The sequence below is a fragment of the Ambystoma mexicanum genome, chromosome 14, assembly GCF_040938575.1.
Source record: "Ambystoma mexicanum isolate Mex_15411 chromosome 14, UKY_AmexF1_1, whole genome shotgun sequence".
In the NCBI taxonomy this organism is placed as follows: domain Eukaryota; kingdom Metazoa; phylum Chordata; class Amphibia; order Caudata; family Ambystomatidae; genus Ambystoma; species Ambystoma mexicanum.
Genome location: NC_090940.1, coordinates 238,929,174 through 239,001,262, shown reverse-complemented (window position 1 = coordinate 239,001,262; position 72,089 = coordinate 238,929,174).

Here is a 72,089-nt window from a genome sequence, read left to right as displayed (position 1 = left end):
TGGATCCTAACAAAGTGTCTTCCATCATTGAATGGCCTTCACCCACCTCAGTCAAAGAGATACAGAAATTCCTGGGGTTAGCAAACTTCTACCAGAGATTTATCCCTAATTTCTCTCAAAAGATACTACCCATCACCTCACTTTTAAAGAAGTCTGCAACTCCATTCAAATGGTCAGCGGAGGCGGAAGACAGTTTTGTGAATCTTAAGGAAGCCTTCTGTTTGGCACCCATTTTACAACAACCAAACCAACATCTACCCTTCATTCTAGAGACGGAAGTTTCATCAGCCGCAATAGGGGCTGTGCTTCTTCAAGAAATCCAGGGTACAGAACATCCGGTGGCTTATTTCTCGAAGACCCTAAACACCAGTCAAAGGAACTACTCGGTCATAGAGCGAGGGCTTCTAGCCATGAAGGCGGCCTGTGTAGAATGGCGCCATCTGCTTCAAGGAGGAAGGTTCTCGTTCACCATACGGACCGATCATAAGAACTTGCAGGTTCTCAAACAGTTCGAGTGCTACAACACTCGACAGGCCCGATGGGCTCACTTCTTCGCCCAATTCGAATTCCACATAACCTACATCCCTGGCAAAATGAATGTTGTAGCCGACTCTCTTTCCCGCCGGTGTGATTACCTGCCAGAGACAGATACACCTCTTGAACGGACGTTTCCCCAGTTCAGGACTATTGGAATTATTTCTAAATTCCTTCAGCAGGTACAGGAGGATTCTGGAGGTCGTTTTGAAGTGGAAAGACATTCTAAGGATCTGGCCTATGAAATCAGGAACGGCCTTTACCTTGTTGGAGGAAAACTCTATCTACCCACACCGGCTTTCCGCAAGACAGCACTTGGCTGGTGTCATGATTCTAAACTAGCAGGACACAGGGGAGTGGCTGGCACTCTCGACTACCTTCAAAGACATTTCTACTGGCCTACGATGAGAAAGGATGTAGATCGGTACGTTCAGTCATGTATCGTCTGTCTGCGGAGTAAGTCATCCCGTAAACGACCAATTGGTCTACTGGAACCAAGTGCTGTACCCAAGGGTCCTTGGAGCACGATCTCTATGGATTTCATAGTGGATTTGCCCCCGTCTCAAGGATGCACCTATGTCATGGTAGTAGTGGATTCATTTACAAAATTGGCCGACTTCTCCCCATTGCCTGGTGTTCCTACTGCAGCCAAGATGGCGGAAGTGTTTCTCCAAGACATATTCCGGTTACACAGTCTACCTAACAAGATTATTTCAGACCGGGGTAGTCAGTACACCTCCCGGTTCTGGAAGGCCCTGTGTGTCAGACTAGGTATCGAAAGAGCTCTCACCTCTGGATTCCATCCGCAATCCAAGGGGCAAACTGAACGCCTGAACGGAACCCTGGAACAGTACTTAAGGTGCTTTATCAACTCCCAACAAGACAACTCGTGCACGCTACTCCCTCTAGCTGAATTCTCTTACAATAACTCCACACATGCCGCTCTGGGGTTCAGTCCTTTTTTTGGTACTTATGGTTTTCACCCTCGCTCCATTCTTCCTGTCTCTGGCCTCTCTAGTAGCGTACCATCGGTAGATTCTTCCCTCTCCCTCCTTATGGAGACACACAAGAAGGTAGAGGAAGGCCTTAAGTCAGCCCAAGCCCAATATTGCATTCAAGCCAACAAACACCGTAGACCTGTACCAGGATGGGATGTGGGTACCAGAGTCATGCTCTCCACTAGATATTTACCTCGTTGGGTATATCCCTCCAAGTTATCTCCCAAGTATCTAGGGCCATACGAGATCATACAGAAGATCAACCCTGTGGCTTTTCGCTTAAAATTACCCAACAACCTCAAAAGGGTCCACCCTGTTTTCCATGCCTCTCAACTCAAGTCATTTCATGCTGACACATGGGCACGACAGGTTAGACAGGCCCCGATTCCTCAGGGTTCCACTCGGGCGGAATATGAGGTCGCCCAACTCTGTGACTCCAGGTATCATAAGGGCAGGCTGGAATATTTGGTTAAATGGAAGGGCTACCCTTCATCGGAAAACTCTTGGGAACCCATCACACACATTAATGCTCCTGTCTTACTTCGCAAGTACCACTTCTTTCATCCAGGGAAACCAGGAGGAGGAGTTTATAGGAGGGGGCATACTGTCATGCCGCCGAGTTCCTGGCGTCTATGGAGCCGCTGGCGACGCGGAACTTAGTCCCGTTCGCCGGTAGCTTTCGGCCACGCCCCCTGTTTCCTCGTTTTACTTTCCTCCTGTTCCTATTGGTTGGGCGCTCCGCGGCCCGATGTTTTAACCGGCCACTTCCGGGTCACGGATGCGTCGCAGCGCTTCCGGTTTCATCCGTTAGCCCTGAGTTGCTTGCTACCTGTTGCTATCTTCCTGAGTTACTCGCTTTTCTGCCGGTCGGGTCCTCGAGCCCAGTCCGGCCCCGTCTGTTCTTCCTTCGTCCTTCCGCTGGTTCTATCTGCCTTTCTCTCGCTCCCTTGGCTTTGTTTTCACTCGCCCGCCTCCCCTGCCCTCCTTCCAACTTGCTTATCCTCCCTCCTTCCCATCTTCACTTACCGCTTTTCCTCCTCTTGTCTGTTCCGCTTACTGCGCTCTTCTGTTTCCTACTTCCTCTCGCTCTGCTCCGTACCTTCCGTGTGTCAGTTCCCTGCTTTGTCCATTTGGACTTGCTCTCGCCTACCTTCAGGATTGTTTGCTGTGACCTTCCGTGTACCAGACTCCGGCCTGTTCTCCTGGACTGCCTTTGCTTGCCGTTTTGTTACTTCCACTTCTAGCCTCGTGTACCAGATCCTCGGACTGCTTACTGGACTGCCTGTGTTCTGGGGGAATTCACTCCACGTGTTGCCTCCAGACACTTTCCACCAGCTCTCACCCTTCAAGGATTCCTGGTTCCACACCTCCAAGGCACTCAACGATAACACAGGGTTTTTTGTGCCTAAGGGCTTTTTCCCCTCTTGGTCGATCCCGGGGGAGGGGCCCCCTGGTCTCCCCTCTTGGGGGGCACGGTGGCTTCCTCCCGGGGTCGTCCCTATCTACATTAAAAAAAGGTGCAATCTCGAAGAAAGGAAAAGAAGGGTTCTTGGAAGGAAGAAGAAGGTGAGGAGGCGGGGGAGGGGGAGATCTCAGAATCTACACTGTCGGACAAAGATATCACCGACCCCGGTGACAACTACTGGCTGCGGTGGCATTGCTACCCGGGTCCCAGGTTTAAGTAGAGACATGTGGAACACAGGATACATTTTCATGTTTGACGGCAAAGCTAGTCTGACCGCCACAGGATTTATTACGGAGATGACGGTGAATGGACCCAGGTATTCTGGACTGAAAGTTTGGTCTCCTTTAATGGACACGTGTTTAGACGCCAGACAGACTTTGTCTCCCACTTGGTAGTTGGGGGCCTTTGCTCGGTGTTGATCAGCAAACTTCTTTTGCCGATTCTTAGCTTGAAGTAGGTGTTCAGCTGCCCTTTTAAAGGTTTGAGAAATGGCCGTGCGCAAGGTTTTGACTGCCGGCATTTCCAGGGTTGTAGGAACATCCAACTCAGAAGTTAGTGGGTGCCTGCCATACATGGTATAAAAGGGTGTCTGGCCAGTGCTGATGTGTAGGGAATTATTCTAAGCATATTCAGCTATCTATAATAAGTCGAACCAGCTTCCTTCAGCTTGGTGTAACATGCAACGCAGATGCTGCTCGAGCGTCTGATTTGTCCTCTCAGTTTGACCATTGTTTGGGGATGGTGACTGGTGGATAGCCGGATGTCGATCTGGGCAATATAGCAGCATTTTCTCCAGAAGTAAGACACGAATTGAGTACCTCAGTCTGAGACCAAAACTGAAGCTAACCCATGGAGCTGTACGATGCCTTCAAGAAATACCTTTGCCATAGTGGAAGCATTTGGGAGCCCCTTAAGAGGAATGAAATGTGCCATTTTTGAAAATAGGTCCACGACCACAAGAATAGTGTTAAACCCGTGACTGGGTGGTAGTTCAGTACTAAAATCGAGGGACAACGTGTGCCAGGGTGCTGGTGGGATTTCCAATGGTTATAATAGCCCAGGCGGTTTCTGCTTGGACGACTTGTTTTGAGCACACACTCCACAAGATAGGATGAATTGGATAATGTCTTTATGCCACGTGGGCCACCAATAATTTCGTTTTACCTTGGCTATGGTTTTAGCAATTCTGGGGTGGCCCTCGATCAAGGAATTATGATAACCGGACATGACTTGTTCTCGTAGTTCTTGGTTTGGTAAGAATAAACGATTCCTGAAGTAGGGCAACTGATCTTTTATCATGTAATGTTCACATTGTGCACTCCATGCATGTAATTGCTCCGGACTCATCAGGTTTTGGATTTCTTCATGTAATTCTTTCTGAGTTATGGTTGCTGTGATTCCCAGGAGCTTGTCACTCTGGATGATTGCTATTGGGTCAGGGGTCTGATACCCTTGCTCTTCCTCCCCCATACTGGAAAGGGCACCCGCCTTCCCGGTTTTCACCCCCAGTCAAAATGTAATCACGTAGTCATATTCAGCAAAAAAAAGAGCCCAACGTAGTTGTCGTGAGGATTGGGCCTTTGCTGTTTTTAGGTACTGGAGGTTCCGCTGGTCAGTTATTACGTTGATTGTGTGTCTGGCGCCCAAGAGGTAGTGCTGCCATGCCTTAAAGGCTGACTTAATGGCCAGGAGTTCTTTGTCTGTGATAGCGTAAGTGAGTTCAGGGGGTGTGAATTTAAGTGACCAGAAGGCAACAGGGTGTAACTGGCCCGTTTCGGGGTCCTTTTGTGAGAGGACGGCTCCCACAGCCATGCTTGAGGCATCCGTTTCCACCAGGTATGGGAGATCAGGGCGAGGGTGGCGTAAAATTGGGACAGATGTGAATCTTGCTTTGAGTTCCTGGAAAGCCTCCTCGGCTTCTGTTGTCCACTGGAACTTTTTGTTGCTTTTCCTTAGTAATGATGTGATGGGATGCATGCTGCAAAGGCCAAAGGGCATTACTTGATATTCGTAGAAGCCGTATTTGGTGCAAAAGCGGTTTTCCATTCGTCCCCCTGTTTTACGTGAACAAGGTGATATGCCCCCCTCAGGTCTAGTTTTGTGTAGATTTGGGCATCTTTGACTTGATCAAGCAATTCAGTGATCAGTGGCAGGGGGTAGCAATTTTTTACGGTAATCTGGTTCAGTGCGCGATAGTCGATGCGCGTTCTCAAGTCCCCCTCCTTTTTCGGTACAAAGAATAGAGGACTGGCTGCTGGAGACTTCGAGGGACGGATGAACCCGTTGGCCAGGTATTGGTCAAGATAGGCCTCCAGGTGCTGGTTTTCTGGTTCCATGAGTGCGTAAATTCACCCACAAGGGATTTGTGCGCCGGGTAGCAGGTCGATTTGGCAATCGTATGGTCTATGCGGTGGCAGGGTGTTAGCCTGTTCTTTCTGAAAGACATCTTGAAAGTCCTGGTATTCACTTGACAGGGTGCCGATTGCCAGAGTCGCAAGTGTGGAGGTTCTGGTGTCTATTGGTTGTTTCTCTTGGTGATAACATGTGTGGGCGCAAGTCTTGGGAAAGGCCAATTCCTTTGCTCGTCAATGGATTCGGGGATTGTGAGCTACCAACCATGGCATTCCCAAAATCAACCGGAACTGTGGTGCCTTAATGAGGTTGAACACGATAGATTCTTGGTGTCCATCCTGGCAAAGAAGGGTTAAAGCTGCAGTGCATTGGGATACTGGACCAGATGCTGTTTCTGTGCCGTCGACTGTGGTAACAGTGTCGGTAGTTGATTTAGGGCGTAACGGAAGCCCCATCTTTGCCGCAAGACCCTGGTCAATGTAATTCCCAATGGCTCCACTGTCTATGCATGCTCTTACTGCGTGCATCCGAGATGGTTGTTGGTGATTGATCAAGACCACAGATAGTGCAAAATGGGAGGTCTGTAGTTCACTTTCTTCGCTCGACAAATGGACCCCTAAACTTGCCGGGCTTGGGAGTTTTTTCCGATTCCTTGATGGTATCTTCCTTGTCTGTGGCTCCTACCGGCCTCCTCGGTGGCTTCACAGGGCACTCTTTAAGGAAATTACCTGACCTTCCAAAGTACAGACATACCTGCTGCTGTCTCCTTTTATCCCTTTCCGCTTTAGTCAAGGGGGATCTGATTCCCCCACATTTGGATTGGTTCTCCTGGACCTTCCGTTGTTCGGGCAGTATTGTCCTTTGAACGCACATACATAGAGCAAGGGTCCGGTCTGGTTCGATCTGCTCTTCGTTCCTGCAACCTATGATCCAGTTGAACTACAAGGTCAATGAATTCTGAGCAGTCTTTCGGGGTTCACTACTTGTGCGAGAACATCCTTGAGCTCCCCCCGCAAACCCCGATGAAATAACGTGGTTCTCTCCTTAGGGTGTTGGTCTCCTGCCTGGCTGCATGTACTTCGGAACGTAGCTGCCCCAATACGTGGCCTAACTGGTCGGTTTCTGACGTTTCCATGACGCCCAGGTGGATTTTGATGTGAGGCTTTGCGTTCTGTGACGCTCACCTGGTATCCACGGGGACGTCAATCAGCCTGTTCTGACCTCCTACGACCTCAAACCCTTCCCTGGAGGCTATTAGACTGGAGACTGGGTCTGAAACACAGGATTGGTAGAGTTTAACTCCCTATTGTCTCTGTGTGCTTGAACCCCCTTCTTCCCAGGGTCCAACCCTTCCCTTTGATCCACAGCTCACCTTGTTTTCTTGGATAGTGTGCTCTCCATCCTGCCTTCAGCGCAGGGGCGCATTGATTGACGCGGGCTTGTTGCTGCCTAGTTACTTCACTGGCAAGAGTCCGACAGGTAAGTATAATGAGTCTTTTGAACAGTTCTCTAACTTCGTTCCTTTCCTTCCTTAGATGATGGCCGGTGCCCGGGGATGGCGGCGTGCTGCTGAGATGAGTCGCGCTGAAGGTGAGTGAGAGCACGATGCGCGATGCACCCCTTTGGTATTTGCATTGAAGTGAGTTATTTTTCTGTGTCTTTTAGGTGCCGCAACGTTTTCAGCGTGGATGCTGGTTATGAAGAACAAATGCGATGGGTAAGCGCGGTATGCAGCGCCGCTAGATGTTTCCACGCTAACCTGGAGTGTCTTTTCCCTCTTGCAGATGGATGTAAAGTTCCGGAGGCAGAGTTCCCCCAGAGTGGCTGGGATTCAGGTAAGCGTTTGAAGCTCGTACAGTATTTAAAAATAAGCGAAGATTTGCAGAATGCTTACTAATGCCTTTTTTCTGTTCTTTTCCCTTTTCCTTAGGAAGCAGCGTGCCGGGATGGGAATGACACCGCCGAAGATGCCCGCAGAAGTGAAGGAGCAATGACTGATGGGCAGAAGCGCCACAAGGTAAGGCTGTTCCTAACGCTGTTCTTGTTCTTGCAGGAGCTGAGCGCAGAAGAAAGATGCAGGCCTACTGGAGACCGATCCGAACAAGGTTAGTGTCACGGTGCAGGTGCAGAAAACGCAAAGCATGTTTCTCAGCCTGGGTGTGGCTTAAATAGTCTCTGGGTATCCCAGGTGCCTCTGGGCTGAACCACACTAGACCGCACATGCAGTTCTGGGAACCGAAATATGTGGGGGCATCCATCTTGTCCCCATCAATGCACTACAAGTCCAATCCCCAATGTTATCCTATGGGAGTGAGTGAGTCAGGTGCCACAAGCGCCAAGTCCGACTCCAAGTGGGTCTTTGGAGTGATGGAGAGGCCCTTGAGGGCCATGTAGGTGATCGTGGCCTGGTTCCAGCCTGACATCTTGGAGGGCTGGGGACATGAGGGGCAGGAATCATGACAACACTCCCCCCCCCAAGTCCCCTCTCCAGTGGCTCTTCTGTCTGTTCCTGGTTTGGTTGGATGTTTTTGATGAAATCGTCTAAGCAAGCGAGGTGCATGGATGTACTCACAAGGCTCCCATGTCCTGTCTTGTGGACCATACCCCTTCCAGTCTACTAAGTAGTATAATTTGGATCTGACGTACTTTGAATCTAGGATGTCCTTGACTTCGAATTCTGGCTCCCCGGCGACTACTACTGGCTGCGGTGGTGTTGCTACCCGGGTCCCAGGTTGAACAGGTTTAAGTAGAGACACGTGGAACACAGGATGAATTTTCATGTTTGACGGCAAAGCTAGTCTGACCGCCACAGGATTTATCACGGAGATGACAGTGAATGGACCCAGGTATCCTGGACTGAAAGTTCGGTCTCCTTTAATGGACACGTGTTTAGACGCCAGCCAGACTTTGTCTCCCACTTGGTAGTTGGGGGCCTTTGCTCGGTGTTGATCAGCAAACTTCTTTTGCCGATTCTTAGCTTGAAGTAGGTGTTCAGTTGCCCTTTTAAAGGTTTGAGAAATGGCCGTGTGCAAGATTTTGACTGCCGGCATTTCCAGGGTTGTAGGAACATCCAACTCAGAAGTTAGTGGGTGCCTGCCATACATGGTATAAAAGGGTGTCTGGCAGCTGCTGGTGTGTAGGGAATTATTATAAGCATATTTAGCTATCCATAATAAGTCGAACCAGCTTCCTTCAGCTTGGTGTAACATGCAACGCAGATGCTGCTCGAGCGTCTGATTCGTCCTCTCAGTTTGACCATCGTTTGGGGATGGTGACTGGTGGATAGCCGGATGTCGATCTGGGCAATATAGCAGCATTTTCTCCAGAAGTTAGATACGAATTGAGTACCTCGGTCTGAGACCAAAACTGAAGGAAACCCATGGAGCTGTACGATGCCTTCAAGAAATACCTTTGCCATAGTGGAAGCATTTGGGAGCCCCTTAAGAGGAATGAAATGTGCCATTTTTGAAAATAGGTCCACGACCACAAGAGTAGTGTTAAACCCTTGACTGAGTGGTAATTCAGTAATAAAATCGAGGGACAACGTGTGCCAGGGTGCTGGTGGGATTTCCAATGGTTATACTAGGCCAGGCGGTTTCTGCTTGGACGACTTGTTTTGAGCACACACTCCACAAGATAGGATGAATTGGATAATGTCTTTATGCCACATGGGCCACCAATAATTTCGTTTTACCTTGGCTATGGTTTTAGCGATTCCGGGGTGGCTCTCGATCAAGGAATCATGATAACCCGACATGACTTGTTCTCGTAGTTCTTGGTTTGGTAAGAATAAACGATTCCTGAAGTAGGGCAACTGATCTTTTAACATGTAATGTTCACCTTGTGCACTCCACGCATGTAATTGCTCCAGACTCATCAGGTTTTGGATTTCTTCATGTAATTCTTTCTGAGTTATGGTTGCTGTGATTCCCAGGAGCTTGTCACTCTGGATGATTGCTATTGGGTCAGGGGTCTGATACCCTTGCTCTTCCTCCCCCATACTGGAAAGGGCATCGGCCTTCCCGGTTTTCACCCCCAGTCAAAATGTAATCACATAGTCATATTCAGCAAAAAAAAGAGCCCAACGTAGTTGTCGTGAGGATTGGGCCTTTGCCGTTTTTAGGTACTGGAGGTTCCGCTGGTCAGTTATTACGGTGATTGTGTGTCTGGCGCCCAAGAGGTAGTGCTGCCATGCCTTAAAGGCTGACTTAATGGCCAGGAGTTCTTTGTCTGTGATAGCGTAATTAAGTTCAGGGGGTGTGAATTTACGTGACCACAAGGCAACAGGGTGAAACTGGCCTGTTTCGGGGTCCTTTGTGAGGGGACGGCTCCCACAGCCATGCTTGAGGCATCCGTTTCCACCAGTTATGGGAGATCAGGGCGAGGGTGGCGTAAAATTGGGACAGATGTGAATCTTGCTTTGAGTTCCTGGAAAGCCTCCTCGGCTTCTGTTGTCCACTGGAACTTTTTGTTGCTTTTCCTTAGTAATGACGTGATGGATGCACGATTTGCAAACATCCTGGGATGAACCAGTGGTACAAGTTTGCAAAACCCAGCATACTTTGAACCCCCTTGAATGAATTTGGGGATGGCCAGTTCAGGATAGCATCTACCTTGTGTACATCCTTTCGGATTCCATTCGGGCTGAGAATAAAGCCCAGGATTCCACCTCGGAGACGTGGAATGAGCACTTTTCGAGCTTGGCGTAGAGCTGGTGTTGACGGAGTTTCTCCAATACGGATCGGACGTGTTTAACGTGGTCCTGCTTTGATGCAGAATATACTAGGATATCGCCGATGTACACTAGAGCACAGACATCAATCAATTCCCGTAGGACATCGTTCATGAAGTATTGAAATGCAGCAGGCGCGTTGCAAAGGCCAAAGGGCATTACTTGATATTCGTACAAGCCGTATTTGGTGCAAAAGCGGTTTTCCATTTGTCCCCCTGTTTTACGCGAACAAGGTGATATGCCCCCCTCAGGTCTAGTTTTGTGTAGATTTGAGCATCTTTGACTTGATCAAGCAATTCAGGGATCAGTGGCAGGGGGTAGCGATTTTTTTATGGTAATCTGGTTCAGTGCGCGATAGTCGATGCGCGTTCTCAAGTCCCCCTCCTTTTTCGGTACGAAGAATAGAGGACTGGCTGCTGGAGACTTCGAGGGACGGATGAACCCGTTGGCCAGGTATTGGTCAAGATAGGCCTCTAGGTGCTGGTTTTCTGGTTCTGTGAGTGCGTAAATTCGCCCACAAGGGATTTGTGCGCCGGGTAGCAGGTCAATTTGTCAATCGTATGGTCTATGCGGTGGCAGGGTGTTTGCCTGTTCTTTCTGAAAGACATCTTGAAAGTCATGGTATTCACTTGATAGGGTGCCGATTGCCAGAGTCGCAAGTGTGGAGGTTCTGGTGTCTATTGGTTGTTTCACTTGGTGATAACATGTGTGGGTGCAAGTCTCGGGAAAGGACAATTCTTTTGCTCGTCAATGGATTCGAGGATTGTGAGCTACCAACCATGGCATTCCCAAAATCAACCAGAACTGTGGTGCCTTAATGAGGTTGAACACGATAGATTCTTGGTGTCCATCCTGGCAAAGAAGGGTTAAAGCTGCAGTGCATTGGGATACTGGACCAGAAGCTATTTCTGTGCCGTCGACTGTGGTAACAGTGTCGGTGGTTGATTTAGGGCGTAACGGAAGCCCCATATTTGCCGCAAGATCCTGGTCGATGTAATTCCCAATGGCTCCACTGTCTATGTACGCTCTTACTGCGTGCATCCGAGATGGTTGTTGGTGATTGATCAAGACCACAGATAGTGCAAAATGGGAGGTCTGTAGTTCACTTTCTTTGCTCGACAAGTGGACCCCTGCACTTGCCGGGCTTGGGAGTTTTCCGATTCCTTGATGGTATCTTCCTTGTCTGTGGCCCCTACCATCCTCCTCGGTGGCTTCACAGGGCACTCTTTAAGGAAATGACCTGATCTTCCACAGTACAGACATACCTGCTGCTGTCTCCTTTTATCCCTTTCCGCTTTAGTCAAGGGGGATCTGATCCCCCCCGATTTGCATTGGTTCTCCTGGACCTTCCGTTGTTCGGGCAGTATTGTCCTTTGAACGCACATACATAGAGCAAGGGTCAGGTCTGGTTCGATCTGCTCTTCGGTCCTGCAACCTATGATCCAGTTGAACTACAAGGTCAATGAATTCTGAGCAGTCTTTTGGGGGGTTCACTACTTGTGCGAGAACATCCTTGAGCTCCCCCCGCAAACCCTGATGAAATAACCTGGTTCTCTCCTTAGGGTGTTGGTCTCCTGCCTGGCTGCATGTACTTCGGAACGTAGCTGCCCCAACATGTGGCCTAACAGGTCGGTTTCTGACGTTTCCATGACGCCCAGGTGGATTTTGATGTGAGGCTTTGCATTCTGTAACTCTCACCTGGTATCCACGGGGACATCATCCAGCCTATTCTGACCTCTTACGACCTCAAACCCTTCCCTGGAGGCTATTAGACTGGAGACTGGATCTGAAACACAGGATTGGTAGAGTTTAACTCCCTATTGTCTCTGTGTGCTTGAACCCCCTTCTTCCCCGGGTCCAACCCTTCCCTTTGATCCACAGCTCACATTGTTTTCTTGGATAGTGTGCTCTCCATTCTGACTTCAGCGCAGGGGCGTGTTGATTGATGCGGGCTCGTTGCTGCCTAGTTACTTCACTGGCAAGAGTCCGACAGGTAAGTATAATGAGTCTTTTGAACAGTTCTCTAACTTCGTTCCTTTCCTTCCTTAGATGATGGCTGGTGTCCAGGGATGGCGGCGTGCTGCTGAGATGTGTCGCGCTGAAGGTGAGTGAGAGCGCGATGCACCCCTTTCGTATTTGCATTGAACTGAGTTATTTTTCTGTGTCTTTTAGGTGCCGCGACGTTTTCAGCATGGATGCTGGTTATGAAGAACAAATGCGATGGGTAAGCGCGGTAAACAGTGCCTCTAGATGTTTCCACGCTAACCTGGAGTGTCTTTTCCCTCTTGCAGATGGATGAGAAGTTCCGGAGGCAGAGTTCCCCCAGAGTGGCTGGGATTCAGGTAAACGTTTGAAGCTCGTGCAGTATTTAAAAATAAGCGAAGATTTGCAGAATGCTTACTAATCCCTTTTTTCTGTTCTTTTCCCTTTTCCTTAGGAAGCAGCGTGCCGGGATGGAAATGACACCGCCGAAGATGCCCGCAGAAGAGAAGGAGCGATGACTGATGGGCAGAAGTGCTGCAGGGTAAGGCTGTTCCTAACAGTGTTCTTGTTCTTGGAGGAGCTGAGCGCAGAAGAAAGATGCAGGCCTACTGGAGACCGATCCGAACACGGTGAGTGTCACGCTGTAGGTGCAGAAAACGCAAAGCATGTTTCTCAGCTTGGGTGTGGCTTAAATAGTCTCTGAGTATCCCAGGTGCCTCTGGGCTGAACCACACCCAAAAGACTAGAACGCACATGCAGTTCTGGGAACCGAAATATGTGGGGGCATCCATCTTGTCTCCATCAATGCACTACAAGTCCAATCCCTAATGTTATCCTACGGGAGTGAGTGAGTCTGGTGCCACAAGCGCCAAGTCTGACTCCAAGTGGGTCTTTGGAGGGATGGAGAAGCCCTTGAGGGCCATGTAGGTGATCGTGGCCTGGCTCCAGCCTCACATCTTGGAGGGCTGGGGACATGAGGGGCAGGAATCATGACATCCAGTGCTGTGCAGGTACGTGCACTGATTAGGGAGGGAGAGACAGAGAGGAGGCGATGTCTTTTTGCAGATGTAGTTTGTGCGGGAAAGTGAGGTGCACAGTACACAGTTACCTGTTATCATGACCACTCTTGGCTGGAATCTCTCCTTCGAATTTAGAACCTGGAAGATGGAGAGTTCAAGGACAGGCATTTGGTGGTGGAGGGCTAGGAGGAATCATGCAAGCAGGGTTCTTCACATTGAGGTAATACAACTACTCCCGTAGGAATTTCTTGAACTCATATACTTCAAGTGACAATGAGGGGGCTCACACACCACCCCGCCATCCACCTGTTTTCAGTGGGGACCTGCTGGGTATTGACCCACAAACCAGATGCAGTGTGGAGAGCCCTGCAGTTTTAGCACCAATTAGGTGGAACCTGTGCAGGCCCTGCAAGTCTGCTAAGAGATGAGGCATAAGAGGCACAGGGTGAGAACCCTCCACAGGCCCTGGTCATAGTGAGACGTATTGCACTTTCACACAGGTCATCAACCGCATATATGGTGTGGCGAAGATGTCACAATGTGTGCCACCTACCTAGAGCGCACAGATGCGCCTATGTGTGTGGAAAGGTGAGATGACACCATGCAGTAGTTGATGGTGCATTGTACAGCCCCAACCGAGTAAAGGACCGTCAAATGGCAGAGAGCATCGTACAAAAGTGACACAATCTATGGTACACAATGCAGCACCTATTAAGTAAAGGACCTTCAAATGGCGCAGAGTGTGGAACAAAAATAAAAGAGGGAAAAGGGACTTTTGAGCATCGTTGTGTGCAGCCGAAGCAGAACCCTTGGAACACACTAATTCTGGATTACCTGCAACACGTTTTCATGGACCACAAATACACTGAACCGCACACACGATGCACCAGGTGGTTTCTGCTGCTCTTTTCTTGGTTCGCAGGGCTATGAGTTCTGGAGTGAACCAGGGGTTGAGGGGTAGGTTGTTCTTTAGTTTCTTGGTTTTAAGGGGGGGCTAAGGGGTCCAGCATGTTGGTGAACAGCTCGTTGTAGTGCTGCACCAAGGTGGAGGTATCATTGGAAGTTGGCAGGAACTGCTTGAGAAGTGGGATGATGTGATTGCTAGTGATGTTGTGGGTACTGCGTGCAAGGATGGTGGCAGATTTGAAGATGGTCCGGAGGGTAGGGTGGCAAGTGGGGGTGGGGATGATGACTGAGAAGAATAAGGTGTTTTGGTCGGAACAGGGGCAACGGAGGTTGCAAGGATGGTGGCGTTGCTGTTGTGGTGTAGGATCCAGTCCAGCATGCAACCCTAAGCGTGGGTGGGTCCAGAGATGAGTTGGGTGTAGTTTAGGGCTGTCACAGAATGGGTCAGTATTGTGGCATCCAAGTCTAGTGCGTCATTATACCCCAGGTTGAGGTCACAGAGGATAAGGAGCTGGGTGGCGGGTTTCAGGTTGCCGTGGGCATGTTGTGAGAGGTCTGATTCGAAGCTGGCTAGTGGGACAGGGGGCTGGTAAATGAGGTGGAGCGTGATGGAGGAGTTGGCAGAACATTTGATTTTGGCTTAGGAGATTTCACAGATGAGAGGGGGGTGGTTTTCATGGTGTGCAGGGCAATGGTGCCTTTATAGATAATGGCAACAGCGCCCCCTTTAGTCTGGGTGCTGTGACAATGCAGTATGGTGTAGCCATGGGGGATGGCCATAGAGAGTTCTGGTCCTGAGGATGGTGTGAGCCATGTTCCGGTGAGGACGAGGATGTCAAGATTGTTGTTGGTGATAAGGTCTTGGACGCCGTGACCCTGTGCTACCAGGGATCTTGTGTTGAGGAGTGTGCAGTGTAGGGGGGCTGCAGTGGCAGGGGGGTTGTTGGCCTGGGTGAGGTTGGGTGACAAAGTGTTGTTGGGAGAGCGGAGGGGGGTATCTCTGGGAGGACTCTTGGGAGATGTGAGGTGCAGTATTTGAGGCAGTTCCTCTCTGGTAGGGGACCGGGTAGTGAGATGTCGGTGGGGCTGGTGCTGCATGTGGTGAGGTGTGTGATGCAGTTGTGGAGTGGGTGGGGGTGTGTGTAGCTTGGGTGAGTGATATGCTGATGGGTTACTGGTGGGCGTTATGGTTGTAAGTGGATAGAAATGGGGCTTGGGGCCTTGGGAGGGCAGAGCTCTTGCCTGTGGTAGGGAGTGCTAGCAGTGAGTTCCGGGGGAGCCAGAGTTGTTTGAAGGAGTCAGAGGTGTTGGCTCTGGCAATTGCGGGTCTGGTGGTTTTCTGGTGGATATGCTGTGACCAAGCTGGTTTGGGTTGTTGGTGTGGGTGGGTGGTAATGTGTGGTTTGAATTGTCTGGAATTGGCAAGGCGTGCTTGGGTCAGAAGAGTTGCAGGTATGTGAGATTGTGTTCTTTGTCATGGTTTGTGGTGCAGAGGAGACTGCGTGAGGGGGAAGGAGATGGCTGGGAGATCTTGGGCAGGGTGAGGTAGGGTGGGTGGTTGGTGCAGGCTGCTCGGGCCATCTAGGTTACATGTGTGTTGCCGCTGAGGAAGAGCCTGAGTGTTGGGAGGGTAGGTGCTAATGAAGGTGTTACGGCTTTGGTGAGAATGCGGGTGTAGTCTATTGGGTGGCACAAGTTCTGAGAGGAGCTGGATACAGAGCATGTCGCTGCAGGAGCAGTGTGGGCAGGGTATGGGCTTTCAGAAACAGATTGGTGGGGGAATTGGAGTGGGCTTGATAGGCTTGGGATGGGAGATGCTTAGTGGGGGAGTTTGAATCGTACTCGACCTCCGCTTGGCAGGTGGCTTCGTGAAGAGGGATGCAGGTGCATGCGGGCAGGAGGAAGTGAGAGGGACTGGGGAGCGCAATGTTGGTGTAGAATTTCACACAGACATAACGGTGTGCTACAGGTGCACAGGAGCGAGCTGGGATATTAATGGTAACAGGCTTACCTTGTGTTTCGTGAGCATAGATGTGACTGCGTTGGTGCAAAAAGTCTGGCGGTCCTTGTAGTGTATGTGACTCACGGGGGGAGCAGTGGCGGCGTGAACTGCACGTCTATCTCGGCCCAGACAGGGCCAGACAGAGAATGACTCTAGCCTTAGTGTTGGGCCTTGGTAGGAGGCCGGCTTTGCTTGTTGGCTCCCAGGGTGAATTAGACAGCAGCCAGTCTGGGGGGGGCATAGGTCGGGCCAAGGGGCGACCAAGCCTGCACAATGCAAGGCTCTGCAGCCGCAGCAGCCATTTTCAAGTGCACGGCAGTGGATTCATATTGCCAATCCAATGAAGGCAGAATTTAAAATGTCGATATTCCTTTCTGCCATTACTATTGCAAGCAGTAAATCCGATTCTGTAGCTTTGCAGGGCCAGTCAAGGGAAGGCGAGTTTTCAAATGCGGCAGATATTAAATGTTGATGGTCTTCTGTAGTTCCTCTCATTTGTTCACTGACATCTTCGGCAGGCAGAACATGCGACCACCCGGCTGCCATAACCTCTGCGCCTGATCCTGATGTTGGACATGCTATTTGGTCCTCGGCACAGGGGAACCGGGGAACTCAAATCTTTTCTCGCGCAACAAACATACCTTCACTTCTATCCTTCCACTTCCTTATAATTCCGACATATTTCGAAATTAGGAAAGATGGCTGAGTTATAGAATCTCTTTTTTTTAAACTGATGCAATATTTCACCATATCGTCCACTCAACTGGAGCTCAGTTGACTTACCAATTCACTGCCTGACCTCAGGTTGTTGTAACAAGGAACGTATAGCAGAAACAGCGGGGGGTAACTGGTGATGGGAGAGGGGCCACTTCAGAAACTGGGTGGGGCAAACTTGGAGGCTATGCAGCCCTCTATTTTATCCGAAGGGTTGTCCAGCATTGTCCTGCGTGGGGACCAAGTAAGCGCAATATGCCAGTGAGAATAACCAAGTGATTGGATTTAAAGATAACATACACATTTAATTGATTTGATATTTTTTATATCTAAAGCCCAGCTATCCGATCAGGCATCACCCTTTAAGCAAAAGCGACCACTCTGGGACCAGACAGTAGTTCAGTGTTCCACCACCCTTTTCTCTCCCATCCACCCCTACACCCCTTCTACTCATACCCTCTACCCGTCAAAATCAGATCCTTGGCCAGTATTACACATCGCGCAAATGCGCGCACACACACACACATATACACCACATTCACTCACTAATTTTAAACATACCATTCAATCACACCACTTTCCACCATACACTCGCTAATTCACACGCACACCCAGTCCCCATTCTGGTTAGCGCCATGGCTACCCCCTTACCGCATTTCGGGTCCGTGTTCCCGGAATGGGGACTTACCATGTCATTCCGACCTTTGCGGGACCGGTAAATCCCCATTCCGGGAACGATTCCCCATTCCCATTTGAGGCCCCATAGGGCTCAATGGGAAGGGGGAAAGCAGCAATAACGGTACCGTAAATTACGGTACCGTTATTGACCCCGGTGTCCCTTTGCAGGTCCCGTCCTTAACGCCTGCTAAAAGCAGGCGTTAAGGAAGGACCCGCAAAGGGTACTCGTAGTAGGGCGCAAAGGGATTACCAGCACCGGTGTCATTACCGGTGCCCGGTATCCCTTTGCGCCTTACTTGAAATGATGCCCATTGTCTGTAAAGTTTTACGGTGTTCATGCAGACACATTTTTCAGCACAAAGGCAGCAACACTTTAAAGCTGCTAGTTTCAGCAAAGGATTCCATCTTCGCACTGCCTTACAAAGGTCCCATTCACACATCAGCCCCCCCCCCCCCCCCACGGATGCGAGGGAACATATAACAATGTTATGTGTTCTTTCACCTTTCACATCAGAGGGGAGGGGGGCTGATGTGTGCACTTGTTTTTTGTTAACCAGGGAGGAGAGGGAAACCTTTCCTGAAACTAGCAGTGCTAGTGGGTGTTTTTTAATTGATTTATTTTTGCATTTGTAGCAGCGCGCTGAACCTTCCGGTATCTAGGCGCTAGTTGCATTAGAGAAAGGGGGAAGGGGGCATAAAGTTTTGCTTGTTAGCTCATTATGTATGCATGCATGTGTGCAAGCAGTGTGCTCATGTAAATGAGCGAGTGTGTGGTGAATAGGATGTTTAAATGAGTAAGTGAATGTGTAATTGTGTGTGTGTGTATGTGTGTGTATGTGTAATGCTGGGCAGAGGAGCATATTCTGGCGGCTAGAGGGTGGCAGGTGGGGTGTGTGGTAGAGGGACGGGTGGGGAAAGGGGCATACTTGGGTTCCATGCCAGACAACCCTTGGGGGGTGGAACAGAGGGTGCAGAGCCTCCAAATTAGCCCCACCTAGGTTGGAAGAGGCCTCTCCCATTACCAGTTAGCCCCCTGCCCCAAATGTAGGTTGTGTTGCACTCCTGAATGGGAGTAAGCTTGACTTGTTGACTTGACGTTGGCCACTTTGCACATGTTCTGACCTTCGCGGCTTCTCCTCCTCGGCTTACTACGGGGTCCCTGTGGCCAGTTTATGCCCTCCATCTTCTGAACCTGAATGCATGTGCCATTCTCATGTCCCCAGCACATCTGCTTGTGGGCCGTCTGGAATCTCAAGTTGAAAGGCCAATTGTTTTTATCCACCAAGCAAGCCACAGCCACTAAAAATAGTAAAAACAAAATCCCTTCTTTTAATGGCCTTCCTGCACCACCGGGCTTCCCAGCAAAGGTCGTTTGTTTAACCCTTATAAAAAGAAAGGGGGGAGGGCAGCCTAAAAAAGCCGCTTCCACAAAAACATTTTGTTTTCCAAATTTACGGCCTCTTGTTAGTGTGCCCTCCCTGGATACTGAACGAGGAGTGTCCCAAAGACTTTGAAACACGCAGAGCCCGTGGTCCTGCTGCCTGGCAGAACGTTTAGTCCAGCTTTAACAATAAAAGACAGGTCATGCCTCATCAATTCTCCAACATATAGCATGTTGGTATGCATATCATTTCCATAATATGACACAGAACATTGAGAAACAACATATATCGTCCCCGTTTAAAAACCCTGCTGCATAGACTGCTTGATAATGCGCTAATGTAGTATTTTATTTTTTTATTTTAATTTACAATATTTGATTAAACCCATCCTGAAAACGAAGGGCACCTGGCAGTGGACTGAAAAGAATTGAGGACCAGCTGTGCAAATACATCATGGCAAAGGAAAAAAAAAGAGTTTTAAAATATATATATATATATATATTTGAAAAATATAATATGCAGAACAATTGTGTGGTTATGTTATGTTAGTCCATAGTCCAGTTTTAAATATAATCGCAAAAGTTCGAGTTGCGATACCTTTTATTGGACTAACTGAAAATATGATACTACGAGGGAATAATGCACGAGGTTGCAACATTACTTGGATCTTCTTCATCAGATTGTGAAACCCTTTTTATTATCTGATAAGAGAAGGGCAAAGTAAACTCGAAAGCTCATGCCTTATTCCCTCTTAGGATGTTTCCTTTTAGTCCCATACAAGGTTCCAAATTCGGCATTAGTGTAAAATGTAAGGAAACAAGTACAACAAATATTGATGGTAGGTGGAAAAATCCATTTTTATATTTTAAATACATTTGTTCAACTAAAATGATGGTCTGTGCATATGGTCTTTTCCCTTTTTGTAATGGCTTGGCAGTCAGAGAGCGATGGTCTGGAGGGTTGACCAGAGCAATGCCAGAGGTTAAGATTCATTCCAAACCTAATTGCCATCACCTCGTTTGTTTTGCTATAGTCACCCCGAGTGGGGCGGGTATGCTCAGACATGGGTACCTTCCCTTGTTGGGCCTAGCGGTCCAAGCTACTCTTCACTGATGAGGTCCAACAAGGGCAACATGTGTTTGGGGATTCTTGTGGTCTCTTGACCAAACAGTTCGCAACAGACTGCCCCTTTTGGGGTAAAAGAATGGTTTACAGGGTTTTCCAGAGTAATGCCAGAGGTTCTAAACCTTCCTGCCACCACCTCATTGCTTTGCTGTGGATTCCAAAAGGGAGGTAAAAAATAGACACACAGACAGTTCCCTTTGTGTCTACTTTCTCTGCTCACCTCCATCCTCACCCTAACCACGTTGCCTCAGGCTCTGCAGGGTGAGCAAAGCGTGTCTTATAAGAACGTTGCTTTTTTTCACCGCCCCATTTAGTGGTTCTTCCAATTCAATGGTGACAGTGCTCCCATAAGGCAATTCGAGGCAGCTGCCCTTGAAGGCACCAAAGGGCACCACACTAATCCCCAAGACATCTCCCCTGGCATAAATCCTGGCACTCAGCCTACACAGACGGTGTCCTCCATGCTGCCTGACAGTGGACAAGAACCATGAAACTCCCCACAAAGCCTTTATCAGCAGATCCGTATTAGGCAACAATACACTGATCATAATAGGAAAACAAGCCCAATTGCACTGGAAATCAGAGAGGACTCGGTCTGCGCAATCACCAGGTCAAAATCATTTATGAATCTTCCTCAAATGAGATCTTTGCATTCATGCAAGCAATGTTCACCACTAAAGAGAGATTGAATCAGTGATAGAAGTGTACCAAAAAAGTAGTGGAACTCTGACTCCGGTGGGGGACAGAGTAGGAAGGAAGGGAGCAACGTGCAATACAAATTTCAAAGGTTGCAGTCATGCTGGTTGACAGCCAAATGAGTTCAAACAGAGTTCAGTTTAGCTGTAACTGATATCCAGTGGTAAAATGGAGACGTGTGCCAAAGAACTGTTCCGGAACGAGGTAAATGGTTACAAAAGGTAGAGGAGTTGTTAACAGTAAAGAATAAGAGTACTGGAACACCAGTACCGGCCGTTCCCGCTCACTTCGACCATGGGATTCAATAGGCTACAACAGAGTCTTAGTTTTCTTGAACCCTGCTTCCTTGCGCAAGGTACTTTTCATTAATATAATGATAAACATTTTCTAATTATAAAGCATGCATAATCTGCATACACAGCGTGAGTAGGGCCATGCTATTCCTTTTTCAAACACTCGTATCACAAGAACTGACAAAAAAAAAAAATTAAGAAACACCATTTTTTCATCAGGACTGGGAGTTTCAGAGATTTTCATTCAGGGACCACCACATGGGGCGCCATATATTTCAAAACCTTGGGGGCAAAAATTAAAGTACAAGTGGCACAAAACTTAAAAAGCGTGGGGTAATGAATAGCGCCAGTAACCATTGCAGATATCAGTATTCTGCGTGATTGAAAGCAAGCTCTAACAAATGGTGTGGCTTCATGTAAAGCATGATTACAGATCATGGACGCTGCAAGGTGCTTATTTTACATATTTTTCATGTTTTCATTTTTCATGAGGAAATGTCTTTGTTAATCTTGCCAAGATCATGATTCAGTTTAATAAAAGGCTCTCCTCTCTTTGGGAATTTCCTTTCATTTACCAAAGTCAAGGCCTAGGCCTTAGAAAGAGTCTCTCCCACAATATCCCTTGAAAAAACAACAGGACTTAATTTCCCAAAATTCAGTGTTTGAACCCTCAACATGTCATACAATATTGCATCAGAGCTCTCCTTTTTCCAAAGTCGTTCTTAGACACTTTGTTACTGAACATCATCTTTTTTAATTCCTTGACTTGAATTTCCGCTCAGTTTCAGGCTGATCCTCTCTACTTTTATCTTCGGGATCTCTCTTCCCCTGGCCTATTCCTCAGACCTCTTCCCTCTTGAGTTTTCTCACAGACTTCCAACTCCGGTGGCCTCCCGGGCTTCTCAAGGCACTTTCTTCTCCCTTCCAGCTCCCAGTTGCGTCTCTCAAACTCTTGCAGGAACCTTCCCAGATCTCATGACGGAATTTCCAGATTCCCTTTCTGATCTTGTGTTGCTGTCCCCTGCATTATCTCCTGTCTTGCCACTGCTGCCTCCAAGTTTTAGGACCCATTCATCAAACGGAGACTCTGTGTTGCATTCTTCCATCAAAGTCAGAGCACCTCCAGCTCACAGCTCTCCCTAGGCCATCTCGCCTGCAGTCTTCCACAGCTATTCACATCATGTCCCCTCTTCCAGAGCTTCTCCTTCCTTGAGGGGTCTCTTCTCCTACACATCCGTTTAGGGTGGTTTTATTGCATGAAGGCGTGGTTTATAGCTTCCATTAAGCTAATACCTTACAGAAGTCTGCTTAGCGATAATATTGTCATCCCCTTACAGGCACATAGCTAGTTTAAAGAGATCTCAGGGAGAGTGTGTTTTGGGCAGGGAGGGGCAGGTAGTTGGTGGGAATGGCCATAAGGACTACCATCACCATGGCTGGTGAAACAATAGATCAAATGCAAACAACCCCTATTTTACGGAGTAATGTACGCATGCGCGACACGGAACGCGGCCACGCATTCGCGTTGAAATAAAGGGAGCCCTTGCCCAGCAGTTGCCGCCGGGACTACATAGTGAGCAGACCTGTGTCCGTGTGTTCTTTCAGGTACCGGGACTAGGGGGCCTAACTACGGAGGTGACTCGGGGCTATATCCACTATTTAACACTGGCGACGAAGACATTGCTGAGTGGGGAGAGAATTTCAGGCTCGAACATTCGATTTCAGAGCATTTTTTTTTCTCGGCGCCCACTAGATGCCTCACCCGTGCGGTGATGTCTGATGCCGCCCCAGTGGTTAAAGAACCCTGTATCGAGTCGATGGACAGGAGCGACAAGCCATGAGGTACTGTGCATGCATACTTTGGGTCCACGGGGAGGGGCATGTACTTCCTAGTCCTTATGGATCAGTGGTCCTGCTACCCACAGGGGAGTTGGTTGAGTCCACATCCAGCGATCGCACCATCCAGACACTGGACAAAATCTTTGCCACCCATGGGTTTCCACAAGAGCTGTGCTCGGACAATGGTCCCCCGTTTCAGGGCCGCCAGTTTGCAGCGTTCATGGATGAATGTGGTGTCACACACCGGAAGGTTACCCCAGGGTGGCCACATGCCAACGGGGAGGTCGAATGTTTTATGCGGACCCTCAATAAGGTGTTCCAGATCACTAAGGGCCACGGGAGGAATTGAGGAGGAATCTGTACCAATTCCTCTGCAAATATCGATCCACACCCCACCAGTCCACAGGAGTGGCTCCAGCGGAAGCCCTGTTCAACCGGTGCCCCCGTGGCTTTATACCAGGACTTGGAGGACAGGCCTGTGGGGTCATCAAACACCAAAAGACCCTGGAAGGAAGGCAAGGACGCAACGAGCGCGATAATATCCAGAGGAATCTGAGGCCGGCGAACATCGAAGTAGGGGACACCGTCCTCGTACGCAACCGGCATCCGGAAGGGAGGTTTTCCCTCAACTACGAGCCCAACCCCATGGGGGTGACTCATGTCAAAGGCTCAATGGTGACTGCGTCTGACCGGAGAGGAACAGGTACGAGAAACTCTTGCTTTTTCAAGAAGGTCAACATCCAGGACAACCCCGACAAACCTCGTGATGGTGGTGTGTCCACCTACGCCTCCAGTGCAGCACCTGGGCTGGAAGAAGACTCCGGGGCGCCAGTGCCAGTAGAGCCTCTACATGATGTGAGCAGAGAGTAGGGACGGTATCCCCGCCGGGAGGGTCGATGATGCCCGACCGACTTCAAGGACTACATTCTGGACCCGAGTTCCTAAGGGCCAGAACCAGAAGAGACGGTAACTGCCCACGTTGGGCCTCATCTAAGCTGTTTGATGATTATTACTGTATGTGTCACGTTGACATTTCTCTGTTTAGTTATCTTTTGAGACTGTTTGTTATGAAAAAGGAGGGATGTAACAGAGTAATGTATGCATGTGTGACCCGGAACGAGGCCGTGCATGCGCGTTGGAATAAAGGGAGCCCATGCCCAGTAGTTGCCGCCGGGACTCTGTAGTGAGCAGACGTGTGTCTGTGTGTTCTTCCAGGTACCGGGGTTGGGGGGTGCTAACTATGGAGGTGACCCGGGGCTATATCCACTATTTAACACCCTACACGCGTGTGCCCTTCCTCACATTTAATTTCTCTCCTGTTTTCACTTTCCATCGGAATCATGTCAATTTAACGCAGCGTTCACAATACCGCCTAACGGTGAAATCTAACCAGGAGATTTCATCAATAAACCTGTGCCTCTGAAAGTACAGTATGCCTGGAAAAGGAGTCAGTCAAGTGTCAGTCGCTCGTTTGACACGTGACTGATTTCCCCCAAGCCGTTCAAGTGTTTCAGAGGTATCGGTCAATTTGGGGAAAAAATTAATTTTCAAACCAACGAGTCAGAATCAGTACCACAAGTAACATTAGAGCATGCGCAATTGCAACAAGCTATGACAGGATCTTGTGGGAGTGCAGCAAAGAAACAACAGTATCAGAGCAATGTTCAAGAAACCAGCTTGCACTGGTACTGAGCTAGAAATGGAAAAGCTGGAGACCCCAGGGTTAACACGAATTGATAGGGACATATTTGTGGCTGTCCCATTGTGAAGTCAAACTGGGTGTTGATATTGTTCCAAGTATGGGCTGGAAGGGTGATGAAGTTCTGTATTAGACTATCCAAGGACTAACAAACCAGACTGGAAAACGAAGCAGTAAAAATGAAACATAAACATACATTTAAAAATATAGAATTTTACATTGAACGTAATGTGAACAGTGATGATAAATACAATGTAAAGGAAAAAAGGAAACATAACAACATTTATTATTTAACCTGTTTTTTTTATAACACGGGACATTTTGTTTGAAGGATGTTTTTGTTTTCTTGTGTATTTATTAATATATCAGTGGAATCCCCCTTAACCCACACATCTCATCTCAGCGCTCTTTTGTTTGCCCTCAGCTATTTCCATCCATGGAGTTACACTCTCAAAATGGCGGGAAGCCCCATACCATAGAGTCCCCTCCCCACTCATATGCTAACTCTAAACCATATTGCTTCTAGCCGGAAGCCATTTTCTTTTTGTTTTGTTCTATTGTATGATTTATTTAAATTAAATGCTAAAATCAGTTATCATAACTGTCTTCATTATTAGTTTCGTTATTTTTAATAAACGTTTTTTCTACCTCCTTATTTTCATTTTTGATTTGTGTTAGCGCGTTTATTTTCTTCTGCATTACATTCTTTGACCCCCCCTCAACTTCAAATTGGTTTGGTATGTTCCCATTAAACGACGAGTGGCCCTTTTCTATGGCCAGATCTCATTGTTGTGCCATTCCATAATGGAGTAGCTTACTTTAGCCCCCCGCCCTCCACACACCCCGCCCCTGGCAATCTGTTTCACTGCATCACCCCATAAATCGCCCATTGTGCGCAGCAGTGATTATCTACAATGGGCTTTTATCTGGTGCCTGAAAGCAGCCTTAGAATGTGTGTTGGGGAGGCTGGTGTGTAGGGATGGGGAAGTGGGAGGAGAGGGCTGAGACAAGGGATAGATTTCTAAAGTTAATGGCTCGGATGCCAACAGCCTGTCAAAGGGAAAGCCAGGGGGCAGGAGAGCGGCAGCACTTCGGGAAATGGCTCTGGGAATGTGTACTGGCACTGAACGCACTCCTCGCACCATCGCCCTCTGCGTGGCCTACCGCTCAGAGAGGTCAAGCGGCATGACACTTACTGTGGGTGAAAATAACTAGACAGTGCCTTGTTCACGGACTCATAAGTCATTGACACCCCAGTCGTGCCCCCCCCCCTCCGCCAACATGGCTCCCAAACAAGGAGAAGACGGAAGATCATTGTGTTGGAAACAATGGCGGAGCAGTTTACAATTTCATGCAGCCAGCTTAAAGGCAATTATTTTATTCTTAATATGGTTTCCTGCATCACTTCCAGATGAGGATGACCTTGTATCCAGGTTACCTAAGCCATTTCTGGATACCTCATCTAGTTACTACCCAGTGTTCTGCGACACTGAAGAACCCCCTGCAATAATCCCTTTCAGATGAGCTGAGCCACTCCCTGACGCCTCTCTTTGACTATTCCTCGGGGGCACGCGCCACATCCAGTAATCTATACTTCTGCCTGCCTTACCTCCTGCATGCCAACGTTGTCCATTCCAAGTGGAAGAAGCTAGCCCGGTCCTGGTTTTAACGTTGCAGTTTTGGGCTCATTGCCCTATATTTCCCTATTATAGGATAGCAATTCCCAGAATGCAAAGTTAAAACCAGGACTGGACTAGCGTCTCAGGAATGGAATCGATAATGGTGCCATGGATGTGATCTTTCGGAGTAATGCCTTCTCGATCAAGGTGCTCTCTTCCTGTGTGTTTGCATGGGGTTAGAGATCACTGCTGTTGCAATGACATGGCCTGCGCTGGGGCCATTCCATGCTGTGCCTGGAGAAATCCGGCATGAAGACTCATATAGATGCCTGATCTTATATTCAGTTGAAAAGTTCAGTCTTTCATGGGAATAAAGCAGCTGCAGGTACAAACCTGCAGAGTTAATTTATGGGCCACCAATTAGTAATTGGTAATCTTAATTATGTGAAGTGGATCATTCCATTGCATTTATTACTTGCAAGTGAATGTTTTCCTTCAGGAACCACATGCTGATAGCTTCCAGGAGAAATGTTTCATCTATAGAACACATGGCGCACTTGCGATGTGCTTCTGATGGAGGAATTAACCTCATGACCGACAGTGACTTCCATAAGAGGACACTTCTGCAGCCGGTGAGGGGTCTGCAGCTGCCTCAGCCTCTCTGCCATGTTATCCTGCTGCATTGCCCAAGGACTAAAGAGCTGAAGCAGCCACAGAGGTGCCCCCTTTCTCTCCTCCCAATATCCCCTCCTGGCAGTGCTTTAAGTGGGATTGGAAATCAAGGGGGGGCCTAGTTAGGGGGTGTGGCCTAAAGACACACACCCTAACTAGAGCCCCACCTCGATTAAGGGCGGGGGGGGGGGGCGACTGGTAAAAGTTGGAGCTGGGGCACACTGGCATTATTACCTTTGATGTGCCCAGCCCAGCTTTAACCATGGCCTCCTTGAATGAAAGGCCTGTACTTGAAAAAGGAGTAGGGCTGGAGGGCCCAGTCTCTCCTTTTTTTTTCGAGTAACTAGTCATCACCCAGCCAGGGCAGTTTCTAGCCAACTTGGTGCCCATGGCGAAACATCAGAATGCGCCCCCCCTCACCCCGAATGGATCACGTCACTCCCAAACTACAACTCTGTCATGCGACAAAACCCCTCCTCAATATCAATAAATCATTGCTATATAGATGAAGATAATTTAATTACATTGTTATTCAAGTACTTCACAGAAGAATTCTAATGTGAAAACACCACTGTTGCTGCCCAAGTACATGGTTTTTCTGTCACCTGCTCTTAGGGAAGGCCTTGCCTGAATGCAGTTTCAAACTCTCCGTACTAGCAAACTGCGGTGTGATCAGCCTACCGGGGTCTGAGAACTCACTGACCACTGGCCCTGTGTTGCAGGTGTTCTGTTCGTACTACCTCACTTGTATTTCGCAAAGGGCAATACTAGAGTAACCACATGAATTATTTTCTGATCGGAGGTTATCATTCCAAGATGGACAGTCTGGTACACTCTTCTTGTACTCTTTCAAAATACCTCTCTGAGAGTGGGAAAGGGGACAAATAGCACCAATGAGGATTCATGTAGGCGTTTCATTAAATCACACAGCATTTCAGGACTATAACAGTGATCAGAGATCGCGACATTTGAGAAACAAGTCTGTGATAAAAGGATTGTATGTGTGAATCTCTAAATGCATAATCGATGCATGGCTTGGTGCTCACATCACGGTTCACAATACTCACCCTAACATTAAAATTGTTGTAATCATGAACCATGCATGCTCATTTGGACAACTTACATTTTTGGATGTGAGTATTAAATGGCTGCAACATCAGCCACTCAAATGGGGTACGGCGACTCTTTTGCTTCTTGTTTCTGAAGAATTTTAGATGAGAAAGGGATGGGTCTCACTGTGGGCATGCCCAACCCCAATACAGAAACATCTTTAAGGACTTATATCTAGACAGGACAGAATACCGCACAATAGAGACCCAATAAACAATGCACAGAAATGCTACACAGAAATGATTGTACCTCTTACAAACTTGAGCCTGACCAGAAATGAGCTGATGAAGGGTTTTAAACAAAACCGGCTTCTAATGCATGGTAAAGGGTCCACAGTTCCTTAGCCACTACCTCCTCCCTATTACGCAGGCCTCAGGGGTTATTTCAGCAAAAAAAGCGCAGGCCCATGCTTTATCTAACAGAGCTGGCATTAACATTTCTCATTAGTGCTGGCCTGCAGCTAGTGGATATCATGGTGTGGCAGTGTAGGAAGGGTGTTTGGCCTAGTGGATGTACAATTTGAGGCTACTTCTTTGATTGCTTTATGTGTTTAAGTGTGGGCACAGTATGGCATGTTCGTCAGAGCCACATACACAAAACATCCCAGTGTGCTCTTGTATGGACATTGGGCACATCAGACAACAACCGATATATGTTCTGTTACATAAGGGAGCACCACATAGACACCATTAACCAACAGGGTGGAGACGTGTGTAGCGCACAAATCATTGCTGCAAACATATTACATCATTGAATTGCCACGTTCTATTGTCTGCACAGTGACACAATACACCCTGCTTTCCTAATCAAGGTGCCAAGTGACGTGGTGCCATCTGGTGTGCACGCTAGGCAGTGGCTTGTTTAGAAAATTAAAAGACCTTTGATGCTCAGCGGATGCATTTAGTCCATGTCCCAAAGCAGCCACCAGAATACTTAGCAAGAAAATGACAGTTAACCCTCCCAGGGATGCGCCATATGTAACTAAAAAGTAATATTCCCAAAAAACGTTTTGTTGTGTCAAATAAAGAGACATGAATATAAATGAAATAGTTTTAAAATGTTCCTGTGGCATTTTAATTCTATTTGAAGAATGCATAGGTTTGGTCAGCTAACCGATACTTGTGCAGGCCTTGTGAATAACAAATGCCCCATGTTCAGTCTTAACACTGAAATGTTGAGCGCTCACTGTGTGAAAACAATGGCTTGTTAAGTGAGCCATCACTTATAAATTGCCCCACTTGAAAGTCTGCCAACACAAAGAATGAGGGGCACAGGGTGTATGACTCTAGAGCATCTCACGCACTGTGTTTGGAATATGCATTCCTTTGTTTGCATATTCCAACGCAACGCAGTCGGCAGAGAGCAGCTAGCCGCACATCGCACAGGAGTACACACCGGCACAGCAGGCTGCTTCATCTGTTGTCCGGCAAGGTCGAAAACACCTTTCTGGGTGGGCCCCTTACTGCGCCCCCCTCCTGAGCTCTTTAGCTCTGCGCCGTGGGCCGTTGCCCGCTCAGCCTGGGCCAAGAAATCGGGCTGCACCCAGCATCATGCTGGGTGATGACTAGTTAGTTACTCAAAACAAAAGGAAAGCTAGGCAGTCTAGCCCTCCTCCTGTTTCGAGTACATAGGCATGAGGCAGCCCGCACTGTACGGTTACGCCTGTTGCTCGCAGGTGTCAGCACTTCGGTTTAGAAAAAAGAAAAGGTGATGCCTTTTCTTTTTTTCTAAACCGTAGTGCTGAGACCTGCAGGCACCTTGTTTGTTTGTTTGTTCGTTTATTTGTTCATTTTATTTATATAGCATGCCTGACCCAGAGGTATCTGGGCACTTCAGGTAAAGGAAATGGTTGCTTGATACAGTTATATCATACAATAAAGGATAAGATGATACACTTTCTCTACTCACACCCCTCCCCCTTAGATAAGAACGTCTGATAGATTTTCCGGCACTACAAGTCTTGACAACATAGACTGCGTGCAACATTCCAATTTTCCAAAAACATTCTTGTTTATTCAAAATATTTAAATTAAAACATAAAACACTACCCTCACCTAACACAGTGTAAATGCTAACACTAAAACCTACAGAATCTAAAAAACTAGGCTTCAAATTATACACGTACCCAAGACACAAACGAAATCACATAACAAAATACAAAGAGAACCTAAATGTGTCAATTAAAAAAACATACAATCCCAACATATTTCTGTTCTTCAAGGCCCCTTTCGGGCGAACATTCTTCAGGGGAAACTTTAAAACATCCACTATTCTCCTCAACACCGTGTTGAATGGGTAGTTTCAGGCAAACAAATCCTTAAAATGGTTAGCAGCACTAACAGCCCTGATTTGAGAAAGGCTTTCAATACCCGACACACGTGTCATCACTAAGGGCAAAGCATTAAACTTAAGTTTATATCTTAAAAATATGGTGCATTCCTTTATTTCTGAGTGTGTACGAATACTCAACTTTTTGAAGAAGTTGTTATTATTACCATCCACTGCCACGACTGCACTAGTCCATTTGGAGTATGGCACCCACCCTCCCTTTGACCACTGATATTATGTTTTGGCCTGTCTCTTTATGGGTCAGAGTCTGGTCAAAACCGGCTCTGGAACCATGCAGGACGCTCTTTCACATATCATGTCTCTTGAAAGAGGTAGTGGCCTGAAATGGCTCTACCATATAAACACCTTGTTATTCTGTCTGAACTTGGGGGGGGGTTTGGAACGATACTGGAAGCCTTGGTTCATCAAGCTTCAGTTTTGTATAAGTCTCTTATAAGAGGGAGATCAAGGGACCTGCTCCTCCTCGAAGCTTCAAAGCTAAAGCTGGGCCCGGACTATCTGGATAAGAGACACATAGAGGGCTTCAAAACTTACCTGGATCAGATCAGCCCTGACTATGCTCAATCACTATACATGAAGCTTAAACTAGGGATCCTGCCAATTAACGCCTTTACCGCCAAAGGGAAGAGCTCTGACCAAGTTAGTTGCCCATAATGCGGGGCTACCAAGGGGACAATAGCACACTTCCTTTTATTTTGCAAGCCCTACCAGCGGCTAAGGCGGTTATATCTGAGACCCGTACTGATGGCTGCAGGTATTAAGACAAGTGGGTACACCTTAGAATCTCTGGTCCAAAACACCAACTTCACAATGGCAGACTCAGTGGACTGCTACTTGCACAGAGCTTGGTTGCTGAGGAGAAACAAGGTAGAATTTTAACCGGGTGCAAGGCTGTGAGTATTTTTCTACTGGTGCCACAATAGCTTTTGGGTATGGTTAGCCCTACTTGATTTCGATAACTGTGGCTTAGTGTTGTTGTACCAACTGTTTTTAGTGTTACATTTTAGATTTTTACTCAAGTTTTTGGTGTAATTATAACAATATGGTTTTCTATGTATTTTAACCATTTTGTAATGTATTGTAACCTGATGACTGTGCGTCGAATAAAGGTTTTGAAAAAGTAAAATTTTACATTTTGTGTGTGTATGAAATTTATATCTCATATATGTCTTATATACATATGAAAACTGAAATCATTTCATCATGACTGTGATGTGAGTTTTCAAACATATTTTAGTGCACATGCATGAAATGTGCATCTCCTCCATGAAGTGTAGAGTTTGTAAAAAGATGTACATTTGTTCTTTATAGGTCTCCAGAACATATGAAATCTTAAATTAAAGCGAGCCTTTACTTTGATGTGAGTTTTTGTATGGTTTAACTTTTCATCAATATATGCAAAGTGCAAATACTACACTGCTAAAATCCATATCAAAACTGACATCAAAGTCACTCCTGATTTCTGTGGGAGTTTTCACATGTGTTTTACTGTATATGTGAGAAATGTACACCTCATACATATGCGTGTACAGTTTGTATAAAACATGAACATTAATTCTAAGCATGCGTGATATATAGATACATCTTAAAACTTAAATATTTTCAAATTGGCCAACTGGATTTTCAAATTTGTTTCTATACATCATTTCAAGTTAAGATCTAAGTGCATGTCAAAAAGCTTGGTAAACAAAGTGGTCCATTTTGAGCTATTTCAGCTGAAATATATTTTCTTTCACCAGGGGAAACCCCCATGTTAAAAGCTTTTAAAATGCAATTGAAAGATTTAGAAAACGAAGCGATCCAAAAATAATTCTGAAATTGTCCATGTAGGGGCAGCTGCCTTCAAATGGTGTTATGTGCAAGTTTCAGCATTTTTTCATGTAATGATTCAAGCATTAATAAGAAAGGCGTTTTTCTGAACACAATAGACAATCACATTTAAGCTTAACTATGCCAAGAGCTAGCGTGATGGTATACAGTATAGATGTATGTTTGTCCAAAGCCGTCCTGCTATCTTCGTCTGTTATCACTGCCAAAGGGAACTGTTGCCCTACGCATACAACAATAAGACTTCAAGTTCATCTTCCAGGCAAACAAAATGTTTAGATAACATACAATTAGCTGCATAAAAGACCTAAGGCAGGGAACCCACTTTAGCAGCATACTTCAAGTTTCATACACTAAGGAAATACATAAAAGCTCTCCCTACCGAGTCCTCCACTCATCTACCTCCATCCTCCTGCATGTGAGCTGGTTCTCTAAGCAGAGATTTGGAGGGAGATCTTTGTCCTCAGCAGGGGTCTCCCTCTTGAATAGCCTCCCTGCTGCCCTCCGTCTTGAGCCTGGTCTCCTCAAGTTCTGGAAACTCCTTAAGATATTCCTCTTCTCCTCTTCCTTCTCTCTCTCTCTCTCTCTCTCTCTCTCTCTCTACCCTGCTAACCTCTCTCTCCGCCCTATCCCTCTCTCCCTCCTTTTTTCACACAGCATGCCAACTGGCCACCGGGTTTACCTCAGAGTCTCACAGGTCCCCAGCACCATCGCCAGTCCTCCAGCACTTGGCTAAGGGCCTGCACTTGCCTCATCGCTACTGCACTTGGTCAATGACCCATTGAGAATGGCATCTCAGCACTTACCACTATGATGGAATCGCCATCATAGCTAAATCCAACCTAGGCCTTATATTAACCGTGTACCCCAAACTTTCATCCTGCAAAATACTCACAGCTAAAATAACAATTGACAACTCCCATACCTAACTATCCAACTAGTATACAGACCTCCTGGGCCCATTGGCACCTTCGAGGAAGATCTGATGTTACTAATGACTGAGAATATCAAAATGTCCTCTCAAATGCTACTATTAGGTGATTTCAATCTAGGATTGAATGACCCGAACGATCTCCAAGCATCATCAGTCGCCAATACTATCATAGAACAAGGCTTCAACATACAGGTCACCCAACCTACCCGTATCCCTGCAGTCCCACTTCCAGCAGTTGACACCCGATGTCTGCACTTACCATTGCACTTGCCACCAGCTGGCCGTATCTTTACCTATTGTTATTTATTCTAGTATCCCAAGTACTGCACTGTTCCCCACCCCTTTCCCCTTTGCACTCTCCCCTCCCCCTTCCCATGCACTTGCGCGATTTGAATGACACCTGGCCTAGTAGGATCATTGTTTTTGTCCTCCCTCTATTCCCCCTCCCTTGCCTCGTCGCACCTTGAAACACTTGTGTATAGGTGCATTATAAATGCCATATCATATCATATCATATCATATCATATCATATCATAGCAGAGGTAGAACCCTTGACTGGCAAGCCGACCTTAACTGCGACACAAAAATTACCTCCATCACTCCCCAATCTTGGACAGATCATCACCTAGTGTCATTCACCCTCTCAATAAATACCCAAAAAACTAAACAAAACCCAATAGCACCACCTTGTCATACAAGGATCAAATGCAACATCACAGTGGATGCTATCCTGCCAATTGTGATCCCCACATTGAACTCCCTAGAGGGAATCAAGGACCTAAACAAGTTAGTAGAGAGATACAATTCCTCCATGACCAGAGCTCTCGACACCATCGCTCCTATCACATTGCGCAAAGGCAAACGAAAAGCTCACTTGAATTTGTGGTTCACCCCAGAATTAAAAATCTTACGTGCTGAAAAAAGAAAATTAGAATCTATATGGAAGCACCTCCCTTCCAGAGAGAACAAAACCAATCTAATGAATTTATCTCCAAAATACAAGAAAGAAATAATCTGCACAAAATGAGACTCTTACAATAATAGAATAAATCAAGCTAGCTCCAGCACCAAAGAGATATTCGTTATCCTCAAAGAGATGGAGACGCCTATCACCCCAACAGACCCATGTGTCAAGGACCAACTCTGGTGTACCAACATACAGAACACTCTCACTAATAAAATAGACACTTTGCAAGCCAAAATTGATGAAACACGCCTAAACCTTCAAAATTCAGATATTCACCACCACAACTCAAAGCCTACCACCAAACCTCCCCAAGACTTTACGTTTTCAAAAGACTCTGTCCTAGAGGCACAAAAAATCATAGCTTCTCTGAAACCATCAAAGTGCCAAGGCGATAGATGCCCAGCACAAATAATCAAAGATGATGCTAGAGACCTCGCTCCGTTCATCTCTAAATTAATCAACGCATCTTTCACAACTGGTATAGTACTTAGCAAACTAAAGAAATTGTGGATTTTACCCCGCCTTAACAAAAATAAACTCTATATCCTACCATCCCCACAAACTATAGGCCAATTACCACAGTCCCTTTGTTACTGAAGATACTGGACAGGGTAGCCTATCTACAGATCCAGGAATATTTTGAGACTTACCACCTCTTAGGGATGGGACAATCCGGATTTAGACCCCTAAATGGAACCAAAACAGCATTAATTGACTTAAAAGCTCAGATAGACGAGCTTAAGAACAATGTGAAAATGGCCCTGCTACTACTCTTAGACCTATCAGCGGCCTTTGATTCGGTTGACCATATAGTATTATGCAATCACATCACCTCGCAGCCCATTTCCCCCAGAATGCCATTATTTGGATACATTTGTTCCTTAACAACAAGACAATGCTGGTCTTCTCTCCATCAGCGGCAGCAGACCCTATTCTCATTACATGCAGAGTCTCTCAGGGCTACTGTGTATCACCCACTATGTACAACATTTTCACAAAGCTGTTATTTGATGATTTGGACCATCTGGGTGTCACCTACACTAACTATGCAGATGCCTCCCAGATCCTCCTTCCATTGACGGGAGTTTATGATGATAATGTATTGCTAGCAAACAGAATATATCTAATCATTCAGGCATGGTTGGCAACTCACGGCCTGTGCCTGAACGACAATAAAACTGAGCTGCTGATTGTGGAATCGTCAGCCAACTTGAAGAAACTAAATAGAGACTACACCTCCTTCAACATCGATGGAAACAAAATCCCAGTGGCCAAAGAGATAAAAACTCTAGGTTTCTACCTCAATGCTACATTAAATCTGCATAAACAAGTTAATGCCACAGCCTCGGCTACCGCCTATACAGGGAAACTGATCAGGGCATGTAAACCGCTGCTCTCCAAGGAAAGTTGCATTACCCTTGCCAAAGCACTAATACTATCCCAGCTGGACTATTGCAATGGTCCCTACTTGGGAGCAAGCAAATATGTTATCAATAAATTATAAACCTTGAAAAATAATGCCTTGAGATCTGCTCTAAGTATCTCAAGAAGAGCTCACATATCTGAAACAAGAAGGCATCACAAATGGTTGTCGATCAATGATAAGATCCAACTTAAAACTATGTCCCTCACGTATAAATCTCTGAACCATGCAGCTCCTTATTATTTAACCGAAAAGTTTAACCTCAGATCCTCAACTAGAGTCACCAGGTCCTCCAAAACCCTCAGCCTGCTGGTCCCTAGATACACATTACAAAAATCAGGGAGGAGCAGCTTTCCAGTCATGTCTGCACAGCTAAGGAACTCACTTCCGCGTTCCTTGAAAACCACTAACTCATTCTCAAGCTTCAGAAGTAAATCGCTAGTTGAGAATCAAAAACATTATGCCTTACCTCATTACCTCGAATCACCTAACTGACCCTTGCTCTGCATATTGTACAGAATTTACCTGTCGCCCTTATGATGTGACTGTATGTATGTGTAATTGACATCGGTAAATATGTGTAATTTTGTATGCCATGACCCTGTATACCTGTAACACTTGCAACTGCCAAATGCGCCCAGATAACTCTCGGTTAAGGTTCGCTATAGAAATAATAAAATAAACAAACAAACAAACTTACCCAGTTCTGACTAACTTGGCGCACCTGGATTCCACCCCCTGCACTTGTCCGCTCCCCCACCCCCACTCTCCTGTACCGTCTGTGCACTTGCACGATCTGAACGTACCATGCCTTAGAAATCGTCTATCTTTTCCTCCCTGTCTCCCCGTCTGCATGGTGGCACTACTATGATCTTGGAAAAACTGCAGAATTGTCGTCAGACCTATTTGCTGTTACCTACACTGTTAATTGTATTATATGCACTTAATCTGCCTGAGAAGACTGATATTATTCAGAAACTCGAGGGCTCTGGATGACTGTTGTTTTTCTCCCCTTGTTCCCTCCTTCCCTGAGCACTTTAAAACACTTGCCTTGCGTATATGTGCTTTACAAATGAACATTACCATACTATCTGTCACATCTTTCCTGCTCAGTGGACTATCATCTTATTGAAGACATTTCCCAATAAGAAAATCCTCCCAAGAGGTCAATATGGGTTGAAAAATGTCAGCCGCATCTTTCACTGCCTCACATGTAGCTGACTTGTCCCAAGGCCTGTGACCTAAAAGGGGGAGGGCACCTCTTTGTAGGTTTTCCTATTTCCAGACATCCTTCCCGCCTTCCAATTACAACAGCAGAGCATAGCTCTTTGGCTATGTCCCACATAAACTGCATCCTTACACCTATCCCTTAATACTCCCTCTGGCAGGCTGGTTTACAGGAACACTTGGGGGATTTCCCAATATGAAGTTCCTCTGAGAGACCTCTTAGATGAGGGCATGTCACTCTGCCTGATAAATTACTCCCTCAGCCCTAGTGTACAATGCTACCTGTTGTGAGTTCTACACGTTTCTTCATCAGCATTTCCCATAGCAACAAACCATGCTCACTTCTGGCCCATCCTCACAACACATCCTCCTCAATACTTAAGCATCTACCCCAAGTCTGATTTTTAATCAGGAATGTTGTCAGGACATCTTTAATTTGTATTGACTTTTTCCATCTGCACTCCATATTTGCCTCTCTTAAGATGTTACATTGCATTTAAAAGAGAAGACAACATGTTTGGTTGGAGCAGATTTGCAAGAACATATTTGGCCAGAGTGCAATAACTTTTTTCAGCCAGAATTTGGCCGAATATAATCAAGTCAAAGTTTGGTACACCACTATCTTTTAGCCATCACATTCTAACAATTCTGAATCAAATAGAAATATAGGAGTATTTCCTAAGGAAGGACATCCCAGTGATTTGAATCCCTATGTAATTGCATTGACCTACTATGATGATAATGACACAATTGATTTACTTTGCATGAAAGCAAGTTGTAACCTCAAATACCAAAAGGTATCCATCTGCATGGAAACAGTCAAATGTTCAAAAGATCATACTAAATTGTTTTGAAGATGTTATGGTCCTTGCATCAAATTCCTTGCATCCAAATGCATTTGCATCGAATTGTTTCCATCTACAAAATGTGCCTCAAATGCATTTTCTTTTTTCTTTTTTTGGGGGGTCCCCCCAAACCCCTGTTTTTTACCCTTTAAAATCCATCTGAACAAAAAATAACCATTTACCCCAAAAAACATGCATATGATGCATATTTTTTAGATGAAAAAAAATGGATGGAATGGCATTAGATGCAATGACCAGATACCCTTTGAAGCTTGGTGATGAAATGAAAACAAGATGTGAGTAGTGTAACTATAACTTTGCTACAGTGCTGGGAAGGATACTAATGTAACATAGAGGGAACCGCTCATCAAATCCAATTGATTTTTGTATCGCAATTGTTGTCTGTTTCTGTCATGATCCATAGAACGTGTCCCTTTTGGACTTCCTGGTCTCTGTCACAATGGGGCTTGCACTCCTTGGTACTTCCAACATGGCCGTCTAACGTGGTACACTCTCCACCAGCGTCCACGTCAGATGTAGCTCATTCTACAAAGAGACCACGCCCCCGCGGCCCAGCGCATCTCAACGCTACCGCTTGCAGTGGCTAGACGTGTGCTCTGTAGTTCGCTGTAACTAATCTCTTGTTTCCTGGTTCCCGGACCCTCGATTTCCTCCCTCCTTACTCTGCCTTGATTTCCCGGATCTCGTGTACCGCCTCCGAGTACACCTCCCTCGTTTCCTGGACTTCCCGGAGACTCCGAGTACCCCTGGACGCTGAACGCACACTGGAAACAGAAGAGGCTCGCGCGGGCTTGTACAAAACCTGATCCGTACGCAAGAAGGCTCCTTCCAAGAATTCCTGGAAGGATCGAACTCAGGTGAGAAAGGGGGGAAATCCGTGACAGTTTCTCCAAGAAAAACGTAAGCCTGCACCATACAAAATGGTAAGGCTTCAGTAAAATGACCAGTACATTTAAAAGGAAACATAGGCACATGTTATGGGGTACAATAGGCTGTGAGGTCAGAGGAAGCCAAGGCAGTTGTGTACTAAAACTTGTGATCTTTCAACTTTTATATGAAACTGGAGTTTGACTTGCCCTGGAGTTACATTAAGAGGGCTTGACATACTCAAATAGTGCATTTCTCCATTGTTAGCAAACAGGAAATATCTAGCCCTAGAATGTGTTGAAAATGTCTTGTCAAAAAGGTCATGAATTTTTCATCCTGAAATTTACTTGAACGTGATGTCATAAGTGATACATTTTGTGGTGTCCTTAGTGTGCTCTTGTTTCCAGTAATGGCATTTATGATGGCATAAGTAATGTCATATTTGATGTAATCAGTGATGTCATCAGTGCACTCATAGTCAACACAACGGGGGGCTAAAAGATAGAGTGGTACATCGTCTAACAGCTGCTGAGTTTTGTTTAGTTAAAATGGCACCTTAACATCACTTTAAAGTATTTACTTTTTCACTGAAGTTTAGGGTTTTGTTGTGTTGAGCTGATTCACCTATCCTGACTCTAACTGAAGTTTTTTTGCTGAATTCTGAGGGTTGTCCTATGCTAGATTTGACCTCAGCAGTAGTACTACATTTTTTAAAATTGTAATATCATAGCAGATCTCTCATGCAATGTTGTCAGAGTGTTGCTAATGTGCGTTTCATGGGGATCTCCCCATTGCAGTTCTTTGGGCCACGGGATCTGTTCTATGGCCATGACCAGTGGCTATTTTGCCTGTGGCATGGCCTTTGCCACCCAAAGAGAAAAAGGACGAGGAACTGAGACAAGGAAGATGAAGAGGGACTGGAACAAGGAAGAAGGATACGGACAAGGGACGTGACAAGGGTCCACATGCAGGATTGTGATGAGCATGCATGTGAGGGACTGTGACAAGGATGCACAAGTAGGATGGTGATGAGGATGACCATCAGGGACTGTAACAGGGATGCACATGAGAGACTGTGATTGGGATGCATGTGAGGGGCTGGGCACGGGATGTGTATGAGGGTCTGTGATAGAGTTTCACTAGAGGGACTTCAGTGTGTTGAAGGTCAATGTAACTGGGATGTGGGAGGTGGAATATGGGGAAATATGGTGGGTAGGTGGGTTATGGCATAAGTGCCTTAGGGTCCAGGTTGTCCAAGTTATGAGTTTCCCAACTGTATTTTGCTACTGTTTATCCACAGCCATACTTGCTTTTTTACCTTACACTCTAGGGTGTGGGTTTCCCAACTGTATTTTGCTACTGTTTATCTAGAGCCAGACTTAATTTTCTTCCCTTAAGGTCCAGGGTGTGGGTTTCCCAATTGTATTTGGCTATGTCATGGCCACAGGCCCCAGAACACAAAACCCACACCATCTAGTGATGGGGGCAATGGGTCACTTGACTCACCTATGTCCCTTTGGGGCCCATAAACACAGGAGCCCTGGCTGGACTCAGTCCTGGCATCTTTGGCGTCAGGCTCATATAGAGATGTGAGCAGGAACACTTTATTTCAGTGCAGGAGTGCTTTTACTTTATTTCAGTGCAGGGGTGCTTTTAATTTACAAGAACTTTCCAGGAGCTGAAAGCCTTTATTCCAGAGAACATCCTCATGTGCTGACTCATCGGCTGTGGCTCCCTAGGCCTGGTCTTCATGTGCTGACTCATCAGGTGTGGCAGGGTGTGGCAGGCAGGCTGAACATGGTGGGCGTGGCTTCAGAAGCTCAGCTATATAAGCTGCTCCATCCTTAAGGCCGGTACTTCGTGTTACTGTGCACTCGCGTGCATCGTGGCGCTCACCGCCGCTTGGACCAGTTTACTTACCTTTGAAACCAGGTCTTCTCCTGCATACTCACCTCCAGGAAACCGGTGCTTCATCACTTCATCTGCAGACACATCTCCTGACATCCAGTGATCTTGATCCCGATGCTGCAGCACCGCACTCCGCATCCACGAACTCGGACCCTGTGAAGAAGAAGAAAGACGAGGTTAGAACATCTGTCCTAGGGCCGCACCGCATTTGACCCCTGCGTGCCCCTAGTTAACAATTTACCAGCTACTGTACCACTGCAGTTTCATTCCTCATTCCCTCCGGCTGCCGCCTCGAGCTTCGCAGCTTCTGCCAGGCTGGCAACATCACCTTCAAGGGAAGAAAGCAAAAGAGCAAACATCAAAAGTGGAACGGACAGCAATACAAGACAACTAACTTTACAATATAACAAAAACAGACAAGGAAAGACAAAGGCAAACAGGAACACTTACCTGAAGTATAGTGGCTTAGTTGCAGCAGGACTGGATTACCACGAGCAAGGGACCAGGGAAGGAACTCGGTCCAGATCATACAAGCGCCCCTGCCAAAAGCAGCAGGACAGAGTGCTCGCCAAAACTAATCAACAGGTGAGCTTTCCGGGGACTGCGCATTCCATGGGTAACACGGTTTGGGAGAAGGGGTCTGGAAGGGGGTCAGGCACACAAGCTGGCATACTCACGCCGCCTATTCTCCATGCAGGAGCAGCCCGAGCATCATCACCTATTACCACCAGTCACCACATAAGCGCAAAGGGTGAAGTCGGACCCGAGCAACCTCACCCCCGGGAGGGCTGCAACTGTGCCCCAACACCTCCACAGAGACCAGGTGAGCGTAACAGGATATGTTTTTTCCACAGGTATACTTGCTGTCCTTCCCTTAATGTCCAGGGTTTTGGTTTCCCAACTGTATTCTAAAGGAGCAGATGGATGAGTTTTCCCTAGCTCCCACCCCCTCACCGCCATCATATTGGAAATGCAGGAGAAGAGCTCTTTGTGGGGTCCCATGCGTTGTTCCTGTTCCACATCGAGTGCACGAGAGACGATATGCACTCAGAAAACCATACCGAATGTACCCTTGACCTGAAAGAATTGAAGGGTGTCAGCTTGCACCAGTAGACATCATGGAGCACTGAGTGAAATCTGATGAGGGCAGAGTGAAGTCATGAAGTAGATATAAGAAGACATACGGAAAATATATGAAAATACTTGATTGATGATATAAATGAAGCAACAAGAGAAATATGTATGAAATGGAAATTAATCATATATGCAAAAGAAGACATAGGGCCTCATTCCGAGTTTGGAGGTAACCATGGTGCTGTTTGCACCATGGCTATCTACAAAACCAGTTCCGACTCTGACCTTGTTCAATGGGGACCTACCGGTCTAGTCCGACCTTTGCGGGACCGGTAAGTCCCCATTGAAAAAGGCAATCCCCATTCCCATTTGAGCCCCCATAGGGCTCCATGGGAATGGGGAGGGAGCTAATAACGGTACTCAATTTGCAGGTATTCAGGAATAACACAAATCAAACAGAATATCACTCCCACCTTCCCCCTTAACAACACGAAATGTGTCACAAATGCTTAAATTATGATACATTTCTATGGGAGCCGCTTTGAACAGATGCACTCAATCACAAGCAATGATTTAGTCAAACGAAAACCTTTGGAATCTCACAGTCAAAGTAGGAAATAATTTAAAACTAATTCACATGTGTAAAACCTTTAAGAATGTCAAATCGCGGCAAACTTTTGCTTGTGCGATTTTCGCTATAACAGGCCAATCGAAGTTGAAATTTTGCTTCTATCATAAAAATTGAGGGAGTTATAGAGGTTTTAGTAAAAGTCGTTTTTGCAAAATAGGCGCGAGAATGGAAAACAGAAATTCAGGTCAAAATGTCAGATAGGTTTTCTTATACTATGTTAAGGACTATAAAAAGGAGAATGCCACACAGGAATCAGTTATTCACGGCCGCTCATAACCATTCATGTGTGATACTCTAGTTTCCGTTTGGTTTGGGAATTACTTTTCTTAATCAAATAAATAAGAAGAGAAGTTAGGGTTTAGTAACACAGATGAGAGAAAGGTGAATGCAAGAATAGTTCTAGCAATACTATGGCTCTGAATTAAAGATGGGATGGGTTTGAGATTGAGATCATGCAATGCAGGTATATTATGGGTCACTGTACTTCCTATTAATACTTACAGAATAAGTTATTAAATTGGACCGTCAGTTCTGGTCATGGATTGGGTATGTCAAGGAAGGACAGCACATCAGGCGCGGGAATGGATCAGCTAGGCCTGTCACCGGATTTGCACAGGACCTGCCATTCTTGTTCCTGAGTATTTCAGCTCAGCTGGATAGCGAGTTCCTCAGGCAAGCCTTGTGGTAGCAAGCCAGAAAGTTTCAGGATACTGGTTCAGAAGGCCTTCCCACACCACAGTGCTACACTGGGTTGTGAGAATAAGTTTGAGGATTTTGGCCTTGCTGAAGTCAATAGTACTCTACTGCTTGGCAAGAGTCTTGGCATCTGGATCTGGAAGGATGCTAAAGCTGGATGTAGAATGCTGGAACAAAGTGCTTCGCCGGAATCAGGAAAGTGAGTGAATCAGTCAGTCCCTATGTGTTGTCAGCTGTCTCTATTTATCCTTTCAAATGACATCACAAAAGGGGTGTGAACTAGGATTGGATCATGACCTCATCTCCAACTTGCATCTGAGTGATTGGATCAAGGATGGATGATGTCACATTTATGGTTTAGCTTTACAGTCCTTAGAAACCTCCCCTCAGCCACTAGTGTCAAAATCAGTTTTTAGCCTAAATACTTATTTCTACATTGGTAATCTCCACACAAATCACACACAAAGATTCCATATTTTATGTAGCATCTGTTCATCAAAATCCCACAGCTGGGGGATCTTGTTTCTCCTTTCGCCATCAACACATTTTCCATATTGTCTGCAAATTTTCCCAAATGTGTGTGTTTAACATAGGTATGTGTCTGTAAATTTTCACACTTCTAATATTAATACCGTTCACATGAAACCACATATATTGCCGTTCCTGTCCAGAATATGTTACACAGTTCTACCGCCTCTTAAAATGTGCAGCAAATAATTAGACTAACAACTCTGTCCTTTTTATATGTTTTACCACTTTGAATCACAAGTCATGAGTCTCTAAAAATTGTTCATTCGTAACAGCAAATGGTCCGCCCCTTAGTCTTTCCCTGGAGTCCAGGAGTAGCCCCCTCCTTTGAGGAATTCCTTCCAGGAACAGTTTACAACCCTTTCACACCCCCGTTTCCTGGGCTGGAGGATCTGCCATTGTTCATTCTCTTTTTGTAGACAAAAGTCTGGCCTAACCCACAATTATCATCTCCCAGTGAGTTTCTGCTGAAAGAATTTCCCTCCCCTTGGGAGAAACCTGTTTTTCCACTTCTTGCAGCTCAGCCATGCTAATTTATTGTTAATTTCTTAAAGTCCAGTAGAAACCAAATGTGTTGCATCAAACATAAATACATTACTTTCTTAGCTTTAAATCTGTGGGATCAAAAACACAACTGAGATCTGTATTCCTTTTAGCAACACTCCTTTTATGTTTGCTAATCTGGCAGACTTTTAGTTTAAATACTTTGAAGTTTCATCAGAAGCTCATATGACAGCTGTCATTCACAGGTAGCCCAGTGTACTGCACACAGATTTTGACAGGAGCTGTCAGTTTACAGACAATCAAGTTTGTCTGAGGAAATGTTTTGCTCTTTACACTTTAGAACTTTGTATAGTCGCCATGCTTCATTGGATTCCATGAACTTTAGCACCAAGTAAGATTTTGAATGTTGAGAAGTGTTGTGCATAGGCATTTTGGAGTTTGTAGCAACAAAGCAAATGTCATTTATAGGCACATTTTGGAGTTGCATTTGCAAAACGCTTCTTCTCTCTCTGCACTCTGCTGGTCATGGAGCCGACTGGCACATTTTCTGCAATGCGTGCTCTATCCCACCATATATGAACCACGGGTGGCAGATTGTGCATCCATCTTTTTGTGCGTTTAAACACGTGATTTTGGAGGTTTTTGGCGCACACAAGGGTTTTGCCGCCATTGTTGCTGTTTCTTGCGCCATAACTATCAGAATGATGCCCATAACATAGCGGAGTGGGTCAATACATCCCACAGACCAGGGTTACAGAGTCTGGGGACATTTGAGAAACAGTCTTATGTGCAAAATAAAGGGGAGTCTATGTTGGCCTGGAATTAATGATGCTATTTTAAGGAATAATTGCAAAGCAGAAGGGAGGCAGACAGGGAAGCCATGTACGTAAGACACATTTCTCTTAGATTAAATAGGAAGAAAACATCTACAAGAGCCAAGTATTGGACTATCAAAAGTGTATAAAGTCTATAAAGTCTATACTAGATGGAGTGAGCAAGTCTCTAGAGGCCTAGAGGAGCACGATCAATCCGTATAATTAAATCAAATAGCAGTAAATAAGAGGTCAAAATTGACAATATTGTGGTCTCTTCACACGTGATTCAGAAGTCGATTACAAGTGTTATTCATGAAGCCTCGGTTGAAGATAGTGATGTGGTTACACTCCCATAAATGTCCCAGAACAGAGGCCAGGCTACAAGGTCAACTACAGATGGGAAACTTTGGCTTATTGCCGGACTGATGAGAGATGATGAATTAAGTGGAAGAGTGGGGAGTAATCTGACATGATTCAAGCACCTGGGTTTTCATTTTGTTCATGTGCTGCTAACACACCGGAAGTCCAAGGTTGGATGAGAATGCCAACCAATCAGAGGGTCTATGAGGCAAATGTCTGTACAATGTTGCATAGACCAATCTGCTGTCATTTTCTCTGCTGTAAATTGTAATTGTAATTGTTTATTTTTATAGCTTTTATACACAGGTGGAGTGCTTGAAAGCACTTCAAGGTGGGAAGGAAACAAGGGAATACAGTAATCATTCTTAGGGCTTGAAGTTTTCAGACAGTATTATACATATTTATAGGTAGGTTGAGGCATGCCTTACAGATAAGAGGCAGCCAATGATGTACTAACCCCTATGTATACGATAGGCACATGTGTTCCCCTAACCAATCCCTCCCTTCAGTAGGTTTTGTTGTTTGCCACATAGGATGATGTCATAGGTGACACATATTGGAGTATAAAGCCTCTGTATGATCAGGTTTGTATGTGAGTCTTCAAGCATCAGTCTGATGTCTGCTTTTTACCCTGAATTATTTGACTGAGAATAAAGTAGTATTTTGCCATATTCTTTGAGTCCTGAACATGAAAAGGGGATTACCCCAAATGTGGTACAGCTAGTGAGGGGGTCTCAAATCTAAGTTCACAAAAAATGCACAAGCTGTGTAAAGTAAACTCAAAGAAAGCTACTGATTGTGGTTACCTTAGTATCCAACAAATGGATATCCTAACTTGAAACTACCCGGACTGTCCAAGAGAAACACAAAGCAATGCAGAATCACATCAAACACAACTTGTTGAAAAAATATATTACAATTTTTTATTACATAAAAGTGAATACATATAACAAATACACACACTCCTATGTTTTTGGCAAATATATAATAGAAGTATTTACAACAGATGCAGGAAGACAAGAAAAATCAGCTTCTTTAGTGAATGTCCTAATTTTCCATAAGGATGCAACATATGCATGAAATGTTGTGCTTAGAACAAATGCTTAAATATGCCTGAAAAAAGTGCATAAGGACAACCAAGTACAACTTCTTGGAAGTGCAGGTCTGCCAATTGTGCCAAAATAATATAAATACAATAATACAGGTCTGCCTACGTAAACATTTCACTTTATTCTGGTGCAGAAGTCAGGGTCTCAAACATTAATGATGTGGTAAGAAACAAACAAAAGAATGAGTTTCAACAAGATGAGACCACTGTTATGTTTCAGCGGGCCACCTGTAGGGCCTCTTTAGAGAACCGCCTTCCTCGGGGCTGAGTAACTGATGGTAATCCCTACGGGGAAGCAGACAAAGCAATCCATCACATAATGAATATGTACATAAAATAATAAATACAACACGGAAATAACACTGTGACTTGCTGTATGTTTCTCAAACACATGACCTGGGTTTATCAAGTATTGAGGCCCTAACTACTCAGGCCAAACAATTGTTAATTTAATCAGACTACTAATTGGAATCTACCTCAGAGGGGAACCTTACCCAAAATGAATGTGGGTGGAATTCATCAAAGGCAGAAATTCTAGACGCAAAGCTCAACTTCAGGGTGGAGCGTGATGCAGCAAGGACTGAAGAGAGTCATCACTAAAAGTCAAATGATGTAAGAAATAGCTCAAATAAATGTTTGAAGATTGCAGGATCTATCATAGGAAGCATTAGAGGCAGAAAAATGTAAAAGAAAAAGATATACCTGAATAGAAAGGTATATCTGATTCTCACGTCATGGCATCTATCATGAATAAATCAAGGCCAGTGTCAAAATTCCAACTTCGGAACGAAGGGAGAAGAACTGCCACAAGTTGTTGGCAAATGGATGTCCAATTAAGGGACGCTAATCCAGTAATAAATACCTGATCTATGCAAAAAAGGGAAAAGAAACGAAGAGAGGAAACAGAACAGAGAGAACCCATGTTTAATACCAAGTTGAAAAACCTTAGATAACTGGGCTCATCAAAGCCATAGCAAATTAGAGAGCATCTGCATTAAAAAGCTCATCAAAATCATGCATGATATTCAAGAATACATAGAGTGCATGAGTTTGTAAAAGGATGCATAAGTTTGAAAAGGAAAAAAAGTTAGTTACTAAGCCCGTTAGAGTGCTGAAAATGAAATGGTTTCGTAAGGAGAGAGAATTGCGGGCACGAAAGCTTACCGTCAGCTCGGACGGACAAAGGAATGTAGCCGGAACCGATGCTGTCTGTAGAAGTGCCTGCGTGCGTCTGGCAGAGGGGGCTAAGCTGCGAGCATACCTTATGTTGGAGCTTGCAGCGTGATGACGCCTCGAAGGGGAGGTAACGCATAGTGTATGGGAAGCCTCGCTGTGACATGGTAGTGTCAGACTGACACACCTCCGTCACGATTGGCTTGCAGAGTGCAGCCAATCCCGAGTGGTTTTTGTGCAACACACCCTGCAGGATAGACAATGCCCTGGAAAACGGGACCTAACGGTCGCGCAGCGAGCATCAGCATGGAGCCTCAAAGTGTGCGAAGCACCTAAAGCGGCCGGGCACAACAAGGAACATGATGCGAAAAAATGTGCGTCAAAAGGTACGATCTGCCTAATGTATTGACATGGTTTACTGAAATGTAAATGGGCACCTGCCGGTGGAACGAACTGCTAGTCCTGAAACAAATGAGGAAAGGCTGCGAACATTGTTCAAACTGGAGTTGTTAAAAAAATTCCGTGTTGAAACCGGAAAGAATACAAATAATATTTGGACACATTAGCCCGCACTTATCAGGTTAATGTGTTGGATACTAAGATGTCAACGAAGTATGTAGCACCGTTATAAAGGTGGGATAAATTCCTCATTTAGGCCATACATATGAGTACCTAATCGAAAAATCCACCTTGCCTCCCTGTCCAACAGACTTTTATGTATGTAAGTGGAATTTTTGACTGTTTCCAATACCCACCACAATACATTATTGGGTGAGTGATTGGCAGTCATGAAGTGATTGACCAGGGGTGCTGTGACCGTTTTACATCGTATTCGTGATCGATGTTCCGCAATCCTGATATGCACTGCTCTGCTAGTTTGACCAACATACCTTAGTCCACACGGACATTCAATGCAGTAAACCACGTTTTTGGTTTTGCAATTGGTCAGGTTAGGCAGAGTCCATACCGGTCATTTATTTTGAAATCTTTCATTTTTCTTGTAAAGGGACAGACACTGCATGAGCCACATGGGTAGTGGCCCTCGACTGAATGCAGATCCCATAAGCGCGTTTTTGGGGGATTCTTACTAAAGCTGGAGTGTATCAGTTTGTCTCGAATGTTGGGAGCCCTTTTAAAAGCAAACCGAGGTAGAGGTTCCTCTGGAAGGTCCAGTCTAATAATGTCCCAATGTTTTAGGATAAGTTTCTTTATTCGAAAAGCTAAAGTACCGTGTGTAAGAACACAAGTCATGTTGTTACTCTCGGTTTGTTGTGTTTTGGTGGTGAGTAAGAGAGCACGATCTGTGCATCATGCCCGTTTCCTAGATCTCTTAATGAGGGTTTTAGGATAGCCTCTCTCTCAGAGTCTAGTGTCCAGTACGTCCACTTGTTGGTTAAATCATGGATGTCAGTACAGTTTCTTCTTACGCGGAGATACTGCCCGTACGGGAGGTTGTCCTTGAGGTGCCGAGGGTGATCACTTGTATAGTGTAATAATGTATTTCTGGCACTAGATTTTCTATGTAGGCTGCATTTAAGCTGGTCATATTGATGCCCAATGGTTAGGTCGAGGAAAATGACTTGGTTGTTAGAATGTTCAAGTGTAAATTGAATATTAACATCAATCTGGTTGAGCCAGGAGAAGAACTGTAAGAGTTCATTTTCTGGTCCTTCCCAAATAAAAATGATGTCGTCTATGTAACACTTCCAATGTAAGATTGATTTTTGGAAGGGATTGGATTCACAAAGAATGTGTTCAGTTTCAAATTTCGCCATGAAGAGAATAGCCAAACTAGGTGCGGAAGCCGCACCCATCGCTGTGCCTTTTATCTGTAAGAAAAAATTTCCATTGAACTCTAAATAGTTTTTACATAGTGCAATTTCCATCAATTCTAAAATAAAATTGATTGGCACTCTCTGTTGGGTATTGGATTCTGTCAGGAGTTCCAACATGCATTCTAATGCTTGTGCCTGGGGAATGCTGGTGTATAAAGAGGTTATATCCATTGTGACTAAAATGTGTTTGCTGGGATCAAATAGGTGTTCAAAAATTTGAATGGTATTCATGGTATCACGTAAATAGGTACTTGTTTCTGTGCTCAATGGTTTGTGAAACATATCAATACATTTGCATAATGGTTCAAGTATGGTCCCACAGCCTTAGACTATGGGACGTCCGGGTGGGTTTGTTGTGTTTTTATGTATCTTTGGAAGTGCATAAAGGGTTGGAGTGCGACCCTGGCTGGTTGTTAAGAAATCGTATTCATTTTCCGTGATCCAATTACGGTCAAAAGCATATTTTGCTGCTTGATCAATTTCCACTTTGATGTCCTTCGAGGGATCCTTTTTCAATTTTTTGTAGCTTGCTGGATCGTTCAGTAAGTTATTAACCATTTCCAAATATTGGGTGTTAATCATGACAACTATCCCACCACCCTTATCTGCGGGCTTAATCACAATGGCATCATTGGATGCCAGTTTGGTAAGGGCTTTGTTTTCTTCTAAATTCAAATTGTGTTTAATATGAAATCTAGTATTGGAAGTTTTGAGGTTGGATAAATCCTTGAGAACCATTTTCTCAAAGGTTAGAATTTCCTTGGGCATTTGATTGTCCTGCGGTGTGAATGTTGAAGGACATCGTAGACCGGAGTCCTGCTCCTGTACTCTCTCAGGGGCGTCTTTAAAGAAAGATTTAAGCCTAATGGTTCATAGGAATCTGCGCACTTGCATTTCCATGGAGAACCAATCAATTCCTCTCGTGGGAACAAATGATAAGCCTTTAGATAAAACAGAGATATTCTTTGAGTCTGTCTAGTTATTTGGTCTGAAAATCACATAACCCTCTCCAATAAAATACAGATGAGACCCACGCACATTTCAGAACAGCCATTCACATAATCTGACCCTTCTGACTCTCCCTCTCCCAAGACAATGTGTCACTGCATTTATTCTCTCACCTGATGTCAGACTTCGGGTCGATGGCACCTCTAGTATTCGTCTCTTCTTCCCCCTCCTCCTCACCTGGGTGGTCGCTGAAGTCTGGACTGATGGATCTTCGGGTCCAGTAGTCTTTTCCTCTCTTTGTAGGTTGACCGCGTCTCCCATGAGACGAAGCCACAGCGGAGGCCAGGTAAAGGCACCCCGCTGGGACTCCGGTCCCAGGAGGGACAACTAGGGGAAAAAGCTGCAAGCGGCAGAAAAAACCCCTGCTGAAGGCACCGGAGTCCTGATGGAAGCTGAGCTCCGTGGGAAGTAGCTCTAGAGAAAATGCAGGCTACAGAATGCAAAGCCGACCGGGAGAGGTGAGAGGTAAGCAAAACTGAGCACGGTGCCGAGGGGGCACGGCAGGGGGAAGGGAAGCAGAGTACAAAAGAGCGAAAAACAGAGAAGAGAAGGCAGAGCAGAACTAGAGAGAAGGAGAGCGTACACAACAGCGGCAGCGAGGAGAACAGCTGACGGAAAGAGTTGCAACGCGAAGCGCAGAACGAAGGCGGGGCCTAAATAGGAAGCATGAGCCAAGGGAAAAGACTAGACCGCGCTATGTGCTCGGCTATGATAAACCCGGGTCCTTGGCCAGAGACGCCAGGAAGGAACGCGGCCTGTGACAGTATGTCCCCCCCATACTGAGAACCCCCGGGCTTCCCTGGATGCCCTCTATGAAACCTCCGGAGGAGGATGGGGGCGTGGATATGAGAGACAGGCTCCCAGGAATCTTCAGCACTGGAGTAACCCTTCCAATGGACAAGGCAACCCCTGTGATACCTGGAATCACGAATACTTGAGACCTCGTATTCCTCGTTAATGTTCCCGGGTACAGGAACAGGGGAGATACGGGCAACCCGGAAATTATCCGCACTCCTCAATAAGGAGGCATGAATAACAGGGTGAACCCGCTTCAAGGAAGGAGGTCGGTTAAGGCGAAAGGTCACTGGGTTTATTCTGGCTGCGATGGAAAAGGGGCCCATGAACCGTGGAGATAGTTTGGAGGGGCGAGACCAGCGTGGAAGGAATTTGGTGGAAAGCCACACCTTGGAGCCCACCTTCCAATCGGGGACATCCCGACGGTGCCTATCAGCTTGCTGTTTGTACCCCTGGAGACTCTCAGATAAGCTCAATGAAGCTGTTCTCTGGGCTTCCTTCAGCCGAGACAACACATCTTCCACGTGTGGCAGTGAGGAATGGACAGGCGAGGGAGGGATTATAGAACGAGGGTGATAACCATAGGAACAGAAGAAAGGCGACATCTTAATGGCCGAATGTCTGGAATTATTATATGCAAACTCGGCTGTGGGCAGCAAAGCCACCCAATTATCTTGTTCAGCATTGATATAAGCCCACAGATATTGTTCCAGAGTAGAATTTAACCTCTCTGTTTGCCCGTTCGTCTGCGGGTGGTAACCTGATGACAAAGCCCTCTCGATGCCTAGATTTTTACATAAAGACTTCCAGAACCGGGACACAAATTGGCTCCCGCGGTCCGACACAATCTTGTCCGGGAGACCATGAAGACGAAAAATGTCCCTGACGAAAACCTGAGCCATGGCTTCTGCTGTGGGCAGGCCCGAGAGTGGTGAAAAATTAGCCATTTTGGTGAAAGAGTCTATAGTAACAAGGATACAGGAACATCCTTGTGAGAGCGGTAGATCCACAATAAAGTCGGTTGAAATATGGCTCCAGGGAAGAGTAGGTACTTCTTATTGTTGCAAGAGGCCCACCGGTTTTTGAATACATTTACTTTGTTTACAAATGGCGCAGTTCTGAACGAATCGCCTGACATCCTTAATAAGATGGGGCCAGTAGAAAGTCCTTTGGACTAGCTCCAGAGTGCTAGTTTGCCCCCTGTGTCCGGCTGTTTCGTGATCATGGCACCACGAAAGGACCTTGTTCTTAAGTTCCTTAGAAGGTATCCACAGCTGGTGTCCCTTAAAAATCAAATCATCCCTCTTGATTAGGCCAATCAGTTCTTGGTGACCAACTTTTGCTTCTTTGACTTGTTGCAAGAAAGAAGAAAGGGTACTTACGATCTTGTTTCTAGGAAACATCCTCTCCAGAGAGCAGGTGATATGCTTGGAGCCGTACGTCTTCCTGGAGAGGGCATCAGCCAATGTGTTTTGACTTCCAGGTATGAAAGTAATTATAAAATCATATTGAGAAAAGAAATGTGCCCAACGGGCCTGTCTGGAGTTAATACAATCCATAGATTGTATCACCTGTAGGTTTTTGTGATCGGTCCTTATGATAAAAGGATAGGTGTTACCTTGGAGAAGATGTCTCCATTCCTCACATGCCTTTTTCATAGCTAATAGTTCTCTCTCTATAACAGAATAGTTGCACTGACTCTCGGTAAGTGTCTTTGACAGATATGCCACCGGATGTTCTACGCCTTGGTGATCTTGAAGAAGAACTGCCCCTATGGCGGCGGACGAAGCATCAGTCTCTAGAAGAAATTGCTTAGTCTGATCAGGCTGCTGTAGAATGGGTGCTTGGCAGAACTGCTCCTTGAGACGACGAAAACTATCCTCTGCCTTTGAATTCCAAGTGAACGGTCCGGAGGATTTCTTCGACAGGTTGGTAATGGGTAAAACAATGTTCGAGAATCCTGCTATGAACCGGCGGTAAATGTTGGCTAGACCCAAGAATCTCTGTACCTCCTTTACTGAGGTAGGGGCCGGCCAGCGAAGGATGGCATCTACCTTGCTCTTATCCATCTGTATCCCATGAGGTGACAGAATAAATCCCAGATAGGGAACAGAAGAGACCCCAAAAAGGCATTTCTCTCTCTTAGCCAAAAGATGGTTACATTTGAGTCGAGTCAGCACTTCAGTAAGATGTTTGGTATGGTCGAGCATGTTATTGGAGAAGACCAAGATATCGTCGAGATTAAACAACCACTGAAATAAACAAGAGGTCGGAGAACATGCGGTCCATAAATCTTTGGAAGACAGCCGGTGCATTTACAAGCACAAATGGCATTACATGGTATTCGAAGAGGCCAAAAGGTGTCCTGAATGCCGTCTTCCATTTGTCCCCCTTCTTAATGCAGAGAAGGTGGTAGGCGTTCCGTAGGTCTAATTTGGGGAATATTGTGGCACCTTGGACGGCTGCTAGTATATCTGGGATCAGAGGGATGGGGTAGCGGTCCTTCTTGGTTACTTTATTAAGACCTCTGTAGTCGATACACGGTCGCAAATCAGTGGAACCCCTCTTTGGGATAAAAAACAGTGGGGCTCCAGCAGGTGATTTAGATAGCCGGATGAGACCGTTACAAAGATTGTCATCCAAATATTTCCTCAGGACATCTTTCTCCTTCACCGATAGCGCAAACATCTTGCCGAAGGGTACCAAAGCATTGGGTGTCAGGTCTATGGAACAATCTTCAGGCCTATGGGGGGGTAACTCCAAAGGAGAAGAGTCAGCAAAGACTGCATCAAAGTCCTCCAGGATCTGCAAAATTGTATGGACTCCAACTGTAGCAGCAAGCTTACTAGAATACGTCCTCACTGTTTGGTAATTGACGCCCTGCAAGCACTGTCTTTGGCAGTAGGTAGAGGAGAAATCTAGACGGTTGGAGGCCGAATCAATGTAGGGATTATGCCGGCGGAGCCAAGGAATACCCAAAATGAGAGGGAAATGAGCTGCTCGAATGATGTCAAATGTTATACTTTCAGAGTGTTGGTGGATGGTGAGCAATAACGGTTCTGTAGATTGGGTAATAAGGCCAGAGCTCAGCGGTTTGCCGTCCATGCCCTCCACCTTCTGTCCCTCCTGTCGGTCTATGCGCTTAGCTCCCACTTGATTGACCCATAGAGTGTCGGCAAAGTTTCCGGTGGCTCCACAGTCCAGGAGAGCCAATGCCTCAATCTGGTTCTCCCCGATGGTAATTTGTACAGTGATGACCATGAGGTGAGAGTCTTGGGAGGAGTCAGATGATCCGATTGACATGGAAACATAGGGACTATACAGCACCCCTCCACATCCCGTCCCCTCTAGGATCGAGGGTGTTCGTTTTCCGACTGTTTGGAAGATAATTCAGGACAAATCCTTACAGAGTGTCGGTCTGATCCACAATAAGCACATAGACCTTGCTCCCTCCTTCTCTTCCTCTCTTCGGGAGTAAGAGAGCGGAGTGTAGCACCTATCTGCAATTGGTTCTTCAGTTTGTTTGGATGAAGTAGGAGGAGGAGGGGGTCCCCCAGGGAAGAAAGATCGGCTTCGCCGTTTCTCTTGTCTTCTTTCAATCATACGAAATTCGATCTGAAGGGCAGCTGTCATTAAAGCAGCTAGTGATTCTGGGCGAGGAGAGCGGGCCAATTCGTCTTTTAGATCTTCTCTAAGACCTAATCGGAACAAAATTATCTGAGACTGTTCCGACCAGCCAGTTTCCAAGGCCAGCCTTTTAAACGTTGAAATATATGACTGCACGTCAGAGGATCCCTGTCGAACATCCAGCAGGTCTTCCCCTGCTGACATGGCAACTTCAGGTCTTTCAAAAGTGCTCTTGAGAAGTCCCAAAAAGGCCCCATAGTCCTGTAGCACAGGGTCAGAACTGGTTACCAGAGGAGTAGCCCAGGCTAGGGCATTTCCTGACATATTAGAGATCATAAAGCCGACCGTGGCCTGGTCGGAGGTATAGGAGCGGGGCCTGAAATTAAAATATACTGTGCAGGCATCTAGAAACTCTCTCAACTTTTTCCGTGAGCCTTCGAACTTGCCCGAAGAGAGAGCCATGGGAGGCAGATCTATGGAAGGTGGCTCCCGAGAGGCTATCATCTGTTTCATAAGGGTGTTCTCGGCTTTCATATTTTGCATCTCCAATGAAAGATTCTGGACCGCTGCCACCAGTTCCTGTACCTGCTCAGGGGTGGCCATTGTAGATTGTGGGCGTTGCAAACTGTCAGACTTCGGGTCGATGGCACCTCTAGTATTCATCTCTTCCTCCCCCTCCTCCTCACCTGTGTGGTCGCTGCAGTCTGGACTGATGGATCTTCGGGTCCAGTAGTCTTTTCCTCTCTTTGTAGGTCGACCGCGTCTCCCACGAGACGAAGCCACAGTGGAGGCCAGGTGAAGGCACCCCGCTGGGACTCCGGTCCCGGGAGGGACAACTAGGGGAAAAAGCTGCAAGCGGCAGAAAAAACCCCTGCTGAAAGCACCGGAGTCCTGATGGAAGCTGAGCTCCGTGGGAAGTAGCTCTAGAGAAAATGCAGGCTACAGGATGCGAAGCCGACCGGGAGAGGTGAGAGGTAAGCAAAACTGAGCACGGCACGAGGGGGCACGGCAGGGGGAAGGGAAGAGCGAAAAACAGAGAAGAGAAGGCAGAGCAGAACTAGAGAGAAGGAGAGCGTACACAACAGCGGCAGCGAGAACAGCTGACGGAAAGGGTTGCAACGCGAAGCGCTGAAAGAAGGCGGGGCCTAAATAGGAAGCATGAGCCAAGGGAAAAGACTAGACCGCGCTATGCGCTCGGCTATGATAAACCCGGGTCCTTGGCCAGAGACTCCAGGAAGGAATGCGGCGCATGACACCTGATAACTATGGGTTGCTGCTAGAGACCTCAGCACTCCCTACCCACCTTAGTGCTCGCTAAAAATGCACACATGCTTTTAAGAAATGCTTTGTCATCTCTTACATCTCTGACTATTGTCTTTCGAAGGGTGTTCATCCCCACAGTGCTTCAAGGCCATACAAATGGCAGTAAACTGTATACAAGTTACATATACTATACATAACACAACATAACTTAATGGGAGACTGCGATGGGGATTCTGGTGGCACAGAGGAATTAGGGACTGCAAGTCAGTGAGCAAAGGGGTACTGGGATGAAGAAGAGGGAAGCAGGGGGCAATGTAGGACCGTGATGAGGAAGAGTAATGGGAGAGTGACAGGGGATGACATGAGGAAGATGGAGGCAGGAGTAACGGTGCACTGTGATGAGGAAGAGGTAGGCAGAGATGATGGGGGATTATGAGGAGGAAACGGGAGGCAGGAGCAACAGGGCACTTGCCAAAGAAGAGGGAGGCAAGGTCTTATGATGGAGTGTGATGAGGCAGATAGAGGCTGAGGCAATTAGGGTCTCTGATGAGGAAGAGAGATTCAGGGGCAATCAGGGACTATTACAAGGGAGCAGGAGGAAGGGTAATAGGAGCTACTATGAGAGAGGTAGTACAATGGTGCACTTTGACAAAGGAGAGGGTCACGGTGCAATAGTGCATTGTGATGAGGCAAAGGAAGGGATGTTAATAGTGGACTGTGATGAAGAAGCGGGAGGTGGGGTTAATGAGGGATGGTGACGAGGGAGAAGAGAGAGAATAAGTACAAGGGTCTAGGACCAGGAAGGTTTATATGGGGGCAATAGGGGACTGGGACAAGGAAGAGTAATGCAGAGGTAATGAGGGACTAGGGAAAGGAAGAGTGAGGTCGAGGTAATGCGGGGCTGGGATGAGGAAGATTGAGGTGGAGTAAGTTGAGAGTGGGATAAGGAAGAGTGACGCAAAGGTAATGAAGGAATGTCATTGTATTTGAGAGGTGCAGGAGGGGAATTTGTCAGAGCTGCAGGAGAGAGGGGGCAATGGAGGACTGTGACAATGAGGAGGGAGACAAGAGGCATTCAGGGACTATGAGGAGGAAGATAAACTCAGTAGTAAGGAGGCATTATTACAAGGAAGATGGAGGCAGGGTAATGTGGACTCTGACAAGGAATACGGAGTTAGTACAATAGTATACTGTGTCAAGGAAGATGGTCACAGTGCAATGGTGCACTGTCATGAGGCAAAGAGAAAAGGGGTAATTTTGTATTGTGATGAAGAAGGGTGGATGGGGGTATTGGTGGATGTTGACAAGGGAGGGGGGAGAGGGTAGGGATCGCGGTATGGGACCAGCAGGAGGGAGGCAGAGGTAATGAGGGACTTGAAACAAGAAGATTTATATATGGGCAATGGGGGCTAGTGATGCAGAAGAATGATGGGGGTAATGGGGAAATGGGGTGAGGAAGAGTTATGCTGGGGCAATGGGGGACTTGGATGAGGAAGAGTGAGACTGGGTTAATAAGGGAATGTGACATGGAAGAATGAGGCAGAGTTAATGGGGGCTCGGATGAGGAAGAGTGAGGTGGGGTAATGGGAGACTTGGATGAGGAAGAGTGAGGCAAAAGAAATGGAGACAAGAAAGAGTGAGATGGAGGTAATCAGGGACTATGATGAAGAAAGGTGAGGTAGAGTGGTTGGGGATTCGGACAAGGAATGGTGAGGAAGTGTAACACGGGACTGGGATGAGGATCAATGAGTGGGGGTAATGGAGGACCAGAATGATGAGGGAGGAGTGCTCTATGTGGACAGGAATGAGGAAGAATGAGGTGGGTAATGTGGAACTAGGATGATAATAATAGTGGCAGGGGCAAAAGAGGGCTTGAATAAGGAAGAGTGAGACGGGGTCTATCCAGCACTGGGATGAGGAAGAGTGTAGCAGGACTAATGGGGGACCAGGATGAAGATTCAGGAGAGGGTAATGGGGACAGGAATGAGGAAGAGTGAGGCAGGGTTTCTTGGGACTGTGAAGAGGAGGATGGCGATACGGTAATAGGGGGCTGGAATGAGGAAGAGGGTGGCAGACAAAATGAGGGAATAGGACAAGGAAGAATAGGTCAGGGAAACAGAAAGCTAGGAAGAGAAAGAGTGCAGTGGGGTAATGAAGGGCTACGATGAGGAAGGTAGAGGTGCGGGTAATGGGGGACTGAGGTGAGACAGAGTGAGGTGGGCGTTATTGGGGCCAGGGAAGAGTGAGGCAGGCTTAATTGAGGACTGGAATTAGGAGGAGTGAGACAGTAATAACAGGGACAGGAAAGAGTGAGGTGGGGCAATGGGGGACTAGGGCAAGGAAGAGTGCTGTGCTGTCATGGGGGAGTGGGATGAGGAAGAGTGGTGTGGGACTAATGGATGACCAGGAGGAAAATGGAGGAGAGAATAATGGGGACAGGAATGAGGAAGAGTGAGGCAGAGTTATGTGGGACTGGGTTGAAGAGGATGGAGGTACGCTAATAGGGATCTGAAATGAGGAAGAGGGAGGTGGGCAAAATGGGGGAATATGACAAGGCAGAATAAGTCAGGGTAATGGAAGGCTGGGAAAAGAAAGAGTGCAGTGGGGTAATGAAGGGCTGTGATGAGGAAGATAGAGGTGTGGGTAATGGGGAACTGGGATGAGACAGAGTGAGGTGGGTGTTATTGGTACAGGGAAGAGTGAGGCAGGGCTATTGGGTACTGGTATGAAGAAGAGGGATGCAAGAGTAATGGGGGACCATGATTAAGAGGGAGAAGTGGATAACAGGTACAGGAATGAGGAAGAGTCAGGCAGCAATGTTGGACTGAAATGTGGATGATAGAGGCACGGTTAATATGGATCTGGAATTGAAAAAGTGAGGTGGGGAAAATGGGGGACTGCGAGGAGGAAAAGGGAGTTAGGGGCAATAGGGCACTGTGCCAAGAAAGATGGTGGCATGGTGTAATGAAGGAGTATGATGAGGTAGTGGGAGGTCGCAGTAATTGGGGACTGTGATGGCAAAGAGAGAGTCAGGGTAATCGGGGGTCCTTACAAGGAAGAAGGGGGCAAATTAACGTGGACTGTGATGGGAAATAGGGGGGTAGTGTAATGATGCACTGTGACAAGAGGTTCCCATTGAAGTAGTGCACTGTGATTAGGCAAAGGTAGGAAGGGAAATGGGGGACTGTGATGAAAATGAGGTAGAGGGAATAATGGGGGACTGTGATGAAGGAGAGGGGAGACGGTGGTAATGAGGAACTGGGACCAGGAAGAGAGAGGCAGAGGTAATGGGGGACTGGAACCAGGACGATTTATATGGGGGAAAAGGGGGACTGGGACAAAGAATAATGGGGCTGGGGTAATGGGGGGCTGGGACAAGAAAGGGTGAGGCAGAGGTAATGGGGGCTCGGATAAGAAAGAGTGAGGTAGTGTAATATGGGATGAGGGCAAGGAAGAGTGAAGAAGGAGAAATCGGGACTGGGACGAGGAAGAGTGAGGCAGGGGCATGGGGGGTTGATGGGTATTTGGGAGGTGCAGGGTAATCAGGGAATCTGTCAGGGATGCAGGATTCAAGGGGCAATGGTGACTGACAACAAAGAGATCAGTAGGTGTTAATGGGCGGATTCAAGGGTAATGGGCGACTGTAGTGAGAAAGACAGAGGTAGGGATAATGGGGGACTGTGATGAGGCACTCAGCATTAATGGGGACATATTACAGGTTAGAAGAAGGCAGGATAATGGGGCCTGTGACAAGAAACACGGAGGCAGTACAATGCTGCACTGTGACAAGCAGAGTCAAAATGCAATGGAGCTCTATGATGAAGCAAATGTAGGAAGGGGGGTGACAGTGATAAAGAAGAGGTGGGGGTAATGGTAGGCATTGACGGGGGAGGGCAAACGGTGGAAACTATGGACTGGGACCAAGAAGAGGGAGGCAGAGGTATTGTGGGACTGGAACCAGGAAGATGAATATATGGGAAATGGAGTACAGGGATAAGGAAGAGTGATAAGGGCGTAATATGGGACCATGTTGTAGACGGAGGAGGGGATAATGGGGACAGAATGAGGAAGAGTGAGGTTGGGTACTTTAGGAGTGGGATGAGGATGATGGAGGTAGGGTTAATAGGAGGCTGCAATGAGAAAGAGGGTGGCCGCAAAATGGGAGACTGAGATGAGGAAGAGTATGTCAGGGTATTGCAAGGCTGGGAAGAAAAACAACGCAGTAGGGTATTCATGGATTGGGATGAGGAAGAGAGAGTTGGAGGTCATGAGGTACAGGGAGGAGGCAGAGTGAGGCGGGTGTAATGGGGACAAGGAAGAGTGAGGCAGGGGTAATGGTTGACTTGTATGAATAAAGGTAAAGCAAGAGTAATAATGGACCAGGATAAAGACGGCTGATGATGTAATGGGGAGAGGGAATAGAAAAAGTAAAGTAGAGTGATGTGGTACTGGGATGAGGATGAATGATGTAGGGTAAAGGGAGGCTGGGATGAGGAAGAGTGAGATTATTGGAACGGGGAATAGAAATGAGGAAGAGTGAGTCATGGGGAATGGAGAAACAGGATGAAGAAGATAGTGGTGGAATAATGGGGGACTGGAATGAGGAAAAGTGAGTCTGGGGTAATGTGAGACTTGGGTGATGAAGTTTGGCGTGCGGTAATAGGGACTGGAATGATGAAGAGTGATTTGGGTATAATGGGGGACTGGATCAGGAAGAGTGATTCATGGGTTATGCTAAGTGGGATGAAGAGGGTAGTGGGGACAGGGGTGAGGAAGAATGAGACACAGTAATGTGGGACCTGGATGAGGATGGTGGAGGCAGGGGTAATGGCGGGCTAGGAAGAGGAAGTGAGTTCTGGGTCATGGGATACTGGTTTGAGGAAGTGAGGGATGGAGTAATGAGGGACTGCAAAGAGGCAGAGTGGGACATATGCAATGGGGAAAGGGAAGAGTGAGGCTGGGTACTGGGATGAGGAAAAGCAAGATGGGATAATGTGGGACTGAGATGAGGAAGAGTGTGGTGAGGTAAAGGGATACTGGGATGAGGAATAGTAAGTTTGTTGGAATAGGATAACAGGAGGAAGTAGACCGTGCTGAAATAATGGAAGACTGGGATGAGGAAAAGTGAGTCTGAGTTAAGGGGAGACTTGATGGATGAAGTTTAGTGTGGGATAATGAAGGATGAGAAAAAGGACTGGGGGAAAACAACGACATGGGAATTGAATAAGCGTGGGAAAAGAATATAAGAGGAAAGAGGTCTGGGCGAAGGAAATAAATAACTTAAATGAGGAGCACCATGGTATTAAACTGCATATTTCCCCACCCTCTGGCACCTGGAGGAAGGTGGGGGAACTCCCTCATAGCGCTAGCCAGAGAGTCATGGCAGGATGGAGGGCAATTAAAGTGCGGAAAAACAAGGATTATGGGGAGTTGGGCCTGGAGTAAACAACAGAGAAAACAAATTGGAGAAGGGAGCAGGGAATCTAGAAAATGAAGGAAAGGGCTTGGGGATGGAGGAGGTCAGAGGGTCTGGGAAAAAATCAAAGTGGTAAACTTGAGCGGTTGGGAAGCAAGTAGACCACCAAAAAGGTTGGGGAAACCAAGTGAGGGTGTGAGAGGTCAGGAGACCTGGGAAACTAAGTAAGGGAAGATAAGGGGACATGAGATCCGAAACCAAGGACTTAGGTAAGAGGGCCAGAGAACTCGGAAATCTAGTTGTGTGTAAGAGGCTGGAAGGCTTCGGTAACTGGGTATGGTGTAACAGGGCGGGAGCCCTGGGATTACTGAGCAATGGTGTAAGGGTTGTCAGACCTGGGCAATAAGCAAGAACGAAGAGTTGGGGAGGGACTGGGGAAAACTCTGTAAGAATGTTAGGGGGTGGGAGATCTGGGCAACTCGCAAGGGCGTAAGAGGATGTGTGACCTGGGAAACGGAGGAAGGGGGCAAGCTAGGCAGCACTCTAGGTAACCTGCGGGGGGCACAGTAAGTGTAAGGGCTGCATGCTCAGTGTAGAACTCTGAGTATGGCTGGTACAAACAGACCACCTGTAAGTTACCTCCTGCCTAATAAAGCAACTGCAGCCTTTCCTGCCCACAGTAATATTGTGTTGTCCTATTATTGTTTGCATTATAAGTCACAACGTGGGGGGGAGCTCCTAGGGCGGGAGCTCGGATGGAAGTGGTGAGGTGCTAGTGGGAGATGGAGACACTGGGGCTAAGTGTTGACTTTCGCTGCTATGTGATAGGCAGTGCTTACAACATCTAATTGGGGAGCGTGAGCCATCTTTCTAGACACTGTCATAGCATCCAGTCTTGAGGGTGGACCTTCTTCATTGCACACTAGTGTCGGGAACGCGCTGTGGGGCATTGGCCCCCATGCCAAATGCAAATTAGTGAAATGTTATTGACCACAATGTAATGACGTTTCTGTTTCTGCCTCTGCCACACACACCATCCTTGACCTGCTAGCAACAACAAACAAATGAGGCGCAGCGATGAAGCACTTGGTACTTGCTAAGACTTCCCAGAAGTTCATATTTGGAAGGAACCCGTGGGATAGTGCTCTTTGAAGTTTGAAATAAGTAACTCTTTACATACAGTGTGTGAAACAAAGCTCTCCTTGTAAAAGCAATTTTTGACAATTCGTTTTAATCTGCATTCCACCTTTGCCGCTGTATTTCATTCCGCATCGACCCCTATATACCTGTGTTTTGGAGTGAATAACCGCTGTGGGGGACATGCGTTTTTCGCATCAACGGCCCGAGGCAGCCGAAATGAAACGGCAGGGCTGTTTTCCTCAGCTGGGACGCTAGCTCCTCTGTCGGGGCTAACCACGGGATGTTCTGCTGGAAAAGCCTTCGTAATTGATGTGCGGTGAGAGAGCGCCTGGTGCACGCAGGCACTTCGGCAGGCCTGGGCCTCGGAGGGCTCTTACCCTGAGGTTAAGTGCCACAGTAATTACCTGAAAACACAGTCCCAGCCTCCCCGACATTTTCCCTCTGCGTCCTCTCACCCTGGTCCCCACCCTCTACTCTACTGCTTGGGAAATGAATTCATTATATCACATGGGTTCATTAGCAGGGTGCTGAGAGTGTGACAGACTGGGCACACGGGCTGGTAGCCTTCCTATCCCCTAAGGTCGTGTTTACAGAACGCCAAGCTAATTTACCTAAGTACTGTAAATATTGCATTTAGAATCCTGGGGTAATTGCGTCCACGCCTCACTGTGCACACCTTTCAGACAAATGGGGTGTGAGGGAGTAGGGGGGTTGGTGGGAGGGGGGGGCGTAGAGCAAGTCACTTGGAGTAGTTTTAAAGCTTAGTTTAAGGTTCTTAGCCCAAATGGAGACTGGAAGGCTCGTGGGATTAAAAGCAGACCCTAACTGTGCAAGCGTGTTCTAGCCGCACACCACTCTACCACCACAAATCCCTTCCTGAAGTGGAGAGACCAATATGTGTCAGTACAGTTTCAATGTATATTAACTTGAAGCCTGCACACTATGCATTCCCATGTTTTTCGAACCACCTTTGCTCGAATTTGCTCCTAAGAAATGATCTTCTTATTTTAGAAGCTGACTTTGAATTATATCTGCAAGGGATTTTAAGTTTAGCTGTCTCAGAAAGAAGACAAGCACAGCATTGGTACCTACTATTTGTTTTTTTATAGCACCTCGAGCTTTAAGTGAGCTGGGGCTGCTTGGGCTGAATCCCGGCAGTCCCTAAGAACTGCTCCTCAGCTGGGGCACTGTTGAGGCTCGTTGTCGAACATAAGTAATCCTGTGGCTGCCTAACACATACTTTGTGGTAAGCAAGGTAAACTGAGAAAGGCCATCACAAGGGGGCGGCATCTAGCAAAGTTCCCTGGGCCTCGGGAGGCGGTGGTGTGCCCTTCCAATTCCATCTGGGCAGCGATATGCAAAAAAACATCAACACACGCTTGAATGTGTATGGTCATGCAGAGTGTTAGCAGGCTTCAAAAGGAGAGTGTTCACAGCAGCTCCTAGCATGTCACTCACTCCGTGATGCACACTAAGTTCACTGTTCAGCTGCTGGTTTAAGGATCTGATCATCGGCCTCACTGATGTATGCGCCCCCTTATCCCATTTCTTTATTTAGTATTGAGTCTGAGGCGTGCCCAAGAAAATGTGTTCTTTTCTGCCCTGTCGGGTATGGTCAAATGATCCTTTAATGTATACCATGTTCTCTTTAGTACAGATAGTTTGAGCATTCAATATAGCCCATCTTGTGTAGCATTGTTATCTTTCTCTGGGGAATATATTGATCAAAAAGCAATAATCGAAGGAGAAATGCATAATGATAAGGTTGAGTGCTGCCACTGTGAAGGTTGCTCAGTGAGTTCAGTACGTGTTGCTGAGATCTGTGTTAATATGCTTACATGTACTTATTATCCAGGAGTACCCACTTCCCCCAATCAGGTAACCATAATTCTCTGGCTGCTTTGGCTGGAATGCAGAAGTGCTGCTAGTGGGATATCAACATGGGTTTGTACCTTTTTTTGGGATAGCTTCTATGTTATGTTACATGTGTATAGCCCCTCCTGCCACATGTAATGGCATCAAAGTGCTACAGGATGCATGGCCTTCCAACAGACTGTACATTGAAAAGACAAGAGAGAGGAGCAGGGCAATGTATGTAGGAAAAATTCTAGTTTGGACATTATGTGGAGAGCTGAAAAGTCTAGTTTGGGGACGTTGGAATCCAGAGAGAGGGTGAAGAAGAGGCAAGAGTGTATTAAAGATAATAGAAACTAAGTGACAGCTGGACTACATTTTGTTTCGTGGGACTCAGATATATTCTATAGGAGGCAGCACTATAAGAGCAATGTAGAAGGAATGAACAGTGCCTGAAGCCCTAAATCAACTAATTGAGGGATCTACTACACTTGTAGTGTACATGCAAATACAGGCAGTTTGCAATTGGTTTTGTAGGGTAGCCCCAATCCAACTATCCAATAGATGACATTTGCCAACAGTGCACACAAGCATTTCAAATGCATTTTCACGATGTCTTTGGCCCAATATATGGTATTCTAAACACATGTTCAAGCTGTCTGTGGGCACACATGTCCATGATGGCTGCACCAAAATATGCCAGTATTACCAAAGAGGCACAGATGCAGGTTTGCTTTGCTCATAATGGCAGTAATGATACTATAAGAAAGCATATCCAGGCTGGCTTTGCCAATATATGGAAGTATCTCCACGTAAGAACATACTCCTGTTGGCTTTGCTATTACAAAGGCCATGCCCCAATATAAGTTTGCCGGTCTGGGAACTACGGTACCGGTAAGCATGCCGGTACCGTAGTTCCCGGACCGGCAAACTACGAGAACTGCTCAGACCTGGCGGCCGTAACGGCACCCGCGAGCAGAGCATGTCAAATGCACCAACACTATTGATAACGGTGCCGATGCATCTAGCTTCTCCATTCCCATTGAGCCCTATGGGGCTCAAATGGGAATGGGAATGGGGAAGAATTTTTTCCGGCGCCCAGGAATGGGCAAATACCGGGTCTGGCAAGGGCCTAATGACCCGGTAATTGCCCATTTCTGGGCACCGAAAAAAAAAATACTGGTGGCAGCCGTGTCTGTATTAGAGCCATGGTTACCGCCAGCCTCGTAATGAGGCCCATTGTCAAACTGGCTGCACCAACATGCCAATCTAGCCATGCAATGCCACTTATCATGCTTACTTTACCATAGATGCCCAGAAAGAAATGCCATAATACTGCAAGAAATAGCTAGACTGGCTGCATTGAAATGCCAGGCTAGCCAAGTTATACCACTTATCATGCGTACTTTACTATAGATGCACAGAAAAAAATGCCCTACCATAGTAAGACATTGATAGACTAGCTGAACCAAATTCCAGTCTAGCCACTTAGCATCACATATCTTGCTTGGTTTATCATGGCTCGGTGCCCATTAGAAATGGTATTGCACCGTAAGAAATGGCTAGAGTGGCTGGCACCAAAATACATTTTGACATACTCAGCATTTTGAACTGTATGTTTTGAGCCTCTGTATTTTCCACTCAATAGTCTGAGCTGTCATGGCTTTTATCCAGTATCTAACATTCTGTTCTGAAATTCAAGACTTTGTGGATCACACACATGTTCTGATGCAGGAGATGCTCAGATCATCTTATTTAGCACTCTGTCACAAAAGTCCCAGTGTCCTAATTGTACTGCCATCCCCATATCAAAAACCACAACAAAGGGAAAATAATAATATTGAAACATTAAAAAGAAACTGTGAGGGTTGAGCAGTAGCTGGTGAGATGGGAATGCTACCAACGCTCCAGAGTTTAACTCTGAAATTCAGAAAGAGGGATGATGAATTTAAAGAATGCTTGTGTGACTTAAGGGATTGACATGCAGGGAACACCTATGTACACCAGATAAAGATCACACCTTAAATGTCTGGTCGTGGACATAAGAAGTCACTTCTGGTGTAGATGTACTTGTTTGTGTTGTTGTTGGCCAATAAACGTGTTCAGAAAAATGTTTTGGAGGACAGGAAGGGTGGCAATGATCTTTGTTCTTGCAGGGCTTAGTTCTAATTAGCTGTCATTGAACTAGGGAAGTGAGGATACTACGAGTCTATGCAGGCAATCACTTACAGGCAAACGGGGGGTAGTTTGATCAGGGCTTTTGAGAAAAAATTGATTTAAAGACTCCTGGGAAACGATGCAGGGATTCCCCACTTCTACTGCAAATGTAGAAGATGTGTAGTCTGTCGTCCATTTGGCACATGCAACATTAAGGGTTCAAAGTATGCCAAAGCTCACAGACACCCTAAATATTTAAATCCAGTCAGCTTTTCAGAATGACCAGCAAATTTCAAATATGTTTTCACTGAAGTTCCTTAGGTGCAAGATTGGATTATACTAGAAGGTCAACATGCCCAAACCTAGTCGAAGAGAGCAGGAAGATATTTTGGTGAGTAATGGTATGATTACAATGTTGCTGTTGGTGCCACACTCTAAGACTGACCAGATCAAAGTGTGACTCGGTGATTGTGTGGGCCATTGAGTGAAGTCACTGTTAGCCATAGTGTACTCTTAAGAGGGGTTTGAGCAGAATATTTTGTGATATTGTCAACCCAGCAGTTGGAGTCAACTGCAGTAAACAAATTAGGAGGTACTTTCGAGTTGGGCAATATTTCAGAACGAAATACCACTGGAAGATATTACCACTCCACTGGAGTTCTTTAAATGAAAACACCCAATTTACAGTGTACCACTGGCAGATGTGATATTTCTGGAATAGTCCTGTGGATATGTTTCTTATTTTGTATCCATTTCTACAATCATATTTTGGTGATGGAAATGGATAATATACAATCATTTTTCATATGCCTTTTATTAAATGCTGTAAAGGGTAATACATGACCCTTGACCATTTTCTGGATTCCATTGGAAAAGTGGTGAGTGGTTGTGCATCAGAGGTGCCCACTTTCTCACCACCTTCTAATGTGCTCATGTAAATAAACGAAAAACTATTTTTGGGACATTTTACAAATTTTACTTGCACCTCTGGGGTTGAGTTAGGCAGACTTTCAGCTGCATTGGTTGGACGGTAAATCTGCTGGTATTGATCAAATATTGCCAGATTTACCATGGCCACCAAACCCTAAAAAGTGAGAGTGAAAGACAGGTTCAAGGAAGATGCACTTAATTCCCATGCACATACAGTACCTTTGCCATGCAATCCTACTGCAGGGACTACATGTTGGACTGCAGGGTAGCAAAGGCTCGTTGAGAAACACATTTAAACACAACTCTACTGACTGCTATTACTGCTGCCATAATAGATGCAAAGATACATATTTGATGGCTGTATTTGATACACATTTGATAGTACAGTTTATGAACAAGATGATCAAATAATTCAAAGGAGATCTCAACCATTGTGGTGGCTGCCTGGCACAATGGGGGCAGTGGATGCAGTTGTTTAGGTCAATAACTAGGTTATGAGGGGTTATTGGACACAATAAACTATGTATGTAGGATAGCTAAAACAATATTCAAACGAAGCAGATGCATCTTCAGAAAATCACCCTGTACATGGATTAAGCTGATAAAGGATATAGAAGCCAAACACTGGACATGGAGAAGTGGGAGGTTGGAGTACAGGCTGGCCATGCTATCTCTTTATAGACAGGTCTGCCCCATAACAAGAATGGATCCTCAGATGTCTGTGTGCAGCTTGCAACCCCAGATTTGAATCCCAGTGGGGCAGGCTCAGCACTTCATTCTTCTGGATTTGGTAAATTGTGTCCCATTAAATTGGGCAATAATAACAACTATGATTACAGTTAATAAAAGGAGGGGAAAAACTAGACAAGAGCATTATAAAGACGGGGTCATTACAAGGTTGGAGGTAGCCAGGGTGCTTATAGCACCATGGCTACGCCCTTACCGCATATCGGGTCCGGTTTCCTCGAATGAGGAATTACCGAGCCATTCCAAACTTGGAGGACCTGGTAATTCCTAATTCAAGGAACCCAGACCCTGAACATCCCGATTCCCAATCGAGCCCCCATAGGGCTCAATGGGAATGGGGAGCATGCTAATAACGGACCCATTAAGAACGGGCCCATTATTAGCATGCTGGTCCTTTAGCGGCTCCCACTATGGGCGTCTGGCAAAACCAGCCACCCTTAGCGGGACCCGCTAAAGGACCTCGTAATGCGGCGGTAAGGGGTTAACAGCACCGGCACCTTTACCAGCGCCATTAACCCCCTACCTCCAACCTCGTAATGATGGTCTCATTATCATTATAATTTCACGTATTTGCGTGCATTCATTTTGCCACCCCATTATAATCTAGTGTGGGGCATGTCATGGGAAACACAGGCATCATTCCACAGAGTCACACATTTTCATTTCCCACTAGCACCTATTGAATTTTCAATCTCATGAAAGTGTGTCTCACTGAGCATGACCCTAGGGCATGCCCAATAAACTGTCCCTATCCTATGCCTAATTTCCATTACCTGCCTCATTTGTCTAATTTCCTCTACGCTATCAAATAAGAAGCCATGTTAATGAGCATACCCAGCACGGGTAACATATTGGTGCCCACTTCTGATCTAATTACCTGACCCCACCAAACCTTATTCTCTATGTGATCTTTGCACTTAACATTTTCTACACACATTTCCATTGCTATTTCTGCATCTGCTTTTAGGATATAATGTGTATTTTCAGCTGTTGTTTGCTTACATTTATTTGCCTCATGTAATTTGTTCACTCTGGCTCTCTAGTCCCTTTTTTGTGATGTTGTAATTCCATTGTGTGATCCCAACCCTTGGCCCCTCCTTCTGGAAGGACCCAGAGATGCTGTGTCAAAGAGAGGCATCACCCCTCCACCCGTCACCCACAAAGCAGACGGAAAGTCAACCTGAGCACCAGGAGAGGAAGGGGCAGATGGTTGGAATGATGGATGAATTGGACACACAGCACAGGATTTTCTTCACTCTTAATGGGAGGAAGGAAGCAGCAAACTCTGCGAGATCTGAACCAAGAAGTACATGGAAGTTTGGCTTATAGGGTACAGCTGGTCCTGCGGACGACTCCTTTTTACTTCCTATTCATTTAAGTAACTGCAAAATCCAGTATTCATTAGTGTGGTTATCATCAATTGTCGCAATTCCTCGGAGTCAACGGTATAAAGCCTAAGCTGCCGAAAGTTAAATTGAAAATAGAAGAGACTCCTTGACTCTGCGCCAACTCACTCAGTCATCCGGACAACCAGCATAGAGCCAACGCGAGTGACTAAGGAGTGACTAAGGTGACTAAGGAGCTTAAGGAAGAAATTCTGGGATTAACCCCAAGACAAAATTTACTACCATGACAATGAGTGAATATATCTAGAACAATCTGGTTTGGAAATGGCAGATATGTTGAGATACAGTTCTAATTGTCAAAGACAGTTTGTTTCTTTAGCCCAGATTTGAAAAAGGCTCTGCTGAGCGGAAACACGTGTCATCAAGGGCTTCTAACACAATAAAATCTAATCAAGTTTGAAAAATTGACGCAAAGTCAAGGAGTCTCTATTTTCAACTGAACCAAGAAGTGCCACTTAACCAAAGACATTGCAATGACGAAGAGCTGTAGAGAGGAAGCCCTAGTGTGTGGTAAGCTGAGAGAACCAGGAAGAGCGTGAAAGGATATCTCCTGATAGATAGAGTTAAAAGGTAAGGAATTGAATGGTGGCAGTTTAGAGTAAAAGGGAATTTTTAAAGTATTGATTATTTTTAAAAATGTTTTATTTATAGGTGGCTTGACTTCTTAATCTGTTTAAATAGTATTGCCAGAAAAATATACAATAATTCTGACTTCTCCTTAAGTAAAGCATTGGACAATCCGCCGGGACCAGGCAACCTTGACGTACTAGCTTTGTTGATATGCCATAGTATGTCGTCTCCATCAGTAGAAAATGTCCAAATGGTCTCTGACTTCATCTCTTCCTACTCATGTTTGCTACTGTCCACATTAAACTGGGTTGTTAAGTGGTCTGTCATACCAATTCTGCAACTACGTTTGACTGAAGAGTCGCTAATGGAATGTTTAAAAAGTTTCCATATTTGCCGGTTTTAGTACTGGATATTTCTTGCAGCATTTGCACTGCATCTTACTGGATCATTTGATGTTTTTGATAATGTATCCAATTCTTATACTGCTGTTTGCTTTTTCTAACCATATCTGCCCTTGTTGGACAATTCTCCACTGTTAACCTTCTCAGATCTGCTTGCAATTTCTTCCTTTGAATAATGAACTTAATGTCATAGCAATGCTTATGGGAAAAATACGATTTAGCGTTATTTTCTACAAAAGAGGTAATGAGTTGCGGGCAATCTAAAACCTGAAGCTCATTCTGCTTTTTCATTGTTATAAGGTCTTTGAACCAATCCATGAAGAGCAGGATTTTTGTGGTATCCATTCTTAATCGGTTTTGGCCCGGTGAAATATCAACCTGAAAGGGATACATTTCTTCCACAACTTCTGAACTTGCCTTACAGGTACGGTTTATTATGTTGTGGTCGCTGTATGCCGTCTGTATTACTTCGAGTTCCGATACCCTGAACTGAACATTCGCAGAGACATGAAAGTAATCCAAAACCTTATTAAAGGTTCCTTGAGACCAAGTCGGGCATGCTGGAATGTCACCCTGTGTTTATCGATTGAGTTGTTGCAGATCTTGCAAAGCAGCTTCCTCGCCCCATAGATTCCCTTTCTGCCTGTGTTCTCTCAAGCTCTCTTTATTCAAGATGTTCATATTAAAATCCCCACATTCTATTATTATTGAATCCTCCAGAGATTCACGAAATTCACCAATCAGGTCCATAACTCCATTTATGAAGTTAATACCTGCTGAATTCTAGTATATATTGAATATAATAAACCATTCAGTTATTTCTCTGCATAATGCAAAGGTTTGGATTCATACACCCTGAATGTAGGGATTGTGTTTCCATACCTCAGTAATTTTTAATTGTCTTGAATTTTTTACCAATGTCAATAATCCAGATGCAGCCCTACCCCTGTGGCCTTGTATAGCTGGATTTAAGGAGGCAGTAAAACCATCCAATATTGGGCATGTCCTCAACCATGTCTCTTGGAGGCAAATTATGTCGATGTCATCCCAGGGTATTTCCTTCTAAGCAAAGAGATGGCCGAAGCCTCCTGTATTCCAGCTGCCTATGACCCATTTTCCCTGTTTCTGTTGATGGCCTAGCTAAAATTCTTTCTTTTAGTTAAAAATGCTTCGGCCAAGCAACCCCAGGATTCATGCTGGTCGTTCTTCATCTTGTTTTCCTGCTGTGTTAGTACTTCTCTTTTATCCTTACTGGAATGTCTCACAGTGATTCTTAGAAATGTTTTTTGATCATCTCCCAAATAACATCTGCTGCAATTACTAGCTTCTTCTTGATCTCTTTTAAGGCTCGCGAGGGGACAGAAGTCTTTTTCAGACAGTTCTTTCCCTCATCTGGGTGAGCCCGGGTTGTGACCAGTGGGGCCCACATTCCATTGGGTGTGGGTCTAGGAGTAGCCTAATCAACGTGTTGGCGTGGATCCAGATTTCCCAGATCCATGATCCAGCAATTTCTTTCTCCCAGATCTGCAACAATACATTTGCACCCCTCTATAAAAAACAGTACATAGCAAAAGAGAAGCAAGGCAAATAGTGTTGCAACATCAATCTACCTATCTCCCCTTCCCATCTGCTCTCCCCTTTCTGTTATGTCCTCGATCCTCACCTCTCTCTATCTCACCACATTTCTCTCACTGCTAAATCCTGTCGCTTCCACCTCTATAACATTCGTAAAATTCGACCCCTCCTTACCTTTCACACCACTAAACTTTTAATTACCTCCCTCATCTTCTCCAGACTCTGCTACTGTTCCTCCCTTCTCTTTGGACTCTCCTCCTCTCATCTCTCCCCTCTTAAATCCATCTACC